Here is a 72,089-nt window from a genome sequence, read left to right as displayed (position 1 = left end):
CACGAAGGACCAGGAGAGCTGCGTCCGCTGTGAAATTACCGTAATTACCCTAATAGTGCGCAGTGAAATAAATCTCTGTGAGACTGCAAACGCTGAAGATGCACTTTTATAAGGCTGATACCTAGTGTTAAAGCAATGATTGTTACATTATTACAGTCTTACAGTCATTCTTAGAGTCTGAGATGCCTTCTGGAGAACTTTCATCAAGGTCTTCTATGCAATAATATTGTTGTTTTTCTATTCCAAAAATTGATGGTTAAGCAGAGTAATACACACTGTAGTATTTTACTATATGTTGCTAATATTTGGAAGTAACTGAGGATAATAAGGTAATTAAGGTTACCACTACTACAAATGGTGTCACTTGCTTAATTCAAATATGCCTTCAATTAATATGCATTTAACTCAAATATGCCTGATTTAGATCTATAGTTCCCCAGGTGGGATGTAAGGGTTTTCAGTAATTAATGTTGATTTGAGCAGTAATTAATTAGTAATTAATGGATAGTTATTATAAAGGAGACATAATTAGTAAGTAGTTCTCTGGGAGATATGTAAGTCTCAGTAATTATTGTGGAGTTATTAGTGAACTACTATAATCATTAGTTCAGTACTATCTACTGAGTAATTATTCAGTACTCCCTGGTAGTTAATAGAAAATATTTAGGTGTTAATGCAGCACTATTAATTAGTTACTGCTTAGTTACTGCTTAGTTACCTATTAACTATGGAACAGTATTATAAAGTGTTACCGGTAACGATAGGCTAACCACTTCAACAGTGATGATATGTTTCTGATAGCTGGTTAAAAATACACGTCTCTGAATCAGCACACAGTTTAATCCCACTCCCAGCAAACATGCCCACACTGGGCCAATGAGGGCCCAATGTGGGCCAACACATCGGCCCCGTATGGGCAGCCCACATCGGGCCATTGGGGATTTGCACATCGGTGCGGTATCGGCCCCACGCCATCGGCCCCATATGGGCAGCCCACATCGGGCCATTGGGGACTTGCACGTTGGTGCGGTATCGGCCCCACGCCATCGGCCCCATATGGGCAGCCCACATCGGGCCATTGGGGATTTGCACATCGGTGCGGTATCGGCCCCACGCCATCGGCCCCATATGGGCAGCCCAAATCGGACCATTGGGGATTTGCACGTCGGTGCAGTATCGCCCCCATATGGGCAGCCCACTTAGGGCCAACGGAGATTTGCTCATCGGGACGGCACCAGCACCATGGCGTCGGCCCATTTCAGGCAGCCCACATTGGGCCAATGGAGATTTGCTCACCAGTATAGCGTCGGCCCCACGGCGTGGGCCCTTTTCAGGCAGCCCACATTTGGCCAGCGAAGATTTACTCCTCTATACAAAATCAACACCAAAGCATTGGCCCATTGGGCCAACAGAGATTTGCAGAGCTCTAACACACACACACACACACACACACACTGACTCATGCCCTCAGTGGAAAACCAATTGTGGCCCCAAATTTTTAGAACTGTGCAATATTGAACAGAGAACACTTTTCAAGGAAGAAAATTTAAAGCTGTGCTATTGGCACTTTGACATTTTTTGCAACTGGCTGTAAAACAATTAAATAAATAACACAATTTAAAGTGTATAGTAAATTAATTAATTTATTACAAAGTATCATGTATGAAATATAAACAACACACAACATTATTTAAGTAAATTACTTAATAATAAATCCCAAATTTATATTTTAGCATGTAGATAAACATGTACTGCATAAATATCTCCATTTGCAAAAACAGTATTTATAATAAACAGTATGATATAAATATCAAACATAATACAAAATAACAAAGAATTATACAACTTAAATTAATATATATATATATATATATATATATATATATATATATATATATATATAAACATCAATAAAAACAGCAAATCATATTCTTGAATAAATACTTAAATGCACTAGACTGATGTAGTAGATGAATAATAAACTGATACTATTATTGCTACTGGAACAAAGCCTCTGGGGTGGGTTTCCCGAAAACAGTCAACCTTAGCCAATAACAAATGACGTGAGTAAAGAACGAGCCAGTTCTGCGAGTGTTTCCCAAAGAGCTTCGCAACGTGAAAATTAACAAAGGAGGTTAAAGAACATCTTTGTTGACTCCTCCCCCGAAACAGCGCGCTCAATCGATCCACAAATATCGATTATTATGCAGTATTTATTCAGTATTACACCATAAAAATGTAAAAAAAGTGTTGTAATCATCAATATTATACATATTTTGAAATTTAAATTACAAAAGGATGTACTTTGGCATTAATAAAATACTCCTAAAGATACATATGACTAAATAAATAAGTCATATGTTTATATATAAATGTTTAATAAAAATTAAACTTTTTTTACTTTTTAAAACTATTATTGTTAATATATATATATTATATTAATAGATATTGTACTAATATTATTAATAGTAATATTGATAATATTAATTTATTATTATTATAATTATTAATAATATAAAAATAATATAATAATACATATACGTATGTTCCGGTGTGTGTGTGTATATATATATATATATATATATATATATATATATATATACACACACACACACACACACACACACACACACACACACACACACTCTGTAAAGCTCCAGCTCATCCTAAATCACCATCTCAGTTGGGTTTAGGTCAGGGGATTGTAAAGGCCATGCACCTTTTTGTTAACTTTTGTTAATTCCATATGCGTCAATTAATTATTTTCATAGTTTTAATATTAATCGACAATGTAAAAAAAAAAAAAACATTAAATGAGACGTGTCAACTGACTGGTATTTATATATTTGCGAGCTGACACACCCCAGAGTTTGCCCAGATGAACGGCCACAATGTTGGTTAGAAGCATCTAAATAAAGAATAATATTAAATATTACCTGCACATTCACCGATACCCTTTACAATACGTGTAGGTGTGATTAAAGACACCGCAGGCGTCCCCTGCACCGGACCTACAGTACCAGGGATTTTCCAAATAGCATGGAAATATATTGTATTGTGCTGTAATTCCCGGGCTGGTGGGAAGTGTATATAAGTGTGTATTCCACAGTAACAGCCTGATTACAGAATCCACGGACTTGGTGACTTTGCAGCTTTGCTTAGACCGTGAGCATCATCTACAGGAATCTGGATTTTAATAATTTATGGGTTTGATTGGTCAATTCCAGTATGCCCAGTCAGACTACAAGCCACAGACAAAGTTGGCATTATAATATAATATAATATAATATAATATAATATAATATAATATAACTCATTCACTCACTGGCTGGAGTCTATACCAGCCGGGATCGGGCTGAAGGCAGAATACACCCTGGACAGGCCGCCAATCCATCGCAGGGCAGACAGACACACAGACACATCCACTCACACCTAAGGGGCAATTTTTATCCGACATCCAATTAGCTTTGGACTGTGGGAGGAAACCGGAGCACCCGCAGACACGTCAAATAATATAATATAATATAATATAATATAATATAATATAATATAATATAATATTAATTATTATAATAATTTTATATATATATATATATATATATATATATATATATATATATATATATATATATATATATATATATAATTTGTTATAATTAATAGTAACAAAATATAATTGCTTCAACAAGGGAAATTATAATTTTTCTCCCTCAAAATTGGCGGTCCCTGGTGTTTAAGGTGCTGAACTGCAAGTAGAGATCCCTTAAAGAAGCTCTTAAGAATAACGACTGGGTGAGGGCACTCGTTAATCTGCGAGCGAGTTTACGTAGTACTTTAGTTACGCACGGGTTTGGGAAACACTCTTTAATTAACGATCAATCTTAAGTACGAGTTAACAAAGTTCTTAGCGTTACAAAGCTTTCAGGAAACCCACCCCTGATCTCTATTATTAATTTTATTCCTCTTGCTTGTAGACTTGGAACCAAAATGTCATCCCAATCAAACCAGTAAAAAAAAATTCTAATTGAATATAACATTAGTTTTTGCATTAAGTTTTTTATCTCACAGCAATAATAATGAAGGAGAAAATAGACACATGTATTTTACATAAATAGAACAGATATAGTTAATCATAATATCAAAAATGAATATTGTTTATGCATTAATATAGCATAGATCATAAATTAACTATTTTTTTTGAAGAGACTGCATGAGACGATGCTTCCGTCCACCTGAACGGTCCCGTGCATTCCAAAGCCAAACCTTTGCAACCTGCTCGATCTCTGCATCCTTTGGTGGTGGCATGATTGATCTTCTCACGGCCTCTTAAAATGATAATATAGAGATATGAGAATGCAGTCAGGTAAATACTACATCTGTTAGTGTCTTTTCATGTACAATGCTTAATTTTAGAGAAATTTGCAGACTGTATTTGATTACAGTGATTCTTATATAGTGATAGTTATTTGAGTTTGAATTTCTTCAGGCTATTCATGGTGAAACATAAATAGCCTTTACAGTCACTGTGTGTGACTGGTAGTTACATTCTATAAACATGTGAGGTGGCCGATATCAGGATATCAGGTTCACAAAAATACCAAAACTTTTTAAAATGATATCTTTCCCTTAGCTTAACTGGCTATCTTTCCCTTAGCTTAGCTGGATATCTTTCCCTTAGCTTAACTGGCTATATTTCCGTTAGCTTAGCTGGATATCTTTCCCTTAGCTTAACTGGCTATATTTTCGTTAGCTTAGCTGGCTAGCTTTCCGTTAGCTTAACTGGCTATCTTTCCCTTAGCTTAACTGGCTATCTTTCCCTTAGCTTAACTGGCTATCTTTCCCTTAGCTTAAGTGGATATCTTTCCATTTTCCATTTCCCTTAATATTTCCCTTAGCAAGCCATTGTTCCCTTAGCTGGTTATTGTTGACATACTTGGATATAAAGTTAACTTACTTAACAGCAGTCTTTCTCCAAGAGCCGAGATAAGCTGCCAACTTGGGAGCCCCTTGTGTTATTTAAATGTGAGGTAAATTCTCATTCTAACTTAGCACAATGCTAACTTTTTTTAGCACAATGCTAACTTCGACATAGCTACCCTTATAATGCTACAATAACCTGAGAGTGGTAACTGCATTAGCACCACATTAGCATACATTAGCAAAAAATAGAAAAGCGGATAGTAGAACAGAAATTATAACTTACCTTTTAGTCACTTTGACAGACCAAAGTCACTCACTGACTTTGCCTTTAAGCTTGATCGTTGCTCTGTGGTAAAGGCACGTGCAGGGAGGGGGGAGGGGGAGGGGGGTGGATTCGTCGGTCACATGATCCACATTGACATGCCCTCACTGCCCTGTCGCCCACACGAATACACACAAATTAAATATCACATGCAAAAATAAAAAAATATGTAACTTTTATAACCTTGCTTGCTGGCTTACACAAAGTGTATAGTCAAGCACAAATACATTTATAATTTAATATTTTTATTTATTTATTATCAGCACTACCAATAATAAAGGTGAGATTATGAATCAGCACCATGGAGCAAATTCGTAGCTATCCAAAATATTAAATAAAAATATTTTTATAAATAAAAATGTATAGCTATACAGTATATGTCTTGACAAATATGAGATGTTACTGGGTGTGTGTGTGTGTGTGTGTTTTATGTGCATCAGAGTTTATCAATGATATTGCAGGTGTTTCAAATTTTTGCTCCATGTGCACCCTTTTGACTTTGAGCACCTGCCCCTCCAAAGGTCTCTGCACAACTCTGCTGTGGTACCTTGATTTTTCTCCACTTTTGGTTTAGAAAATATTTCAGAGCTGATGCTACATTTCACACAGTGTTGCTCCTATCCACTAAGCTAGCTAATCTACCTAGCTCTCACAGACAAAAACAATAAAAAATATTCAGATACGCTTCATATGAACTTGTTATGACACAAACTTTCAGATTGTAAAATATTGAATGGTAAATTTGGGCTGACCCAGAGTAACCTAGCATAGGATTTGTGTGGGCATGCTCACATATGTGTGCGTGCTGCCCACATATAACCCACAATGCCTACAGTGTGTAAATGGTGCAGGCTGAATTTGGGCTGACCCACAGTGTCCCTGCATGACATTTGTGTGCACATGCCAAAGTGCAGGTTGCAGACATATAACCCATACCGGCCCTTCAGGGTATGAAATGGTGCAGGCTGAATTTGGGCTGACCACACTGGCTCTGCATGGGAATTGTATGGGCATGCTAAACTGTGCTTTGCCCACATATATCCTACACTGGCCCTTCAGGATGTAAAATGGTGCAGGCTGAATTTGGGCTGACCCACACTGGCTCTGCATGGGATTTGTGTAGGCATGCTAAAGTGTTTTGCCCACATATATCCTACACTGGCCCTTCAGGGTGTGAAATGGTGCAGTGCACTGGCTCTGCATGGGATTTGTGTGGGCATGCCAGAGTGCGGGTTGCCCACATTTAACCCACACTGGCCCTTCAGGGTGTGAAATAGTGCATGCTGAATTTGGGCTGACCCACACTGGCTCTGCATGGGATTTGTGTAGGCATGCTAAAGTGCAGGTTGCCCACATATATCCCACACTGGCCCTTCAGGGTGTAAAATGGTGCAGGCTGAATTTGGGCTGACCCACACTGGCTCTGCATGGGATTTGTGTAGGCATGCTAAAGTGCAGGTTGCCCACATATATCCCACACTGGCCCTTCAGGGTGTAAAATGGTGCAGGCTGAATTTGGGCTGACCCACACTGGCTCTGCATGGGATTTGTGTGGGCATGCCAGAGTGCGGGTTGCCCACATATAACCCACACTGGCCCTTCAGGGTGTGAAATGGTGCAGGCTGAATTTGGGCTGACCCACACTGGCTCTGCATGGGATTTGTGTGGGCATGCCAGAGTGCGGGTTGCCCACATTTAACCCACACTGGCCCTTCAGGGTGTGAAATAGTGCATGCTGAATTTGGGCTGACCCACACTGGCTCTGCATGGGATTTGTGTAGGCATGCTAAAGTGCAGGTTGCCCACATATATCCCACACTGGCCCTTCAGGGTGTAAAATGGTGCAGGCTGAATTTGGGCTGACCCACACTGGCTCTGCATGGGATTTGTGTGGGCATGCCAGAGTGCGGGTTGCCCACATATAACCCACACTGGCCCTTCAGGGTGTGAAATGGTGCAGGCTGAATGTGGGCTGACCCACAGTGGGCCTGCCTGGGATTTGTGTGGGCATGCCAGAGTGCGGGTTGCCCACATATAACCCACACTGGCCCTTCAGGGTGTGAAATAGTGCAGGCTGAATTTGGGCTGACCCACACTGGCTCTGCATGGGATTTGTGTGGGCATGCCAGAGTGCGGGTTGCCCACATATAACCCACACTGGCCCTTCAGGGTGTGAAATGGTGCAGGCTGAATTTGGGCTGACCCACACTGGCTCTGCATGGGATTTGTGTGGGCATGCCAGAGTGCGGGTTGCCCACATATAACCCACACTGGCCCTTCAGGGTGTGAAATGGTGCAGGCTGAATGTGGGCTGACCCACAGTGGGCCTGCCTGGGATTTGTGTGGGCATGCCAGAGTGCGGGTTGCCCACATATAACCCACACTGGCCCTTCAGGGTGTGAAATGGTGCAGGCTGAATGTGGGCTGACCCACAGTGGGCCTGCCTGGGATTTGTGTGGGCGCATCAAAGTGTTGGCTGTCCAAATAATTCCCACACTGGGCCTACAGGGGCATTAATGCACTGGACCAGTTCAGGCTAGCCCACAGCGGCCTTTTATAGGATTTGAGTGGGCCAGCCAATGAACAGGCTGCCCACAGAAAACCCATGTTGGGCCTGTTTGGAATTTTAATGGGCTAGCCCCTGCCCACAGTGCCCACACTTAGCCCACGAAGGGCCGATGTGTAGCTTTTTGCTGGGCTGTGATTAATAAACTGCAGCTGTGTTAGTGTGTAAGCTTATCTTTGGAATTAGCTAGATTGGGAGTCAGGGTTAAAGGAAAAAAATAAAATATATATGTAATGTTTCCCTGTACCTGATCAGCTAATCACTTTAATTTTCAAACTGTTTATTCATTTAGGATTACAGGACTTACTGTGAGCTATAATGAACGAAAATTGATTTAACTAACTAGTTATCTAGAAGCTGGATGTAGATGATCGCCAGAATTTCGTACAGTACTTTAAGTTGGTAGTTTAAAGCAGTTACTTAACCCCGATCACTGCCCTAAACTAGTGTTTTCCACCTGATCAGCTAATAAACAGTCATTTACTGAGTTTACCTGTTAAAATCCTTTAGCCCCCTATGGAGCCTAAATTAATCATGTATATCCACCAGAGGAAGCTCTAGAATATGCAGAACAGTGTTAATATGCAGTAGAATATATAAGAACTGGGTTGAGAAACACTGCTGTAACGTGACTTCTGTTCATTTGTATTTCACAGTAAGACCACATATCCTGACGTTTATAAAAGTCTCTATGAAACGTAAAGTTACATTCTTTTACATAAAAGGACACCATCTTAAGAAGAGCTCTCAGTAGAACAAAATAAAAGTGCAGGAGAAAATGTAAATATACAACAGAATTGACATGCCAATACATAATAATAATAATAATAATAATAATAATAATACTAATAATAACAATAATAATAATCTGTTATATTATTTTAAATATTAGGTGATAACTGAAAATTGTTGTCATATGTACATAATTCATACATTGCTTGCATAATTTTTCTAACAACAGTAGCTGTAATGTGGAGTAACATGTTTAGGTTGTAAAGTCACCTTATAATAATAATTTACTTTTAATTAAAAGTAATTTCCACAAATGTTGTTCTAGGAAACTATTGGGTGGGCTTGGGTTCATATTGGCAAATGTGTCCCCCCCAATATCAAGCCCGCTCCTACGCCCTTGGTTGAATAATTGATTCAGTACCTAGGATCGTTTCTGAGCTTGTCTGAGGGAAGAGAAAAACGTTTTTCTGAGCTGTGTGTCGATTGTGTAATTCCAAAATACTCATATAGTGAGGAACAGCAGCAGGAGCTTTTCAGATTAACTGCTGTTCTCATTTTTCTACCGGCAGGACAGAGCGTTTGACTCCACAGAGCGGAGCTACCAGTACTCCAGTATGTTAGCTTGTTATGCTAACTGGCTAGCATTAGCTAGCAAGCTGTATCTGCTTCCTTGGTGGTGCTCTTCTTCACAGCGTATGGCGTTATGTAAAAAATGCATTCCTGTTTTAATTTCCCCTCCAGTATACCGGATCTAACTTGTTTCTAATTCGTTTGACAAGCTAAAAGATTTGTACAATATTTTGAGATTAGGATGACTAAATTAGCCTTTATGCTAGTTTGTTTATATAGAGATTTATGGAGGTAGCTACATAATTTTACTACGTTTTTAAATATTACAAAAAATATAAGCGAAACATTAATGAAGACGAATAATGCAAGAATAAAACATGGAAAATAAACTAAAATTTATTAGAAACTAAAATTCTGCAAATGTATAAATAAATAAAACTTCATATTCATCTCTTGATGCTAAATGCTGACTGTACAACTGGATAGCTCCAGCCAGTTCCATGTTTATTGAACAAAGAACACTCTTTATTGTGGAAAAGTGGGAAAAAAAAGGGAGGAAAAAATCTATATAAATGGAATACATGGACATGACAGATTTTATATTACAATTTCAACAAACTAACCAATAAAATTAAAATATTTTCTGTGTTTTTAAACAAAATGACTGTTGTTTTGCTGATATGTCACTGTCAAATACAGTTTAGAACATTTTCTGGCAGTGTGGTCACTAGAAAAAGCATGGCTGCAGCCCTGACCTGACCCAATAAAGAATGTGTGGAACATTTTAAAAATAAAAATGTGATAACGATGACCCTGTACTGTTGTATACCTTATGATAAATTTGCAGAACAAATGGGAAAAAAGCACTTAAATCACATCATGAATTTGGTATATTCTGTGCCAACATGTTTTTAAGTGTCTTGGGAAGAAATAGCAACTTTTTACAAACCTTTTTTTGGAATGTGTTGCAGGTCTGAAATACAGAAATATAAAATAGCTTGTGTTTATAGTGTCTGCAATAAAAACTTCTATGTAAGTATATGTAAGAAATACTTTCAAAAAATTAAATAGTCTATTCTCTACCCTCCTAACTTTTTCTGATTTGGGGGTTTACAAACACATAAATAAAAATTCTGTTTTAACTATGTTCATAAAAATAATAAAGCTATGAATTTGGTTAGACTTCTGAATTAAAAGATCTCAACACCCTCGAGACCAGGGTTCTTTAATCCGGGTCCTGAAGCCCCTGTCCTGCGAAGTTATGAGGCTTGTTCGACTTAACCCGGCGCTGCGCAGTCCGATCGCCGCCTGGCTCGGTATGGTGCATGCTGGTTAGTTTTTTTGTCCGACTTGCGTCTGCGCCTTCATCACGTGACGATAGGCTTGTTCGAGATGTATGGAACGCCAAAAGGCCCAAAAAACGCCTGGACCAGACGCCTTTTATCGAAAAGAACGGCGTAAAATACGCCATTCTGTGTGGGTTTTACGCCGTAATATACGCCGTATGATTTCAAGACGCCGTAATATACGCCGTATGATTTCACGACGCCGTTAAAAACGCCGCTAAAAGCACTGAAGACGCCGTTTCCCACGGCGTTTTTCGACCCTTTTGGCCGCCGTACAGAGCGCCGTCTCAGTGCAATGAGACGGCGTAAAAAGCGGCGTTTTAGTAGGCTTGTTCGAGATGCGGCTGCGCCTCACCTTGCTGGTCAGCGAGAGCAGCCGCGTGCAGGTGGGCGGGGAGGAGGAGCGGAGAAGTCAGGTCGGACAGTCTCCACCTGCAGCCCACGTGAACAACACAGGATCTCGCGATGAATGCGCTGTTTGTTTACTTCTGGTGTGAATAAAATCGCAAAAGTGAAACAGAGATAACATGAGTGTTATTAAATTGAGATAAAAACTTGTTATAAATATTCACAAAACATACTGTCATGTTACAGATGTATTGTGTAGTACTAAATTAATAATGGGATTAAATTTTTATTTGCAGACCAGCTTTTCTGTCCTTTGTTCTTGGAAATAAATACATCATGCTCATTTACACAGCTTTAATTGTTTAGCGCATTTCACAACACAAAAACAATAGAAGAAAAGAAAAGTAGATCTCAGTATAATAGTTATGTAGGTTTAAAGTTAATTAATAAGAGCAGTTCAGGGCGCTTTATAAAACAGTAAAAATGATAGCAGTTGATCTTTATTATGATATAAAATGCAGATTATGAACAAATAAATATTTTTGAATACTGCATGAAAATGAACTGTCTTGCTACTAGATATGACAGTGTAAATACTGTGTTTTTTAAGGGGTTTTAGAGGAGATATATATTTTAAAATAAAAAGATTCACACGTGATAGGTGTCGGTGGATCTTCTAACCAATGGGGATTAAGCTCTGTCGTCATCAGGGCGGCTCTAGGCTCCCGCAGTTGGTGGGAAGCAACTGCAGCGCCTGGGTCAGACGGCTGCAGGCAGATTTCACTCGCGGGACTATAACGCCGGAAGTCATCGTCACGTGATGAAGGCGCAGACGCAAGTCGGACAAAAAAACTAACCAGCATGCACCATACCGAGCATATATTATAATTATACAGTATAATTATAATATATTATATATATATTATATTATATAAAATTATATATTATAATTATATATTATTATTATTATTATTATTATTATTATTATTATAAGATGTAAATTATTCTTAATTTACTATGAATATTATTGTTTTGTTGTTGTTTAAGCATAATATTATTAATATTAGTTTTTATGCTTCAGCAGATCCGGTAATTTTTCTATTTCCATAAGGAAACAAGTAATGTCATTTACAGACATAGACTTACAAGTTACATATTTATTATATTTATATTTATTATTATATTATATTTACTTCAGTCGCTTAGAAACCTTCATTAAATTATTAATCTGGCTCTTTACTTTGGAAAATCTATTTAATATCCAAACTCATTGGCAAGCCCCACGCACATTATGAGTGTCAACTTATCTCATCATATTCTATTATTATGTAACATCAATTAGCTGATACACATACGGGCAGTACAATACACAGTATTTATTATAAACACACAAACTGACCAACAGCACCACAGCTAGCCTAACTCACTCCAGTCTAAATGCTGGACAGCCTGGATCATTAGCTTACTAGATTAAAAAAGTGCTGTTTAATTTTGCGTGCGTATATGCATTTTTCTTGACGCGGCTCCGAGACAAAGTGGATCAGATCTTTCGCGCTGCGTGGGGAGATTGATTTTGTTACTAAAATTCTTTAATTGTAGTATACTTTAAGATTTGAATATTTTTAATATATTAGAGCGACACTTCTGTAAAAACAATTAAAACATCCCTAAAAAGGGGCTATAGCGACGTTCCTGTGTATAGACACCTATTCACGGTTTGCGGATGTCTTATCAAGTCTTGTCATTTATTTGCCCTAAAAAATGCCTTTAAATCTTACTGTAAATCCTTTGAATTTAACATTGTTGTGTACTTTTTGCAATTTTCATATTTTCATAATTTTGTCTCTGGTGGTCTTAAAAATCATTTATTTGCACAAACAGGGGCAAATCAGCCTGGCATTGATTATATATATATATATATATATATATATATATATATATATATATATATATATATATATATATATATATATATATATATTTATATTTATATTCTTATTAATTCTATTTTCTTACTCAATGTTGTCAGTCCCTTTTAAATTGTAAATGCTCGGCTACACTGGAAATGATGTACTCCCGAGAGGAAAAAAAGGTTTATTGATTGAATGATTGAACGAGTGTTCTTCGTGGAGTATAAATTTAGCCGTCATCCTTCTCTCTACCAACACCGTGTCCTTGAATATTCAGCTGTCGGGGTGTTTTTTTTAAAAGTGTTTTTTGGTTTATCACTGTATATCTTATAAACATTTACGTTTCCTTACATTTTATGATTACTACCACTCCTGTTATTTAGATCCTTCAAATAATATAAATACTGATACAGTACCTGGCCAAATATTTAAGAGCTAATAAACCAAGAAACTCTTATAATATAGCAGAATGACCCTATTCGCTATCATTTACCAAACGTAGCCTAAAAAGAAACACACTATTAATTAATAAAATTCATGCACAAGGGGCGTCCCTACTACTATTAATTTTATTTAAAATACATTGAACAGCATAAATATTAGACTAATAAAAGGCATGAGCATCAGCGGGAATGTCTGAAGAAGGTATATTGTAAATTTGTATTTAAAAACTGAAGAGCTCTGGTTCAGGAGCTCGGATCTGCAGTGAATTGCTTTAGACTGAGTCTCTCTGTAAGAGCATTGGCTGAACAGAGTTTAAATGTATTGGCTTTCAAAACTGGAAGGTGGAGCTCATTATCTTATTATTAAAAGCCGCTTTTTACGCCGCTTATTACGGCGTCAAGAGAGACACTAAAACGCCGCTTTTTACGCCGTCTCATTGCACTGAGACGGCGCTCTGTACGGCGGCCAAAAGGGTCGAAAAACGCTGTGGGAAACGGCGTCTTCTGTGCTTTTAGCGGCGTTTTTAACGCCGTCGTGAAATCATACTGCGTATATTACGGCGTCTTGAAATCATACGGCGTATATTACGGCGTAAAACCCACACAGAACGCCGTATTTTACGCCGTTCTTTTCGATAAAAGGCGTCTGGTCCAGGCGTTTTTTGGGCCTTTAGGCGTTCCATAGTGCAGCGCCGGGTTAAGTTGTACAAGCCTATTGTGTACTTCCGCCCACACTGTCGCAAACAGCTCGTATTTTAAGGATTTTAAGTTTTACAGAGCTGTGCAGAGTACATTTTCGTTAAATTCAGCATTCACGCCATCCTCCAACGAAGGAATGGGCAAGGAAAGTGTGTGTGTGTGTGTGTGTGTGTGTGTGTGTGCGCGTGTGTGTGTGTGTGTGTGTGTGTGTGTGTGTGTGTGTGTGTGTGTGTGTTGAGAGAGATATGGGTTCGCTCTCATGCTTTTTCTGAGAGTAAAATAAACTGATATTTTGATGAATGTGTTGTACCTGTTATTTATAATAATTTGCTGTGTATTTTAAGAATAAAAAGATTTTTTAAATGTGAAGTAATTTACAGACTTGGTATATGTAACACAAAATAAATAAAAACACAGCAGGCTCACACATTTTAACAGATTATTTTCGAATTTTAATTATTTTAAACACCTATCTGTCTATCTAGAATTCAGAAAACGGAAGTTAAGCTTGATCAGCGATCTCACAGCGCCGACAACTGTTGACAGCCGTGGCTGCCCGATCTGCGCCCCCTGCTCAGTGTGCAGTGCGCATGCGTGCGCATGCGCGGCACAAATCGGGCAGGGGGTACAGATCGGGGAGTGACAGGCTGCAGGCAGATTTCACTCGCGGGACTATAACGCCGGAAGTCATCGTCACGTGATGAAGGCGCAGACGCAAGTCGGACAAAAAAACTAACCAGCATGCACCATACCGAGCCAGGCGGCGATCGGACTGCGCAGCGCCGGGTTAAGTCGAACAAGCCTTATGGCTTTCCTCTCTCCCAACACACCTGACTCATCTAATCAGCTCATTAACAAGCCTCATCTGAGTTGCAGTGGGTTAGAGATTCAGCAGGAAGTCCTTCCTTACTGAATGTTCACTAACTACCATTACTCACCAGCAGAGGGAGACACTGTACTGACAAAAACACTATACTCAGATTCAGTCACAATCTTTAAAGTTTAAAGTGTAGTGTATAGTACAGCACACATACATTGTCTCAGTCTCACAAAAAAAAACCTTTATATCTCCATAATGCAAACCCTACAGGAGAATTGTTTTAGACAAGTTTTTTGTTTGATTTTTGTGACCTAAACAAAAACATACTATACAGCTCTGGAAAGAAATAGAGAGAGCTCTTAAAAATGATTAGTTTCTTTGATTTTACTAAATCAAAAACCTCTGGAATATAATCAAGAGGAAGATGGATCATCACAAGCCATCAAACCAAGCTAAACTGCTTGAATTGTTGCACCAGGAGTGGCATAAAGCAGTGTGTAAGACTGGTGGAGGAGAACATGCCAAGATGCATGAAAACTGCAATTAAAACCAGGGTTATTCCACTAAATACTGATTTCTGAACTTTATGACTATAAAATAGGGACAGAAGCTCATGCATTGTTCCTTATCAAGGAAAAAACTTTTAATTATGCATTTGATTAAGTAACTGTTTCTGCTGTTCTGCAAGGAAGACATTCGGCTAGATTCTGGAGGAACACTGCTCAGGAGTGAGGATTTGATTTCATTTGGCGACAAGAACATTAGTGAGATCAGGAGATAGTTACCAACCCACTTATCATCTTTTCCACCTCTCAAAACACACAGACACACACACACACAAACTCAAATTTTAGTGTTCACCAATTGTCAATTTGTTAAAGATCTGCACTACTTCACAAAGTGCTGTGGACAGAAATGCAGTGGGAATGCCGCGCTCACGCACACAATGTAAACTCAGCTAGGCCTGTGTCTCAAAAAGTGCCCAAACACAACAGAATACATATTTACACACAACATATCATTTACCTTTCACATTTATCTGTGCATTGTCTATGCACAGGGCATTTATATCCCCCATACCGCTGTTTTATTCATTTTAAGGTGATAGAGGCCATGGCAAAAACAAGCACTGACTAATTATTCATTTAAAAAAAATAATCGGCAGATTAGTCGACTACCAAGATAATCATTAGTCTCATCCCTATTGACAACAGTGTTCGTGAGGTCAGGATGTTAGATAATCACCACCCTGCTTGTGTGTGAGGTTACACTTTCTCTAAAAAGCTGAGAGGAGTGAGTTTCAGGGTCAGGCTGCATGTTGGATGTCCCTCATCAGGTCTGACCTACACATCAATAATGGAGGTTCATCATTACCCTGCATTAGGTTTTTTTTTTCATACTCTCTATAGACATACATAGTAATGATCCATACAGAGTCATGAATCATATAAATGATATTAGTTCTGTGTTGATCTGAAATGTGTGAGGGTTCAGGTTTGACTGTAAGATGCTGCAGAAAAACAGCCGTACTACATAATTCACAATCAGAGGCTAGAGTTACTCACTGCATTATTCAGACTAAGAGGAGCTGTTTCCTTTCCTTATAGCAACAGAGTTAACAAACCACTACGTCTGAACCAAATCCTTCACAGAATGATTCGTGTTCAAGCAAAACCATCAAAATTTACAAGAGGATTGTGGATAATTGGCAAGCAAATATACAAAATCATACAAGCAGACGATTTACGCTATCAACTGAATTAAAACAATATTATGCAATAATTGGCAGAACAGAAGGGCTTAAAGGACAACACCGGTGTAAAGTTGATTTTGGTGTAGTAAAACATTCTACAGATTACTAACCTTTGTTGAATAGCCCACCTCCATTCTCCTGCAGATTTCCAAATCCAAAACCTGCTTTAAAATGTATGATATGGGGCATATTTTTCCCCTGCAGATAAATTGCTTTTTTACACCGTTATTCAGGCTCAAATTAGCTCCACACCTCATTTATGGAATTCGGAGAGCCCTGACATTTAAAACAAGGCATTAAAAACTTCAGAAGTGCACAAGAAGCTTATAAAAAACACTATTTACAACCCGTAGCTTAGTCTAATTTCCGGGTGCCACCATCTTTACTTTTACCTTAAGGAGGTAATATTGGAGAACAGAGGTGTGCTATTCAACAAAGGTTAGTACTCTTTATCATGTTTTACTGAACCCAAAGTCAATTTTACCCCGGACTTCTCCTTTAATGCCACCACATTTCTGGTAAATCTGGAAGATACAGAGCAGTCACTATAAGTGATTGACAATCTGGTATCATTACTCTACTACCTCAATCTGTGAGAGGAGTGTTAGTGAGGTCAGGATATTTTAGGATAATTACCATCATAAAAGAAGAAATCATAACTCAAGATGCTGCTTTTTGTCTCTGTGGAGATGACCAATGAATCCGTGTATGGGCAGTGCCAGGATAATTGTTTCATTGTCATGCCTCACAAGTCCAAAAGTCCTGTGGACATGGTGTGGTGTGCAATTGTGTACAAGCCCACATCACATTGGGTTTTCATTACAGACACTTACCTTTTGTATATACACACTTCAGTACACTATTCCAACAGGACCATGCTTGTCCACACACTGCTGGCTTCTCAAAAGCTTGCCTCAAAGACACTGTTTTACACCTGGTGCTGAAACTGCGCTGGTTTAACCCACACTCAGCTCTACCTGCTCTACCAATTTCCAGTCACAGGACTACACTACCCAGAAGTCACCACACAGTGACTCTCATGATCATGTGACTCCTGCAGGAAGTAATTCGCCTGAGTACTAGCACCTGGGGAGCCAGGTGTAAAAGACTGCTTTGAACTCAGTTAAGAGTTACAGTTAAGAGCATTGTTTCAGTTCATTCAGCATTTCCTGTGTACTGAACTCCCATTGGCATTTTCTCCCATTGGCTCCTGTTCACCGGTATTGACCCTGCTTGTTCCAACTTCTCTCAGTATGACAGTATTTTTACATCTGTGCTTGTCTGAGTTCTGCCCAGTTATGATATGATACCAGTCGCATCGCCAAATCTAACCTTGATTAAAAATGTGTGAGATTCTGTTGATCTTATTGGCAAAATTATTATTGCAATGAGTTGCATGGGACGGATTAGTGCAGGACTCCATTAGGAACCTCTACAACTCCACATCAAAAAAGGTGACCAAGAGATTTCAATTCAATCCAATTTCAAAGTCAAAAGTCAAAGTCAAAGTGGTTTTTATTGTCATTTCAGCTATATACAGAGTACACAGTGAAACGAAACAACGTTCCTCCAAGGACCATGGTGCACATAAACACAGTGTAGACAGAACAATAGTGCAACAGTACAAAAGTGCAGACAGACAATACAACACAATACAGACAAAGAATAATAAATAACAAGACAGTGTGCAAATTTTGCAGTGTGCAAAAAAGACCAGGTGAGGTAGTAATTACTCTATTACACAGTGTGCAATAGAGTCCAGTGAGGTAGTAGGGTTTTTAGTGCTTTCCATTTTCTGGGGTAAGTGGGGTAAGAGTGTGTGTGCATGTACAGAAAAACCATTAGTTCAGTCTCTGCAGTTAAGGAGTCTGATGGCTTGGGGGTAGAAGCTGTTGCAGAATCTGGTCGTGCTGGACCGGATGCTGCGGTACCTTCTTCCCGAAGGCAGGAGGGAGAATAGTTTGTGTGAGGGATGAGTGGGGTCATTCACAATACTGGTTGCTTTGCGGATGCTGCGGGTGGTGTAAATGTCTGTGATGGAGGGGAGAGAGACGCCGATGATCCTCTCGGCTGTCCTCACAATACGCTGGAGGGTCTTGCGGTCAGAGACGGTGCAGGTCCCAAACCAGGCAGTGATGCAGCTGCTCAAGATGCTCTCAATGGTCCCTCTATAGAAGAGTGTGAGGATGGGTGGAGGGAGACGGGCCTTTCTCAGCTTCCGGAGGAAGTAGAGACGCTGCTGGGCTTTCTTGGCTGTAGAGCTGGTGTTCAGGGTCCAGGTGAGGTTATCTGCTAAGTGGACACCAAGGAACTTGGTGCTCTTAACAATCTCCACAGAGGACCCGTCGATGTTGAGTGGAGAGTGGGTGTGTTGTGCTCTCCTGAAGTCAATAAATTTTATTTATTTATAAAGCGATTTTTACAACAAATGTTGTCACAAAGCATCTTTACAGATAAATGGGTCCAAGCCTTTTATAAGTGGGCACCGCAGTCATGCCAACACTGGCAAGGAAAAACTCCCTCATACTAAGAGGAAGAAACCTTAGGAAGAACCAAGACTCAGTCAGAGGAACCCATCCCCCTCTGGTAGACCTGCACAGTACAAACAAATAACAGAACAAAAGCAACAGTACAGAGAGAAAATGTGGAGCTATATCTAATGCAAAAACAGGATCTGTGTTTATGAGTGTGAATAGGTGATAGGTACATAATGAAATACATAGAGATTTGAATACTTATTGTTCCTGGTAACGTTTTATCTTCCTTTTAAATAGCATTTCAATCTGGGTGCTATTTTTTATTTTATTAACACCTTAAAATGGAAAGTATCCAGCTGTTAGTTAGGCTGTTAGTGTCTATCCAGCACTGTTTAATTGTATTTAGCACTGGTTCAAACCTCCCCCACCCCCTCTTAAACAAATTCTCAGGCTGCCCTGGTAACAACTCAGCTAGTCTGCAGCGGAAATTTCCATTTACTTTTCCATCAGCACTTAACTAAGAGTGTTAATATGGTGCCTCCTCTTGGGGTGTTATTTCAGTAACCAGACAGACTGTCTCAGAAAAAGATCCTGACTGGATATAAACTACCAAAACCAAAACACTGATCAAAAGTTTACATACAAGCATCCTACTGTTGAGTTAAAATGGTATAAATTGCAGACAAACCGCATACATAAATTCACAGACATATTTAGGCCTTTTCTAAGGGCCTAGGAAAGCCATGGAGGTTATACAAATACTGATACAAATACATTGTGTATTCATTATGTTGTGTTATAACCATTTTTTGCTTGTTTTGTTTAATAAGAGTTATAATCAGAATACTGTGCCAAATTTATAAGACTTCAGACTACACAGAAAGTATATTTTCCAGCTTTATCACTTTTATATTCACTTTTATTTTCTGTCATTGACATTGCAAGCTGCACGACAGGGTGGACAATTTTAACAAAAAATTGCATTTAAAATAGAACATGGTTGAATTGTTCATGGGATCCTATTCTGTTTCAGAAATACACATTTTACCCCAATTTAGTTTGAATTAAATTGTGTAACTTAACTAAATTATGGCACAGGTTTTTATTTATTTTTGGTAGGAAACTAAAAAAAACAACACTGCTTAGCATCATTCTCAACAGAAGCGTTTTAGCTGCTGTCAGGTCTTTTGTCTGTCTGCTTCTCATGTCTGTGTTATTCTCAGGTCTGTGTTTCATTCCCAGTGTTTTTCCACTCACCTGTGTTCATTTGTAGCTCCGCCCCTTCGTCCCAGGTGTTTCCTGTTTCCTGTGTGTGTGCACCTCTATTTAAGGTCCATGTTCCATTTCCCCGGTGTCGATCCTTGTACGTTTATCGTCTGTCAGTGCTCCATGGTTTCCCCAGTTTCCTCAGTCCTGTTTTCAGTAAATCCATGTGTATTTTGTATTTGTTTTCGTTAATAAATCCCTTTTTGTTTGCATTTGCGTCCGCCTCCGCGTCCTCCCTGCACCCGCACCTGACAGCTGCATAATGTTGCCCCGAGTTTACAAATAAATAAATACTGTTTTATTAAGTAAACAAAACATGTGATGTTTTGAGGCATTTTGTGACCAAAAAAGAACACTACAAAAATTAAAGGGAGGGTGTAATAATCAAAAAATGGTTTGTTTTCTGAGGGCAAACGTTATTTGTTTGTTTTTTTTTTGTTTGTTTTTTTGTTTTAGTTTTTAAAGCCTGTAAAGTCCATATGTCTCAAAATAGGTCAATTCTATCCTAAGTAGTGGCTGACAAGTGAAGCAGTAGAGTGTTTATAAACAGATAAAGATGTTTTATTATGTATGTGCCATTAACAAAATATTGTTTTTCCCAAAATAAAGAATATTTTAAGTGAAATTGTGATATTGTTATTGAAGCAGAAATAAAACAGAAGAACATGAAGGTTGTTAAATCATTAAATCATCTTTAAAACTCTAAGAAAACATATATATTGAAAAAAATGTGTAATTGAAATTGCATTTTTATTTAACATGCGGCCCTTAGACATATCACCCCATCAACACCACCACAAAAATTATTGAATGTAAAAGTTAATATTCCTGTATATGTGTAATAATGTATTCATTCAGAGTAAACTTTGAAAATGTATTGTTACACACTGTTTGTATGAAATTTAAAAGTTCTCTGTACAGTTAACTGGTCGATCGTCTCATTTCCCAGGCTTCACCTCCATCCAGTAAACTGACGAGTCCTGAAAGGCATAAATTATGCAGATTTAATGAGGCCTACTCAGCTGTCCTCTCCGGTGGCGCACGGCCAAGAAATGAGACGTATTTGTTTGCTGTTTATTGTTTATGTGTGTGTTTGTGTCCATAGAAAGAAACTGTCACCCATAATGCACGTCTCTTTGCACCTGCTCACCAGAATGTGTATGGAGGCAGGAGACACCTGTCACTGTTGACCTTTGACCTCCAGCTGGAACCCTGGGGTCAGTTTTAGAGAGACACGGGGAAAGGTGCAATTGAGTCATGTGTGTGTGTGTGTGTGCGTGTGTGTGTGTGTGATAGGGGAGAGGATAATGCACACTCATAATAAAAGATACAGACCGGTAAATGTGCTGATGCCGTTAGTATGTATTTACTTTCATAAACAGCTGACACATTAAGTTTTATAGTGTTTAGAAACAATTATATGCTACATGCTTTGTTACTGTGCACAGTATTATTTATTATTTTGCACATTTATCATTCTTCTTATTGATAAAGCTCTAAGTATTTTTAATTATTGATGAGGAAAAAACAAAAGGCATGTAAACTATACACTCACCACATGCTGCTGCGTAGAATTCTGTATTCGTAATTAATTCATAAGAAAACAGTAATGATAAGGATGATGATGATGATGATGATGATGATGATGACGATGACGATGATGAAGATGATCAAGTACTGATGAACCATATAGTAATGATTATGAGGTTAAAAATGTTTTGATGTGATAATGATGATATTAATACAGATGCTTTTGATGATGATGGTGATGATAATGAGTGTGATGATGAAGGGTATGATTATAGTGATGGTAATGAAAAAGAAATGATGGTGAGGTTGGGAATAGTGATGAAAGGGTGATGAAGAAAATCAAAACTATAATGATGAAAGAGACCATGATGGTGGTGATGATAATGAGGGTATGCATTATTACAAAGGTGATGATATAAGTTGATATAAAAGTATTGATTGAAGGTGATAATAAGCACATGGTGATGATTATGATGATGGTGATGATGATGATGATGATGATGAGGATGGTAATAATGGCAGTACTAAAGATTGTGATAATGGTGGTGGTCAGAATAATAGAAATTGATGATGATGATGACGGTGATGATGTTGATAGGAATGATAACGATAATGATGCCCTGATTATGGCAATGATGATGATGATGATGATGATAAATTGATCAAAATAATGATGACGGTGATGATAGCGATGATGATATGATGATAATGATAATAGTGATGATGAGGATGATGATGATTATGAAGATGAAGATAATGATGATCCAGCTGCTGGTGGGCGTAATGTCTTTTATTGAATCTCAGGTTGTTCCTGATTGAAGGGTTGATTATCTCAGCCGACCTCTGACCTTCCCTCCCCTTCCGTCTCTTTAGCAGTCCTCGTCTGGTTAACACACACACACACACACACATACACTAACACTTTCTATCCTTCCCCCACTCATTCTCCTCCACCCTCTTTCTCTCTTTCTGTCTCCCATCCTTACATGCAGGCGGCTGTAAAATGGTAATTTTCCTCTCTGACCAAACTGCTCCAGCATGACCAGCTCTAATCATCACTGACCCCCAGCCCCAGAGAGAGAGAGAGAGAGAGAGAGAGAGAGAGTGAGGGGAAGAAAGAGAGAGAAAGAGGAAGCTTGATTGGCAGGTTTGACACGATCACTTCACAAATGCCTCCTTATATATATGTGAACACACACTCATACCAATGTCCTTATAGGCAGGTCAGTTCACTCTGTGGCCTTCTTTACAACATGACCAGGCATTTATTTATTTATTTATTTATTTATTTAATATTACTGTCATGCCAGACCAGCCTTCCTCTAATTTGAATGAGGTAGACCAAAATACTGGAAACCAAATGTCAGATTACCATTTCAGAAACATATTTTAAATCACTGATAAAATCGAATAAAACCATCATGATAAGATCATAGCATTTAGCTCAATAACCCTCAAAAAACACATTTTTTGCCTTGGTATGGCTACTGTGCCTGCGCACATCTCCACGAGCGAGGGGGGCATCGCCACTAGCATGCTGACCCTCCTCCACTGATTGGCTCTTTTTGTTAAAGGGTGAGACTTAATAACACATATACACAGGTAATGTCATAATTTACAAAAAAGAAAAACAAAAAAAATCTATGAATTTTTTTTTTGTGTGTTAGGGACAGCATTTTATTTTCGTGAAGTTTGGGAGGGAGGCCAATAATAATTGTGTAATGGGTGCTTTATTTTTTATGTTTTATATTTCTTGATCATAAAAAATCATAACCCACCAATGACAAATAAAAGGGCAGACAGCGGACACAAAACACCACTAGTCAAAAACGGCGAGAGGTAGAGTGAGTGTCTCAGTCCTTGGTAGACGGACACTAAAGCATTTTAGATTAAATTGTGTTATAAATATGTCTACATTAAGGATTCCAAATTAACTGTATGCATTCCTTATCCTCTAAGGCTTCTATTATGGAAATATACCTTTTTTGTGTGACATTGACAATACAGAAGGTTCATATACATTTGGACAATGAATGTTAGTCATTTTGTCTTTTGTAAGCCACGCCAGTGGATTTAAAATGAAGCAATAAAGAATTCAAATGTAAATGTTTAGCTTTAATTCAAGGGGTGGGTTAGAAAACAATAAAATTAAATACATTATGAAAGTACAAACATTAGAAAGAAATCCAATAGACAAATAATATATTTCATCAGACATCTTAGATAAACCCTAACATGGCTGCTGTCTCTCTGTGTAGTTGCACTGGTGTGTGTATGTGAGTAGAATTGCATATACAAGCTGTATCTGTGTGTGTACTTAATCTGTGTATGTACTTAAGCGTGTGCGTGTGTGTGAGTGTGTGAGAGAGAGAGTCTGGTGTATATCCCAGTGTGTGTTACTGCTTGCTAAGAGGGAGGCCTTCTCACAGCTGAGCTAAATATAGAAATGATAAAAGAGGGTTACACACTGCACTAATATTACAGCTAGTTTGAGGGTGTGCGCATGTGTGTCTGTATGTGCGTGTGTGTTTGAAGGTTAAACTGAGCAAAAACAGATACATGTATTTTATCCACTGTATGCATATATTTAATATATTTTTAAGATGACACAAATGTTACCAGGAACAATAAATGGCAGTTGGTCATCTTCAGTGACGAATCCTGCTTTTGTCTTAGAGGAGACGACCAATGAAAGGAGTACCCGCTGTCAGCACAAATATCAATTATTTGTTGTCATGTGTCCCACATCTAGAAGACCTGGTATTATGGGGCGGGGTTCAGTTTTGACAACCCAACTAGTGGTTCAAACTTTTCTGAACGTACACTGAACTGTGCGCGTTTCCAACAAGACAATGCTGGTGCACAAACTGCTGCAGTCTCATTAGCTTTCCTTGAAGACACAAATGCTTTGCCTTGAACAGCTGAACGCCAGACCTAGCCCTAATTGAAAATGTGTGGAATGCTATCGGACGTGCTGTCAACACTTAATTTCTACTGTAAAATCAGCAGGAACTCTGCATTAATGCTCAAGCTGCACAGGTTAAGAAGATATAGGACAATCACTGGACACGATTAAGAACCTCTACAGTTAATTTTTATCTTCCTTCCGAACAGCATTGCAATCCAACACTTTGGACACATGCGTTATTCACATATTTCTTTAAGATGTATACTTAGGTCTATATTTATATCTAAATATATATTACGTAAACTGTTTGTGTGCATGTGTGCGTGTACTCATCCTGATCCTGAGGTGTCACATTCAGTTTGTCCAAGAAGCCAGGGGCAGCTGGGACACTGTAAATGACATAGACCACCATCCAACTCCCCCACCCCATTCACACGCACACAGACGTCCTGTCCTCTGTTTAAGAAGTGTATACATTGGGTGGGGTGGAGGGGAGGGGGGGGGGTGCACCAGCTGGCAGCCTGCCCCATTATAGCAACCCCCGCAAACACCCGCACGCACACACACAACCCCACCCAGATCCTACGCAGACTAATCACAGCCAATGATTGCTCAGCACTGTTCTGTCCTGCCACACCTGCCCAGTGACGGGTGGGATTGTTCCATCTGGGAGGAAAGTGTGTGTGTGTTTAAGGGTCTAACAGCTGAAGTGATAGATGTAAAGAGGGGATGAAGAGATGTAGAAGAAGCCTCAGGGGGAGATCTAGGGGTGTAGCGGATGTGTGTGTGTGTGTGTGTGTGTGAATGGGAAATGCAGACATATGTCATCACACATTGCACCATTTGGTATCAATATGACAATGTTAATACACATACTGCCACATATTGTCCACACACACACATACACACACATTAGCATTAATCCCCATTAGATCATTTTAAATATGCCTTAATTTAAAGGAGAATTCCACTGTTGTTCACATTTCTATAAAGAGGTGCCATATGCCATCACTGATCCTACCACCACCGTATGTCTTCTGTTTTTTTCTAATGTTTTTAACATGTATTGTAAATCAATCCTTCCTTTATTTTCAACTCTTATTTTCACTCATAGGCACATTATGGGTGACGCTTTAATGTAACCAAGCGTTTCCAATGGCCAGGGATTTGAATGGAAATAAACATAAAAACATTAAAAAGTTCCATTGACACAAATAAAGCAAGATAAAAACATTAAAGTGAGAAAAAAATTATCTAATAACAAACCTAAAACAATCGAATTAAGATTTAATTAATAAGAGAGAGAAAAAAAAAAAGATCTAGGGAAGAAAAAAGTTGAATTGAGTTGAAAAAGTGAATTGAGGTTCAAAAGTGAAGGTGGACGTTCTTCAATATTTGTTAAAGATTTACCCTTTATTCAGGGTAAATCTTGCATACTGTAAAAAATTATAGTCGCACAGTGATTGTATAAAAAATAAAAAGTATGATGCGGACACAAACGTTATTTTAATATTTAGAGAACTATAAACATGCGTATGTTGAGACAATGAACATTTACCTGTGAGAAATGAGTGTACAGTAAATCTAAATGGGGCCCAGTAAAGTGAATTTTTTAAAGGGACTGGTCATGACCCTCAACTGCTATCCCAGTATAGTTAGCACACACTAGCTTATCTAGCTCATATCATTATAATAGCACTGTACACCTTTGACCCCTTCAGGTTCCCAGGCCAGTTTAGCTAGCTATTAGCCTACGCAGCATAGCTATTAGCATCTGAATCTGCACACACAAGCCAGAACATGCTGTACTCGGTTTGCGATTGCATAAATCTTGCCCCTCTGCATCCATCTGTATCCCAGTCAGGCTTCTCCCTCTTCAGGCTGCACCTTTTCTCTCCGGCGAGCCGCTAGGCCGAGTGCGCAGCTGCAGCGTCACTCTCACTGCAGTGACGCCCGCTGCTAAAAATAGATTCAACTGCAGCTGGGTGTGGAGGAGGTGGTGGTGAATGTGTATGCATGCTAAAACAGCAGCCTTGCACTCCACATTAACACACACACACACCCCTTTCCGTCCTCTACATCCATTACTGGTTCAAAAAGAGCTGACCTTGCGTGACAACCTGGCTTGTTCAACCCTCCCAGGTCTCTCTGGCTTTTGTTTTAGCCCCAGTGGCTCGGTCACAATGGCTGTGATGACTGTGATGGCTGTGATGGCTGGTCCCAGTCAGAGCTGGGGAAGCTTCTCAAGCTTTACAGGCCTAAAATAATGAGATTTGGTGCTGATTTGCTGTGAATTTGACCCTTTTCAGCAGTAATGTATATAGGTTAGAACTATATTGGTAATACGATACGCACTGGTGGACTCAAAGGGGGTGGCAGGGGGGGCAGCTCCTCTGCCCTAGTGCCTCCATGCCCTAAAGTGGCCTCTATAATGGCATAAGAGAGTAGAGACATGGTGCCCTGTTGACTACCATCCTTGTGGGAAAATTTTTGATTGAATTTAAGATGTGCTGTCTAGATCAGGAATAAATTAGATAGTGTGTCCAAATAAACACCCAACTATGGGCGCACATCTGCTCTTCAAACTAAAAAAGTGCCATAATGAAGTGCCTTCCATGCCACCCCTACATTGACCCAATTCCGTTTCTCTACACTTTACTATGTCCTACACTTTGTTTTTGAGTGTAACCCTTTTCTTTTGGAATGAAGTTACAAGGAAAAGGGTTAAATCTTCCCCCGAAGAACAGGGACAACCCTGAACAACCCCTAAAATTAGCTTTTTATTAGCTTTTGATTTTAGTTAATATTTCCGTTCCACCTTAAATGCTGCAGATTCTGTCGTCTGTTGCACTATTTAAGATGGAATGGGAAAGTTAGTAGCATGGCAACTGCGATTAACAGGCAGTGATTTCTTATGCTGTATATAAAGAAAATGACCATAAAACATTGCAACTACACATTAAACTATGGAAATATATGGCTTATAAGTAATTTTGAAAAAGTTAGTACTTTTATTTATGGGTTTCTTTGGTCGCTTGTGTTGCCATCTTGCCATTGATTCTCAAAACCCTCAGTTTGGAGTGTGCCTCTGAAAAATGTCCATTTGAAGGAACATATACCCCTAATACTCCACCCTCCAACCAAACAAGAATCTGGACACTCTACCACTAGGCTTGAACATGCAAAACAGAAGGGTAGGGCTAAATTGTAGGGAGAATGGCTAAAATGAGATTGGGCAGTGTCTCAAAAGGTACTGTTTCCATTAGAGAAAATGCAGAAGGATGCAGTGCTGAATAGGCTTTTCCTGCATGTGAGAAAACATGACGAAACACCCTGTTAGGTGCCCCTATAATGGAGAAATGCGCCACCGATGGATTAAACATGATGCATTGCTGTAAATGGTGTAATCACATGTGTCAGAACGAGTGGAAGTTCCCTTTGAAAACCCTGTGAGTGTATTAAATGTGATGTGGTGCCCTACAGGTGCATTCTTAACAAGATAAGCTATATTTGGTGAGAGAAAAGGAAGTTTATTTGAGTGATTATGTAAAAAAGGGGAGTTGGTAAACATGTATCTATGCCATGTGTGCCAAGTTTTACCCACACACCCTCAATAGTGTTCAGATGGTGAAAAGGCTTAATGCAGTCTGAGCTGTAACCCTGGCACCCTACTGCAGTGTTTGAGGAGGTAAACAGCAAGCATTCTTTGTTTATGTAAAGAATACGTTTAGCCTAGTAATATACATAACATTATAAGTGATCTTAATTAAGGACAAAGCCTGTTTTATCATATGTTATACGGCTCATAGCTTTGCATGCTGGCTGGGTTCCATGTTGTGCACTATAGGGGCCTTTTTCCTTTCTAATTTCTTTGCCCCCTCAAACTGCTAGTCTGCTAGTGACAATGTGTATCAAGACACAGTGCTTATGATATAATACATAGCTATATATTTTGATATGGTACTGCAAGCATAACAATATATGGTGATTGTTTGATTTAAATATTTTTTTAATTAATCACGTCACCAAGTTTAGCCACAATGTTTTATGTTTTATTTAACAACGTAAAAACAGCACTGAAATCAGAAGGTAGATTACTTTTTATTTCTACTGATATATGGGATCTCTTTCTCTCTCCCTTTCATGCTTGGGCGAGTGCACACACTTGGACACTCATACACACACCTAGACACACAGCTGCTGCCATTGTTCATTTTAAAATACAAGGAAATTAAAACATTTTTATCATGATTTCATTACTGATTAATCACAGAAAATTGTTTGATTAATACAATTATATTTTAAGTGATTGACAACTATTGACAGCCAATATAAATATAATTTAATTTTCTAAGCTTACAATTCTTTTATTTACATTTAAATACCCACTATTAAAAATATTTAATATTAAGAAGAAGAAAGGCGCAATTATTCATGATTAATTACAAAAATCTGTTGTTGATTAATCTAATTATTTTTCAGACACAACACAAAATGAACCACTCTGCCAACATCGCTATTACTCAGTTGAATTCCATTAAGAGGAGCCTTGTTGGCGAGTGAAGGATGCGAATCTGAGTGCTGTTTCCTTATCAAAATGCGCCAATGCCCTTTGTGTTACTGATCAAATTACACAGCAATAAGCACCTTGCCTGGTCACACTGATTGTGCAATCATTCATCTGAGCCCAGCACTGATAGAGTGCACCCCCCTCTCATACACACACACACACACACACACAACCAATTCAGTGATGGGATGAGTCTAGGCAAAACCCATCAGAATTTGCAAGTCAAAAGGCCGTCAGCAGTTTTTCAGTTCTCTCTCGATGAGAGGTGGGGGTGTTTGTGGGGTAAAGGGTGAGGGGGGGTTAACATGATACTCCTGGTTGATATTATTTTGCCCCCACCCTCTATACCACCAGTGCATGGTCATGTAGTGTAATAAAACATCAAGAGGAAGACGTTAATTTAAATGTCATTCATTTGATGTACAGAAAAATAATGTGCTTTTTTGTCTTTAAATAATACATTTAAATGAACTATGGCTAATATTGACAGAAATATTAAATAACATGTCAAAACAAAGGTCAACTCTGATTTTGAGTTCCGTTAAACAAATGGCTCATTACCAAAATCAAATTTACACAAAGTCCTTCCCCCAAATGAGGTCAGTCAGCCGAGGCTACATTTGGTTTCCACCCAGATTTCCTCTTAACCCAAGCAAAGTGTACTCAATCAGCAAAGCAAAGGCATGTTTCATGTCGGCTGCTTAGTTCAGCATCAAAGCTACAAAACGAATGTTATTAATAATTAATGGACCAATAATTCTGATAGTTGTACACTATTTTAGCAGTTAGCTAAAGACATAGCTAGTGTTTATCACTAGTTTAACAGTTTAACAATCATTTCCTAGTGTTTTTTTTAGGGTGAATTCCACCAAAATATGTCCCTCTTTTGTGTTCTAGGCTGTCATTGTTAGCACTGTTCAATGTTAGCAATGGAGTTAACAAAGCATTTTGCAGTGTATTTTTTATTTTGTGCTTCCAAACATCATGAAAACATGCCCACAGGTAACAATTGGGCAGTATTAAGAGTACGACTGATTTAATGAGACACACAAATATATAGAAGTGATAATAAACCGTATAACACTACTGTTTTACTACTGTTGATGTGCAGTGCAGCAAATTTTACAATCTGAACTTTGATTGGCGAGACTCATCCATGACTTAAAATAGGAAATAAATAGGTAATTTGACGTGTGGGGGCATTCCAGCTGAGATTTCTACTTGTAACTTGGAAATTCCAACATACACGTTAAAAAGGAACACTAATCCAGTATCTAAAAGCGCTTTCAGTGTTAGCAAGTGTTACCTAAGAGCATACTAACTAAATATTAATTGGAGAACTGCAAGTTATTTTGCTTATTCTTTTTTTGTATGAAAAGCAGCACAGCATACACTCTGCAAATGCTACACGAAGGCAGCAAAAAGAGCTAGCATGTCCTCCACATGCCAAGACACAGACAACACCATTTTCTGTACTGTAAATATTAAGATTCTGGGGCTCTTGTGGCACCAAAATGAAGCAAATGTGGAGCCAGTCAGCGAACCTTACATCTCTAGGCCCGCCCACCGAATGGTTTTATGGCCTAAAATACAGTTATCTGTTTCAAACCATTCAGTCATACAGTGAATAACAACAACGACAATAATAATACTAATAGTAATATATTAGTACTGTAGTATATATGGTCCTGTATTAAAGATGGCTGACACAGTATGAAAGCTGAACACAGATTTCATAGAAACCTAATGAACACATGAAGAACACCACAAATGGCATTATTATTATTCAATTATTAATTCTAATGCAAAAACAAGAAGCTATCAATTTAAATTATGCCAGTAATCATGTAAGTCAGCTAAAGTGTGGTTTAAAGGGTTATTTAATAATACACCACATAATTAGTCTGCAGATTTTGTAAATGTGTTTACTCAAATACATAAAGCTGATGATATATGATCATTAAAATTAAGAATAAAGCAACAGAGCTCAGATCTAGCAAATCAAACGTATCAGTCATCTGGACATTTCAGACATATTGAAAACTGGGTGATCAAACTGGCCATTTTGGATGCATACGGGAAGCGACTGTAACATGATGACGAGGAGAGTGGAAAATCATGTGCGCGCACACACACACACACATACACAGACATAACCAGATACACAAAATCTAATTTAAGCATTGTCATCCTATAGAGATGAGGTAGCTCAGTTTTTACCTACAATTAAAGACCAGCTGGCCCACTCATTGTGTGTGTGTGTGTGTGTGTGTGTGTGTGTGTGTGTGTGTGTGTGTATAGTGGGGGTGGAGAGAGAGAGATGCAGACAAGCAGAGAGAAAGAAGGAGAGTATTGAATGATCCTGTTAGCGAGCAGAAGTGTGCTGTAATATAACTAAACGACCATCTGCCCGCTGCAAAATCTCTCTCCTCTCAGTAATTATTGATCATTGTTTTGTTTGTTATTTACACTCATGGACACAAATAATGTTAATTTATGACACTAATAAAGTAACATGTACACCAGTTGTATTAGAGAGAGTAATATATCTGCACTAGTATCTATTAAGGGCTCAGAATATATCTCTTTTCATCAGTTTATGGGGTTTTATAATGAACCGTTCTCTCCGAGATACTGATAAGTAGGCAGAAAAGAAATGGTCAGTATAAATGTGTACAGATGTGCACACAAGAAAGCATAGCTTGCCCCGGGCTTGTAATGAAAGGGTGCTGCCAGGAAGTAAAAAAGTAAAAAAAGAAAAAAAAATCTAGAAAGATATGATTCCTTTGTCTTATAAATATAATAGTCAAAAGAATAATATTTTAAACAAAATGATACAAAGGTGTCCGATCTTATAAAATGCTTAATTGCCATCAGTTAAAAGGACCAACATGCACAGTATTCTGATAATGGCCCAGCTACATCTAAGACTGTGCTGCAGCTGTAATATAAAAACATCTTTAACTTTGTCTAGATAATTTATATGAGCCTAAAATATACCATCCACATAAAATAAGACTCTGATTTATTGTGCTACTGCGTAGGTTCTAGTTTTTGATCAATTGCATCTTGTTAGTATAAAATATTTTTGGGTGATACTCACCTGCCAAAGTTGAACTATTAAAATTAGTATATAATATATATACCTCATAGCATTAGTTTGTATTATGCAACTGGGATGCAGCCTTTTTTTTTTAATTTCTAGGATGCTGCTGTGGACTAAAGGTTAGAGAATTGGCCTTGGGACCAAGGTTACTGGCTTGATCTCCTGGCCCTGCGGGAAGTGGGGTTGGGGGTCTAAGGGAACACAGCCTAGTGTGCAAGCATGTGTGGGACAATAATGTCCATTAAAACCATACTCAAAACTCAAAAATTACATCAGGATATACATTTTTTTAGAATTCTCAACTTGGACACTTTTCACTATATTACACATGTACTACATGACAGCATTAGTTAGTTAGCATTACTTTTTGGTTTTAATATGCAGTTCTGCATCCTAAATGGCGCCCTATTCATGTTTTTAGGGCAATATTAATTACATAAATCATGCCTAATTGTGTCTGAATTGTAAAGTGGAAGTTAAGCAAAGTTAAGGATGGCATATATTTATCAAACATCTTAGAGTAAGAATGCTGATACAGGATCAGTTAAGGTTTACTGAATTCTATTAGCTGATGAGAGGTGACCCGTGATTTAGCAAAAAGCAGCAACCAACACAGCGTCAAATAGGGTTGAGACTGAGACTTTCTTACTTTATGCAGGTGAATTATAATGCAATGAAGCCATATTCTAAACTGATGGGACAATAAAATTATTTAGAATGATTGCAGACATGGGAGCCTGAGGTTGCTGCGAGATTTTGTTCCTACCAACAATTTAATTTGTATTCTTTATAGTGTGGATCTGTGGTTGTGATATATTTCTGCATTTATACTGAACAATTTCTAAAAGAAAATAAGTGCTGAAGAAAACAGAATACATTTGGTGTCTCTTGCAGGTTGGTTGCTCAATAGATAGCTTTCAAGATTAGTCAGCATGCTAACTGGCCACGGCAACAGACTCACAAACGACAATGCTCACGGCCTCGAACACACCCACAAGATACGCACTTGGGGTGACATGAGTGATTTGTTTACCTGCTAGTGTGAATGCAGGGTATTTTGGCTTTTGATAAGGCTGTCCTAGTCAGTTTACAAATGATCACATGTCCATGCTTTCAAACATACTGTATTTGAATGGGTTGCTGTGGTATTGAAGTTGGCATTATTAACATTAACACATTTACTCTCTTCTTGGACCCCTGCTCCTCAGTCACTCTGGATTTGATGAGGTTGTTGCGTTTTGAGTGATGCTAAAGACATGGTGAAATTTGTGATTTGAATGACCAGAGTGCCCAGACGCAGCTGTACAAATTCGATTGTAATAGCATTCTGGCTGTTCAGAATGTCAAAAATCCATGGTAAAAATCAGATTTGGGATGACAGTCTGAACATAGCTTTAATGTAACATATGCTGGCATATCAACACTTTATCCTGTTAGCGTAAAACAAACTAGCATGTTAATATTTTGGGTACTAACTTGCCAAACCAGTATATCTAGGCTAATGTTTGCTGTTTAGCTGTATTAGTGCTGTACACCTACATAATTGTAGTGACACACCCTGACTGTGGACATACTTGCAAATCTCTCTTGCACATGCTAGCCTGTTCATATTGTGATGTATAAACGTAGCACTAGAGACACATACTTGATTTAAAAAGTGCAATTGCTCTTTAAAAAGTGACGAGTAGAAGTTGAAGTGTTCTTTAAGAACCACACTTGAGATGGAAGTACTAAAGTATTCAACACATTATGTACTTAAGTATTGCAAGTATTATAATCTAAAATGATATGTATTGTGTTATTACAGTAGTTATTACAGAAAGCAGTGGAAAGTTTGCAGAGTGAAAGGCAGAACAGGAGAAGCGTGGTCTTCTTATAAGCTCAGCTTGATTGCTTTTTCCACTCAGTGATGAGGAGCTTCATCTATGGGCTGACTCTTTGTGTTGTATGTTGAGGTATCCGCTATCGAGGCTAGTATGCTTGTGAGGCTGATGTTGGACCGTGTTGCAGGCTGAACACCTGTTTGCTTTTGCTTCGAGCCACTCATTACAGTCAAGGAGGTTCACTAACTGATTGAGAATACATTACAGTTCGAACCGAAAGTCGTTGAGGAGCTTCATCAAACCTGATTACAGTGCAGCGCATCCATCGCTCTGGATTTAGTGATAATGTTTTTTTTTTTGTAATGATTTGTAACATTTATATAATTATAACGAGTAACGATGCAGCGCATAAAAAATGTAATAAAGTGGAAGTAGGAACAAAAATAATACTCTAGTAGATACAGATACAGCATTAAGACTTAAGTACAGTAGTGAAGTAGTTCTACTTCAAGTTACATCTCTGACTTATATACACATTATACTCGCAGGTGAGTATAATGTAGAGTCATGTATTGAATGCAGCGGGCCTGTTTGTCTGTTTGGTGCATTTTTTTTGAGTTGCTATCAGGAACACAGCAAGGCCTGCTGCCCAACACAGTACAACTCAGCTCTGTGTCCTCACACACACACACACACACAGGCAGGCGCACGCGCGCACACATACTGCGGCACGGGGTGCAATGGGGGAGGACAGACCTGGGGTAAAAGAGCGATGACGTGCTGGTGACGTGTATCAGGGAGGTTTAATCCACTGTGTGTGTGTGTGAGAGTGTGTGTGTGTGTGTGTGAGTGTGTGTGTGAGAGTGTCTGCACTGCTGCTGCCGCTGCAGCAGATCGAGCCGGTAAGGCGAGGAGGGGCTGGCGGCTAAAAACAGCAGCAGCAGCGACGACCCTCCGATCAGCCGCGCGGAGAGACGATCAGAGACACACGGCCTCCGCCGCAGATAACGAAAATAAAGGCGAGCTGGAGCTCTTCCTCTGCGGAGCGCGTGAAGTGGAGGAAGTTAGTGAGGTTAGCTGGCTAAAGAGGCGATGCTATAGCTAGAGGTCACTGTGCGCTTTTTATCCCCTTCATTCAGAGAGAAGACTCGCCGCCTCGCGCTTTTCTTTATCGCATCCGGACGCAAATAAATGGGTGATTACGGCTTCGGTTTGCTGCACACGGCGAGTATCAGCAGCAGCAGCAGCAGCACCAGCGCCGCGCTCCTGTTCGGCGGAGCCGCCTTTCGCTCGCTGTCCGGCTCCTCCTCCTGCCCGCTGGCCCCGGCCCCCTGCCCTCCTCTCTTCGCCGATGATCCCGCGGGGCTGAGCGGCCCGCAGCAGCTCACCGACGGCGGCGTCGGTGACAGGGAAGACGCCGGCGACGCCACAACCGCAGCACTAGCGTTAGACTTCAAAGCGCAGGCCCCGTTTTGCCCCGCGCGTGACCTTCAGGACCCAAAACCACCCCCACCTTCCTCAACCTCCTCCTCATCTTCATCCTCCTCATCATCCTCCTCCTCCCCTTCATCATCCTCCTCATCCTCCTCCTCCACCGTGAGCGCAGAGCTCCGGCAGCAGCTCGCCTACAAACAGCAGCAGCAGCCGTACGAGGCGGACGCTCCGCCGGCTGACCTCTCCGCCGGTTCTCCCCCCCTCCACAGGCACCTCCAGATGGACTCCGCCGCCGCACACCTGCTCAGCAACGGCGCCGGGGTCCTCTCCCTGGGAGCGGCCTTCTCCAGCAGCCTCCCCCTCCAAGACATGGCCAACCCCGGCGGTGTGAGCGGCCCGGCCTCGCCTCCTCTCCCCGGCTTCGCCGCTCCGTGGTCGGTGCACACCAGCTCCCCTCCCCCAGGCCCCCAGCCGCAGCCCCCGCAGCCTCAGCCGCCACCTCCTGGCTCCAACCCGAGCAACAGCGAGCCCGACAGCAGCTTCTACCCGGCCCTGCCCTCCTCCATGAGCCCCGGCTTCTTCCAGAGCTTCTCCCCGGTGCCGGCGAGCCCGTGCGCCGCTGTCAGTGTGCAGGGCTTCGGCGGGCCCTTCTCCCCGCAGCAGCCGCAGCCGCCGCCTCCCCCGCCGCAGAGCCGCCGCTCCCCGGGCAGCCCTCACATGGCCTCGCAGCAGCACGGAGCCTTCCTGCAGCAAAGGAACAACTACAACCATCATCAGGTGCGTGACAAGAACAAAAATACAAAAGAGGTAGTTAGAGACCTAGTTACCTCTAGCTAGCCATTTAAAGACCGGGTGTCGTTATCTTTTAAAGGGACGGAGGTAACAGTAACTAATAGTAATAATAATATATTCTTATTTTTTTATCATATTCCTGTTTTAATTTAAACAAAACAAAAACAGTTATCCAAATTCTTATTTATTATTTTAATTGCTTGATAACCATTTTTGTGTAGTTGTAGTTTTAAGCAGAAACAATTCAACGCAGTTAGCAGGCCCGACAAACAACTACAATTCCCATGATGCACCGAGCGTCATGCACTCTGACAGACAAGGACGAGATAGCTAGTGAGATAATGGAGTGAAATAAAAGTAGCTAGCTATGTTATGGGTGTCAGTAGAGGTTATTAGTCCAGGTTCAGAAATTAAATAAAAGTTCATCCCATGGTTTTGTTCTAACTGCCTAGATGGTTTTGCTGCTGGAACAAAACCGAGGGTTGGAATTTTATATTCTGGACCTGGATCAGCTAGAATGATTAGGCTCGTTATAATTCTTCTATAGACTGTGCTACGATGTAATAATAATAGTAAAAGAAGGATAACACACGGTAGTTCTGGTGATTAATGCAGCCCAACACTGTGGGATCTGTATGAGGTGAATGTTAATGTGGTCAGTCATGCAGACTGAAGTTGTTATAATTATTTAATGTGGTGTGCTGGTGTGTACTGCTTAGTAGTCCAAAAGACACAACACAGTGGAACAATTCACGTGACATTCCATTGACCTTAAGGTCGTGCGCGTGAGTGGTGTATGTGTGTGTGTGTGTGTGTGTGTGTGTGTGTGTGTTGCTTAAGCCCATTATGTGAAAGTAGTCAACGATGTTTAGCCATTTCCACTTGTTTACCAGTGGCATTATTCTCTGACAGCCACTGTTTGGTCATTTGGGTTGTAGTGAAATATTCACTGTGTAAATGGGACACCAGCCTAAATTACCCCCTCCCTTTAAAACCTCAGAACTAGTCATAGAACAGACTTTAGATATTAGATAGAACATGCATAGCAACAGTGAAGGACATAAATAGGGATGTTAGAGAACAAATTATATAACTGTTTTAGAAATATCAATTGTAGCGTAAAGTACTGTAGGTCTGTCATGGTGGTTAGCTAGCATGGTGGTTAGCTTTGGCCTAGTATGTTTGGTATAATAGCTTAGGACAGATTGGGATATTCACTTTAGTTTCAGCTGAACATTTAAACATGAATATGTATATATTTACATAAAAGAAAGTACATCATCGGCCATGTTTTATTTGTCAAGCGTTGAAGAATTGTTTCAATGTAAAACGTTACCATGTATTGAATCAAGCTGTAGTTTTTGTAATTTGCTACACCCATAGCTGTGAACAACTTGTACTGTTACAATCTGTTTTACCCTCTAGGGGATATGCTAAAGTACATTGGGTTACGGATTGAGATGAGCCGACCCAGGCCACAGCCTGTGTGTGTGCTCTTGTGGGAGTGGGGGAGGGTAAGAGGAACTCACATGATTTTACCAGTGGTTCTTTCACATGCAGTGACAGGTATAGGCCACAAATGTTTTCTACATTTTGAGACTAACATTTAGAGATACACACACACATATATATTTATACATAGATACTTACATATGCTATACATATGGGGCATAATAATATGGATAATATGAGTACTGCATATAAATAATTCATATGGGGCATTGCATTACATATGGGTAAGGCATATGGGGTGTAAAGTTACATATATACACAGATTATTACATTTGAGTAATACATACAAGTATTTGTATGGGGCAATTTATTACACTTCCATAATACATACAGGCCATTTTATTGTACCAGTGTATAGATATGGGCAATAGGTTATACATATGGAGGATTACACATATGGTAAAAATTGTTATAAATAGATACTTATGTAGTTTATACATAAAATGATTTTAATATATAGCTCTGGAAAAAAATAAGAGACTACTTCAGATACTGAATCAGTTTATCTGATTTTGCTATTTCTAGGTTTATTTTTGAGTCAAATGAACATTGTTTTTTTTCTATAAAGTACTTATAGCATTTCTCCCAAATTCCAAATAAACATATAGTAATTTAGAGCATTTATTCAAAAAACAATATTTGGTTAAATAACCCTGGTTTTTAAACACAGTTTTCATGTATCTTGGCATGTTCTCCTCCACCAGTCTTACACAATGCTTTTGGATAACTTGGATAACCACTCCTTGGACACTTTTTCCAGAGCTGTATACATTAGTACTATACATAGGACATATTCGATATAGATACATAGGTTATATGTATTTTATGACATATAGATTATACATATGAGTCCTGTGACTTTTACATTTAGGTAATATATAGAGCACATTATCACACATAGATTTTAAAATAGCTTATAGAAATGGGACATTATTACATATAGGTTACATATAGAATTTGTTGACTGTATATTGCCCTATAAATGATTGCGCTAAAATACAATATTGCCGTTTTAAGGCCAATAAATGCTACTGACATAATGGTAATATAATAGCATAAAAAGCAAATATATCATTTCACAGACAACAAAAATGTGTAATATTTTATAAATTTGGGATATACATACTTTTTTCTTCACCTACTGCAGTGCACAGTGTGTGTGTGGAGACACGGTTATTGAAATATTGGTCATTTCATGACTGGCTAAAATACTGTTTGCTGTTATATAGGGGTGTGCCATATCATATGTGATAATATCGCCAACATTTTTGAATATCGTGAACGATATTATACCCTTAAATATCGTGTCATTTTATTTCTAGATATAGACACTAAACATAGAGAATATTATTACATAAAGATAACTAATGTATATACATACTTGACCAACCTAACATTCTATAAAAATATGTGTGTGTGTGTGTGTGAGAGAGAGAGAAATGTGTAATTATACACAATTCTGCATGCTCTAATTGTTACTGTGCTACGAATCTGTTTGTGTGTGTGTGTGTGTGTGTGAATGCATGCGTTGTGGGTTCACTGCTGCATTTCAGAAAACAGCTCACGCTTTCTTTTCTTTCCCAACGTCTAGACAACATTATTATCACTCATTCCCATGAAAACACTCATTTTGTCCTCACACACGCTCAGCACACACTCACACACCCATATACCAATGTCTAATTATATACCCGGCCCCTGTAGGTTGTGCAGATGGGTGAGGCATATGCAAAGTGGAGAGGAAACACACACACACACTTACAATGTAAACTGCATACATACAAACACACACTTAGCTATGTTAAGGGTTAATGATGAAGTGTATATCTTCTGGAGTAAGTAAGTGGTGTGTGAGAGTGTGTGTGTGTGTTGCTGGAGGCTGTGAGCATGGGGCAGTTAGATTTAGATGTAAAGCTCTAAAGCTTCTTACTGCCTCTCTACTAGCCTACCCAGGGTTACACACACACACACACACACACTAATGATTAAGGTGAAGAACACTCACTTATGTTTACATGTGCACTCACTGGATGCAGATTCATTTTAGTTCAAAATTTTCACCTCAGTATCTCTCTCTCACTTTCTTCTGCCTTTTACATTGTCTTTCGTCTTGTACTCTTATACTTTCTATTTCTCTCTTTTTACTCTCTTTACAATCTGTCTCTTTCTCTCTCTGCCTTGTATTGAACTCTTCCTCTCTTCTCCTCTCTGCTTCACTCTCTCATATATTTACTCTCTCTTTCTCTCTCTTTTTCTCTGTAGCCCCTGATGAAGCAGTCTCTGTGGGGTGGTCATCAGGGCAGTGGTTGGAGCTCTGGTGGGATGTCCTGGGGCAGAGACCACCGCCGTGGAGGGGGTATGGGCGTGCCCGGTTCCCTTAGCCAGATCTCCCCCATGAAGAAGCCGTTCTCCAGCAGTGTCATTGCCCCACCGAAGTTCCCCCGTTCCACTGCCTCGCTGGGACCCAAGACCTGGGTGGAGGAGAATGTATTCCGCACCGACAACAACAGCAACACTCTGCTGCCTCTGCAGGTACGACCAGTGTGTGTGAGATGTGTCAGTGAGGAAGGGGGGTTGAAGTGTATTGGAAAGTGGTGTTTTCTTGATTGATGGCGGTCCATTGATGGCGGTCCAGAGGAGGTAGAGTGGCAGAACTGATCTTCTGACATCAATACCTGACCAGAATATTGCTTTCATGGCTGAATGCAGTCAAATCCTTAAAGCAATGTGTGAATGTTTTTCTCAGAAGAGTAAACACATTTGCTAAAAGGGCTGTGAATTGGCAAGAATGCTATGAATCAGGATACAGCGGAAAATCGGAATAAAATAAAATAAATGGTTACTTTTTGACCTAATGTCTCTGTCTGACACCAATCTTTACATGTAAATCAATAAAACATGTACATTACATTACACTTAATTATAAAAATCAATACTGTGTTTTTAACTCTATACATTATTGCAAAACAGCAACCAAAATATGCCAATATATCAATATTTTCTTACACCCCAGTTGCTAATAGCCTTTAAAATGAACTTAAAACTTGCCTAATGCTTATAACTTTAGATGGACTAAACTGTTGTCCACAAACCTTTGGAAACATCTTGCTGAGAGACAGAGAAAGAAAGAGAGAGGGACTGTGGGAGAGAGATATAAACTGTGGGAGAGAGATATGGTGTGCATGTAAGAGGATCTTTCAGAGCCTGACCATTGTGTCTGCTGAGAGAAAAGACACCTCATTTGCATCTCAACCACACATGAGCACCTGTATTCACTCGTGCGTATTCATTCACTTGTCTGTGTACACGTCGCGTCTCTTCAGCTGGAAGAACTGGACATCACCTGGGGCCGTTGGACGTCAGGTGGTGCTGGCTGCAACAAAGGCTGGCCTTTAAAACGGTTGCATTGTTGTACAACTCAAATTTAATTACATTTACATTTGTGGGTTTGGTTTCTTTTTTTTTTTATCCAGTGCGACGTATATTTGAATCATGGTACACTGGCAGGAGAATATAGTGTTAGGCATCTTATACACTTTAAGTGGTGTAACTTAAAGTGCTTGCCTTTACAATAGAGGAACGTCCCACCTTGTATGTCAATTAGAATGGCATCAATCAGTTTTACTGTATCTGACGCTAACTCATATTTATAGAGTGTGTAAAAACTAACATATCTCATGTCTCATATCTCATATCTCACAAGTACATCCCTCAGCCCAGTACAGTGAGTATCAGAACACAGCAGAGCTAGTATACACTGAGCTATACAGTGCAGTTCTGCATGAAGGTTAATGGACTTTTTCAGCTCATGCTGAAAAATGTGATTAATACTAAAGTCAAAATAAATGTTATGTTGATAGCCAGTGAACAGAACATTACAAAAGTCCTTCCAGGTACTAAACCCATAATAAATCATCTATGCCATGATTAACTCATTCATGCAGTACTTGTACTTGTCCTATAATCCTATCGTACTGCAGAATGTCTGTGAGTGCCTTGTAATTTGAAACATTAGCTTGGCAACCAGTTTCAGTTTACAGGTCTCTCTCTTGTCAGGTAGATAGGGGCCTGGAATTACAGTGGACATACTCATTCTTTGTTTCTTTCTGAATCATTGTGACCATGATGTTGGATGGTCACAGTCATTTACCATGCTTTTGCCCAGTGCTGTGGGGACTTAATACCCCTTGTTAATTTGCTTTATAGTGTCCTATTGGCAATACTTCTTTTCTGAGACTGGACAAGATCTGTATACATTTGCACATCTATAAATGGGTTAGCAGTGGGTGTAATATAAAGTAGATGAATGCACTCATTATAAAGGGTTTCTATAAAACATTTGAACAAATAGTGTACAGGGGGTGAGCAATTATCTTCAGACATTTGGTCACAAAGTGTGCTCCGGATATGAACTCCAGAATTAGTATGCAGTGTAATAATGCATTAAACCTGGCTAGATACTTGTTTCCATTGTGGACAGCTAACATGGCAACATGGCTAATTTGCTGCCTGAGGCGACAAAGCCTAGCATTAACAACAACAGAGGGCGTGACCTTTCGTTTAGGAGGTTGAACATACTGTAAGAAGATCAGACCTTAAAGGGAATTAAAATACTTTTTTGTGAGCCTCTCAGATTTTAAATTACTCATTGGCATGTTGTTGTTTAGGTATCATTTTACAGATGTCGAACCAACTAAGTGTAGGATGGGTGTTATTTCAGGGCGTCCAATATTTCTTATGCTCTTCTAGGTCTGTCTTATATCTTGATCTAGCTGTATAAAGAGTGTCACACTGTGTCTCAGTGGGATCCCAATGCTGTATTCTCTATACCACAGGGTCACATGTGTACTGGGAATAGGGCATAGAAGGCATTACCTCTCCCAGTGGACAGTGCGGTGGGTGTTAATGACTGTGACCAGCTGTGTCTATGTGAACAGACAAATGACTCCAGCATCCATAATCAATGCAGGATGCCACACATGCATAAATATTTCAGATACGTCTATTGCTTCCATATACATGGCAAAAGACACAGTACACAGTATTTGTTCTTGTCCCATGGCATTTGAAATGTCAGTGTATAAGGCCTGCTGACTACCTCTAAAAAACTTCTTGACATCAGCATCAGGTTTCACATCAGATAATCAGTGTCCACTCCACATTGTAGAAAACAGAGTTGTAATTATGCATTTTTAACAAATACTTAATCCACCCTGACTGCACTGGGAGACCTCTGGAGGATTAAAGATATGACTCCACACACTACATAAATAGTGTGGGAAGATCACTGTTTTAGATTACCCAGAAATCAAGAGATTTTTTGGAATTAGCTGACACAACAGGACTTGCAGTAAGTCTTCTCCTGCAAGCATATTGAGTTGTTTGTTCAAAGATGTTGGGTGAGCTGCTGTTTGAAAAGAAGTGGATTGCTATCTTCCTGTAACTTGGAGGAAGTACATGCTAGCCTTTACCATCCCAGCACCGGTGGCGTTGCGTAATGAAGGAATCCTTGCTAGTGGGTAAAAACGAAAAATTACTACATCTTAGTTATTACTAAGTGTTAATGCCAGTATAAATTATCTTTAGCCGTGGTCTTAAGCCTTGTGCCTACAACTGTAGTACACTATTACTCATGTCCCTTTGTAGCAATAAGGAACCCAAACTCCACAGTTCTTTATATTTGCCACATCAACAGTACAGTCCTAGTTATTAGATGATTTTTTTATATATTGGTTTGAGGGTTTGTCATATTCTTGTATTCATATTAGTTATATATTATTATTATTCACTCCTGAAGGCTTAAGCTACCTCCCGGCCGCTGCGCTCCCGGCCTCGCTTTGCCAAACAAACACTCACACAAAGCAATCCAGACTGTTCTCATACAAAGTTCCCCAATGGTGGAACAAACTACCTTCTACTACCAGATCAGGAGAATCTCTCACTATCTTTAATAAACTCCTGAAGACTGAGCTCTTCAAAGAGCTCTTACTCTCCTAACACCTCTAACAAACTACCTTCTACTACCAGATCAGGAGAATCTCTCACTATCTTTAATAAACTCCTGAAGACTGAGCTCTTCAAAGAGCTCTTACTCTCCTAACACCTCTAAACACACTAACTACTTCTAACCTCATTTCCTTCTTCCCCTCCTCACTTCCCTATCTTTTTATTTCCCTTCGACCTCCTTTAAACCCTATCTAAAAATGTTTTACCTTTAACTTCTATTACTTTTGTACTTGAATATTGTAAGTCGCTTTGGACAAAAGTGTCTGCCAAATATAATGTAATGTAATGTAATGTATTAAATAATTATTATTATAAATATTTGAACAATTAGTGTACATGGGGGGTGCAACTGTCCACAGATCTTTGGTCACATAGTGTGCTCCAGATACAAACTCCAGAATTAGAATGCGATGTAATGTAATAATGCATTAACATGGCTAGATGCTTGTTTCCACTGTGGATTAACAACAATAGAGGGTGTAATCTTTTATTTGGGACATGCTGTGATGAGGGTTTACATGTTGAATAATGGAAACTACTACAACTTTATTACTATTATTATTTTTCACACTATAAGGCTCACAATAAATCTTGAATATTTTCCAAAAATCAACCGTGCACCTTATAATCTGGTGCGCCTTATGTATGATTTTTACCAGTCAAGTTGTAAGGAGTAGTAAAACAGCATTATACAGGAGTTTCAGTGAAGTTTTTGCAGCACCAAGGCTGGAGCAGTATTAGCATTAGCTGCTAACCGAGCTAAGCGCTAGGTCTTTTGCTGTTCAGAGTTGCGTGTATCGGACTGTAAAATGCGTGTTTACCGTGTTAAACCAATCAACGTGGGCCAAACTGCTAGTTTATAGCACCCTGGCTTAGTGGAACACTCAGGGGTTCCCGGTCTAGTGCTGTCAGCCGGCATTTACTAGTGCTGAGTGCTACCTTATTCGGCTAGCGCAGCAGCTAACTGTTTTCTACACAGAAATGTGTAGATAAATGTAGATTTACTCTCAGTGCTAGATTGACTTTGAAAGAAAATGTTTGTTCTTTTTAAGAATAACAGTTTTGTTTACTTAGGCGCTTCCTCAGCAGCGAGACCTGCTAAATTAGAAGGGAAGCATAGCAACCCCCTGTTCCTTACTATTAATGAAAATGCACCTTCTTTTTGAATGTCAATCCCAGCAAAAATATCCTGCTGTCATGGCATTTAGCCTTGTGCTGTAATATTTAATTGAAATTGGCCCGAGGGTTTGTCTTTTTTTGTATCCATAGTAATAGTTCCTGTCATTATAAAACAAAATTTTGAATGATATATTGTCCCAGAAATTATTGCAATAGTTTATCATTATTGAAGTGTCATAAAATGGTCTTAAAATGACAGTAATATAGTGTAACAGCATAGTAATCCATTGCAAATTGCAGTGTGAAAAAAAATTACAAACATCAATAAATCATTAATTAAATGAGAGTAGGGCTCATTTATGTTGTTAAGTTCATATATTATACAATAAATTATATATAATGTAATTTTTGTGACAGGTCTGCTGGTAACTGTAGCATATGCCATGTTCTCATTATGATGTTATGTCATAAGCCTAGCTAGAACAACATTTCTCCACCATGGCAGAGTCCTTTAAAGGATCTCTGTAGCACTCCGTCCGCCACCGGGCCGCAGGCCGGCTTGTTTTTCCATTCAGTCGACTGCGCTTTGTCACTTTCTCCTGTTCCTCATTCCTGCACCTTTCCCGAAGTTTAAAATTCCTCACATTCCTGCGCTCTGCTCTCCTTCCTTCCCAGGGTTCCGTTTGCCTCGTTCTCCAGAACCTTAGAACGTGATGTGAGTCATTCTCAGTCTGAGAGAGAAGAGAGAGAACAGCTGTGTGAGGGTGAATGAGAAAGAGCAGGAGGTTGATGTTGAGGTTATAGGTGTCAAAATACACTTATCTGAAAGCAAATCAGCTGCACTTTGTAAAGTTATCAACTATAATTAATTCAATAAATTAAGGTTTTGTACTTTGACTTAAATAGAACTATTAGTCATTTTTACAGACATATGTAAAAATAAAATCAACTTTAAAAAAGGTAAATGAGATTTCCTAAAGGACTAAATAATTTCCTAAATTTAATTGAATCACCAACAATTTCATTAAGCACTGAATATTTTAATAAAGAATCAAATTTGGATCAAATCAGTTTGATGTCAAATATTTGGATGCAAGTCTTCATGAAGCATTAAATCATAAATCACTAGAGTCACAATACCGCTCAGCATTTGAGGTCAGATTTCAAGCTTGATGTGAGATTTCATGAAGCAATAAATTATTTCATAAATAATAATGATCAAATTGAATCATTGTGAGGTACGAAAGTTTCAAGTGAGAGCGTATAAAGTGCTGAATCCTAATCAAAATGAATAATTCTGAAATAATTCTGAATGAGTTTTATTCTGAAACACTTTTCATAATTCATAATTAAATAGGATCATTGTGAGATCAAGGATTTAGATGTGATAATTCAAGATTCACAGAGCACAAAATTGATTTCCTAATCATTTTCTAGTTGAACTGATTCATTCTAAGGTCAGAGATTTGGTGGGATTGGTGGATAAGATCTTTTTTGCCATCAGCTTTTCACAATAAATAATTCAGTGTTTTGTCAAAACTTTTCAAAGCTTCAGCTTCAAATCCTAGTAATAGCAGAGTGAGCTCAGACTGTGTGTGCGAGTCTCACCTGGTTCTCAGCTGCTTCTCACCTCTTTATTTTTGGCAACAACACTAATGCTAATACTATTTTTAGCTTCACCAGCACCTTTCTTGCAGCGTTGAGCTCAGAGCACATGGGGGTCTTGCTGGAAAAGGCCGGGGGGAGGGGAGACAGTCTGGGCAAAAATCTTATTTACACAAACGTCCCCTTATATTCAGTGAAGTTCATCAGACAAGAACTGATTTAGATTTGCATTAAAGCTACAAGGTGCTAATGTTGCTAAAAGGCAATAGAAGCTAATATGTTTTAGCTATTGCTAAGAAAGTAAAGACTACTTCTTACTGATTTGACTTCAAATCTGCAACACAATACTAGTGCCAGGACAGTTTTTTATATTTTATAAATGTTTATGCATTGCCGTTGGCAGATATTTACAAATGGATATTAACATTGGCACAGAATTCCCATATTATATATCTTTATCCTAAATGTCTCTTATTGCCTAGCTACATATATACTCAACTATACCCAAATATACTCAAATCATTTGGAAAAAGCTTTTTTTTTCTTTAGTGTACTTATTTTCCATTCCTACCCAATAGTTTGGAATCCTTCACCACCTTCCCAGTACCACCAGTACCACCAATCTGCTTCATAGCATCCAAAGTACTTAAACAGCACTGCATTCTTTTGAACTTTTGCTAATGCAATGTTTTACAAAGCTCAACATGCTTGGAGGAGAACACTTACTACCAGTTCTGTTCAATCAGCTTATAGATGCTAACATTGTCTAGCACAGCATGCATGAGTGTAGCATCACCAGGCACTAGCTTAGTGATTACCTCAACAAGAGCGTGTTCAATGTGATGCTTTGCCTACACCACTATTTCTAAAGTATTTTATGTGATATGTTGTAATCTCTTTTAACTTTAGTTATTAATGGTTTCTGTTCATTGGGAGCATTAATAGCATGGAATTTTCCCCCGGTAGTCTGACTGTTTATTATACCTTCCCAGTGGTGGATGTTCTGCACAGTAAACCCTCCTGCGTCCTTCTGTATCTTGCTTTATTTCCACCACTGATGCCAAGACCCATGATATCAGCCTCTGTCTGTGCTGCAGTGAGAGCAGCTGGACGTTCCTCAGTGAAAGATTAAAAGCGGAATAGGACTGGTGCGCTTGCCTGAGCTTAAGGGCGTTCGTTCAGTGCGTGCATTCTTTTTTCCCACGGATCTGAGCTAAAGCCGAGCTCTAAGCGGCCGATGGCGTCGGGGAGGGAGCGAGAGCAGGGCTACTGTAATCTGTTATTATCCACCACAGGCCTGCTGCTCCTGAAAGCAATGCCAGAGACCGGTGTGTTGAAATGCATGGTTATCCAAACTTGTCTTGTTATTTGTTTTGTTAAATGTGCTAAAGAATGCATTTATTGAGTATTTTGGCTTTGGCTTTAGTTGGGGTGACAGTTTTTCAAAAGTTGTTTAACAAGCCAATTTACCACCCTGTTATTTTACTTCAGAGTGAAAAAACACAGCCATTACTGACCTGTTTACATATGCAATTTATGGAACCCATAGCATTACAGGAAACTGTAGCATTATAAAGACATTGTAATTATTAGTGAAATATGATTTGACTATATATCGTTTGTATCGTTTATCCCACAAATCACAATTGCGATCTCAGATTCTGATCCTGAGAGCTGGTCAGATTTATTGGATCTGTTTTTTCTGAGTTGCCGTAGCTCTCACAATTCCAAAAAGTAAAGTACATTTTTATGTTTAGAGACAATGCACAGAATATTACAGAATCCCTACATGAGGATGCATGACCAAGTTTACCTGCCCCCGCCCTTGATTGGTTATTGAGATGGGCCGATCATGCTGAGAGATGATTGGTGATCACGCCAACTCTAGTAATTAGTCTCTATTGTTGTGTCTTCCAAGCTTGATGTGTTGTTTGCTTGTTGAAAGATTATAACCTGTTAGATTTTAGCCCTGCCCCAATTTGTTTCTCCTGGTTTGGCTATTTCAAATCTTACCAGTAAATAGATAAGTATTTTTTTACTTTGTGATGAGTGTTTAACTCCAGTTTGTTGCAGAGGTTGTCCAATACAGAGCAGACAATAAAGATAAGACACGTTTCACCACTGTGAACACTGACACAGGAAAAGTTTCAGTTTTTAGTCCTTGGTGTAACATGTTTTCCCATGACTAGCAAAGTCTGGAGGTGATGTGCTTTTCTCCAGTATCAACAACACTACGTTATTCTGAATTTTCTGTTGAAAAAGGAACAACAGTGTTTGTGCTTTTTATTTGTCTTTTTCATGTACAGAACTCTCAGAACATTATTTTGACCATGTCAAGATAAGTACAGTTAGAAATTCTGGATTTCTGTAAGTGGCTATTTAAATAAACTGCTGCAGGATGGAGAGCTTTTAGCTAGCGCTTGGTAACTGAGTCCAGAGGTCATGGACTTTAGGGCTGTTATTCTGAACCTCTATATAATATAGCACTAGTACTGTACTCTCAGTGGAGCTGCCATTAGCACAGTCATTTAGCTTCAGCCTATGTCTGGAAAACACGCCTACAGAGTCTCAGGCCAGTTTTCCAGTTCTATCATTAACCTGGAATTGAACCGAATATAAACTGACCTTCTTTTAACCTTAGCAGGTTCATGTTGTTGGTCATTCAGCACATTTAGGTGACCGTGGACTGAAAAGCGTCCAAGAACGTTTTGTCCCTGACGTGGATTTCAAAGCAGTTGTTCACACATACTGTATGTAGTGTGTTTCTAAATACAGCACATAAGCACACTACAGTGTATGTGTGTATATATATATATATATATATACTGTTTGTGTATATATAATGCTTGTGTGTGTGTATGTTTGTGTGCGTGTGAGAGACCTACCCATGTCTCTGTTTCTGAAGGGGTAATGGAGGGGCTGAGGGGAGTAAACATTCCCCTTGCGTCCTCCCACACATCTGTGGACTTGTTTTCATCAGAGTGGCAGGGGATGCCCTTCTGACATTTATAGCAAAGTAGAAAGAGATGTTATCAGGCCTACACACACACACGCACACACATACAGTATACACACACACACAGGCACATACAGGCATGCCATCTGCAGGGTGTCCAAAAGGCCAACATTTTCACCTCTGCTGTTATTCCAGGGATAGAGGGGGATCCATTGCAGCACTGCTGCTTTATAAACACACAGTGCTCACGTGAACCAGTGCAGAAGGAATGTCCCAGCATGCTCCTGGCCACATTAATACACTCTCTGTAATCCTATAATGCTCAGGCGACAGGTCACTATGGTGTGTCTCTATGGTGAGGGTATTGTGCTAGGTCCCAAATTACAGCCGCTTCACTATGTAGTGCACTATACCGAACATGGATTATGTTGTTGTAGTATGTGGGCTAAGTGGTTCATTTAGTAAATAATCTCTTTTAATAGGACCTATAAATTATAATTTAAATGGTCTAACTAAATTTACATACTATTATATTGTCATTATATCAGGAAAAAAGGCCCCTAAATATTGTTTATCAAAATTATTTTTGGGGCAGTATATCAACCAAACAAGAACATGCACTATCAATAAACATCTTTTTTCTAATCTATTTTCATATATAAAGCACACCGGACTACAGGGCACATTATGGGACACTATTAAGAAACAGAGGTGTCACCATGTTTTCCTTCTAATTCAGCAGGTCTCGCCTCTATGGGGTAGGTGGGGTAGTTAAATAAAGCTAAGCTAAGTAAACAAAACTGTAATTCTTTCTTTCAAAGTCAAACAAGCACTGAATCTTAATCTACCCAGATTTCTATCCTGTTTATTTGGGTGAGTAAAGTGGTTCCGTTTATTTACAGTAAGCTTAGATTCTCAAGCTGCATTAGCGTGCTTAGCGGGTAATGCTAATGATGCTCCAGCAGTGCTAGCCGGGGTTAGCAGCAGGCTACAGACTGATAATACTCACCTCTAAACGGCAAAAGAGCTAGTAATTAGCGTGGTTAGCAGCTAATACTGCTCCAGGCACGGTGCTGGAGAGCTAAACTGAAACTCCTGTATAATGCTGCACTTCAGCAGAGTGGCTTTATTGCTCCTTACAACCTGACTGGTAAAATTCATACATTAGATGCACTGCCATTTTTTGGGGGAAAAATGTGCCAATTTTAAAGTATGACTTAAAATAATAGACATCTATTTAACATTATATTAATGTTTTGACACATAACCATGGTAGAACCCATTTTGCTGCTATATAAAACAATGTTTTAGAACATCCTCCACAGAACTGTCTACAAAAAACTGTCTCTCAGTGCGAACAACCATTTAAACAGGCAGAGAACCATCTAAGAATTAGAGTGAGACCTAATAAAAAAAATGCAGAATTCAGAATAACCCCCTCTCTCCTTTAAAGGTGGGTTTATAAAACAAAAAAATAGGATCTCTGCTAGGAGTACAAGGGGTGCGCAATCATATCGCTATAATAGTTTTTATATAGAAATCTCAAAAATGCACTGAAATATCCTGATATTATTTACAGTGCATTACAGCAGTACACAGAAAATTTGCACTGTTCGCATTTACCAATAAATATATCTACGGGAGACATATTATATTGGATATATGGAGTGATTATTGGTATCATGTTGGATAATTGCCTTATATTAAAATCTAATGAAAATCTCAATGAGGGGTGGGCCATATATCAGTGCAGTGACTTTTATTAAATATATTAAATATATTGTCATTCATTTATTTTAACCGGACTAATCAAACTCTTTGTCACAAAACATGCATTTGGGGTTGTGTTCTTTAAAAATCATTTGTCATACTTGATATAATTTTTAATAAATGATATTGTAGATACCATAAGAAGATGGATCACAATATAAAACCTACAGTCATATTGCTCACCTCTAACGTGTGGCATAAGAAGAGGATAAGGCTAAGTAAATTACTACATGCTGTGACTAATATATTACGTCTCTCTCTTTCTCAGGACCGGAGCAGAATGTACGACAGTCTTAACATGCACTCACTGGAGAGCTCTCTGATTGACATCATCCGGGCAGAGCAGGACCCTCTCAAGGGTAAGATCCACATCCTGCTTCCTGTGGAGCTTGTGGTTACTAATAAGCAGTTTTTCTATTTAGATTTAAAACCAGGGAAACTATTTAGCTTTCAACATACAAAACTCTCCAACCAAGATGAACAGGATTTTTTGAGTTATTAGAATGCCTTGGAGAAATTAAACTAAATGTAGTCAATCTGACAAAACAAGTTTGGTGTCTTAAGGTCTGTTTTTAGTTTTGCACTGAAGCTATGTAACTATTGTTGCTAACAAACACTTAAATTCTCATCTTGGTTAGCTTCCCTTTTTGTTGTAAATTTGTGTTTAATATAAGACAACAATAATGTCCTCTTGGTGTAAAGTGTGGTTAACTGTAGCTGAAAAAAATTGTAGCCAGTAGGCTAGCTTTGGTAAGGTACCGGTTGTCATGTAGAAACCCACAGCTGTATTTTCTTGTTGGCCTCACTTTAAAATCCTGTAAAACCCTTTAATGTATCTAACAAACAAGCAAACAGTAGATTATTATGATGATTGCATTTACAGTAATGTGAACTAGGTGCCTAATTCGGAGGTTTAGGAATCTCTAATATATGTATGTAGCTGCTTATCTTTAAAAAAAATAGTGTTGTCATCGTTGGGTCTTATTTTTTTCCTCTCAGGATAGGGTACGTTTAGCTTTAGCTATAGCTAAAGAGGTGCAGTGGGCTAGGTTTTAGCTTCTAGCATAGCACCACTAGCTTCACTTGCTTCACAGTTATAATGTAGGCACTCACAGCTGCAGTTTCTTGTCAGCCTCAGGTAAAAACTCTGTAGCTGATCTTCCAAGATATGCTTGGTGTTGGATGTTTGCTCTTTTAGCTTCACACTAAAGCTACAAGGCTAATTAAGCTAATAAACAAACAGTAGAATATTTGTTTAGGAATCTTAAATAGACTCTTGTAGCTGAGCATAGTTAGCATAGTGGCTGCTAGCTTCACCCAGTTTGTGGTCATCATGTAGACCCTCAAAGCTGCATTTTCTTTTGTTGACCTCACTAGAATCCCCTACAGTTGATTTTACAAGATATGTTTATTGTGGAGATGCAAGGCTAATGTAGCTAATAAACAAACAGTATAATCTTATACCCCAGCAATTGTATTTAAAACATAAATAAAACATGGTGCCTAAGTCACCACATACTAATCCTCTAACCAAACTGTGTTGTTTAAGAATCTCAAATAGACTTGTTTAGCTGGTTTCTGAGACAGAAGGACACAGTGTTATCTATAAACAATAGTGCTGTTGTTCTTGTTCCCCTTGAAGCAGTACGTGGTTAGCTAGCTGAAAAGATTGTAGCCAGTAGGTCAGGGTTTAGCTCTAGGGTTGTAACTCTTAGCATAGCACCCGCCTAGCACCTGCTAGCTTCATTCACTGCCCTGACTGTTGCAGGGAGACCCACAACTGCATTTTCTCCAGTTGGACCGTCTCTGATTGGTCCTTCAACTGTTTGCCTGGCATTAGCTTTTAGCCATTTACCCCTGCTAATAACGCTGCAAATAATGGGTAGTATAAAAAATAAAAGATCCTGCTTTTGCTGGAGTAACTGTCTCGGCTGTCCAGGGGTTTTATGTCAGAAATGGGGGCAAACTGAAAGTAGCTTAAAGCATTCAATAGGGTGTGCAAAAACAATTAAACCTATAGTGTATCTCTTACAATGGTGGTTCTTTGTGAAACCAAAAGGGTTCCTTCTATGGATTTTTTTATTTTTATTTTTATTTTTTATTATATTTTTACTTTTATTTTTAAGACTGTAATCAGCTCATGAGTGATTTGATTTACAGTATTTATGATTGGTTTGTCTGGGTTTGTGTTCCTGATTTACGTTAACATCTTCACAATATAACTTTAGACCCATATAGCATTAAAAAAATCAGCCCAAGCTCTGCTGATGTATGGTAGAATCTGCTAAGGTTTGGTATCGGTCATGCAGAATTGGACAAATTCACAAATGTTGTTTATACTCGGCAACTGGACAACTGAAATATGTGGCTCATATTATATTCGGCACAAATATCAACTTATAACTTAATACTTATGTGTTGACATCGACACATAAGTATAATCATTTAGGAAAGCTTTGAAGGTTGTAAAAATCCTGTCCATTACTGTGGACCTCTGAGAGTAAATCTGTGAAACAGGGTCTTCCACAAAGCTCAGACGTCTTTCAAAACCACTTCCTCTGGAATCCCAGAGAGACCTCATCTATTGTCCCCAGATCTGAAGCTGAGTGTTGGCCTGTAATATGGGAGTGGCAGAGTGCTGCAGTGCTGCTCTCTCTCTCTCTCTCTCTCTCTCTCTCTCTCTCTCTCGCCCCCTCTCTATCTGTTTTCTCACCCAGTCTGCATGAGCAGATGGAGCGGACATACGGGGCAGCGCTCACTGCAGAGACGCAAGAGGAATAACTGATTCTAAATCTAAATCTGTCCTACGAGTTATTTTCCACCAGTGTGTGAAATAAAGAGTTGATTATAATCAGGACGTGCAGGGGAGCGGAGCATCAAGAGAGGATGGGAAAAATGAAACAGTGACTGAAAAACTGATTCTCTGGAAGAGGATTTGTATCTGCTTGTACAGTGCTACACTCGTGATAATAAAAGTGCTACAAAGGATTCTTTGATGAGCTAGAATCAACCAAAGAACTCTTTGTAGCGCCTTTTTGATTGTACTGTAGCATTTTGGCAGATGATCAGTGCAACAAAACAATCTAGAAATTCCAATCATTTGTTGGAACATTAACATTTAAACACATTTTTTCACCCCTACCCAAAGGTTGTCAGTCAGCCAAGATATATATATATATATATATACACAACACTGTCACGCTAAAGGTCATAGAATAGCATTATGCAAGTTTTTAATACATCAGGGGATGGCTTGGGAACACCTAAGTAATACAGTCCTTCCTACACTGGTAATAGTAATAGGCATAACCATCCACCGAGGACATGATCAGAGGCATCAGAGTAGAGTTTTAGAATAAGTGGATGCCCTTACTCCTCCCTCTCTCCCTCTCTCCGACCTGAGTGTCGAACAACCTCACACCCACCTCCTCTCCATCTTCCTCCTTCTTTCTTTCGAAGCTGCCCCGAACTCCTGCCCAATCATCTGGGTTCGCCCCCCCCGCCCACCCCTCTTTCCTTCTCTTTTAGTCAAATACTAGCAAATTGATAGTTTAAGACCAGTGTGTGATGACTTATATATGTTACTTTGCATGATGCTAATTCTGAAATTGTCTGAAGGTGCTGGTGCCATTCAGAAGAGGTTTGGAAGGCTTAGGACTTGTGGTGGAAATTACATTAGATCTTGAGAAAAAGAAGTTTAATTGTGGTTGATGTTACATGGCACAGTGGTTTGTGTGATGCTTCTAGAAGCTTCAGTGAATAAACACACAACAAATGGACTAAATGTACTGTTTCATTTATTTAGCAGGTTTTTGATTGAGAAAATCATGCTTCAAAATGTTCAAATCCTAATATATAAGACCCTGTTTACACCTGGTCACTTAATGTGTTTTAAGTAACAGGATTAAATTTGGATAAAGGTCAAGGTACATTAAAATGAAACTGTAAACATACCCAGAGTCTGAAAGGGAAAACATATTTAATTACTTCTTTTTCTTTAGTCTGAATATTTCATGTTCCTATATCAATGTTCATCAAAAAGAATTTACCAAAAATGAGTTAATATTAACACTTCCTTAATGGTCATGTTAGGTTAGGATGAAAAGACTCTCCCAATATGTCATCAGATTATATGTGGTTTGATCTCTTACATCACACTCTTACATTGCATCAGACAAATTCAGAAATTCAGCGAGGAGGCTGGTTTAATCTGCAGTAGTGTGTTGTGTAGTCATGGCTGTGCAGCGAGAGGTTCAGCATTATCCCACTCTAAAATCTGATTTGAGAAGTCAGGGTGTCCTGACTGAGATGCATCTGTTCAAATCTGTTAGCATGTTATATCCAATGTACAGAAATATGATTTACTGTGTTATTCTGTTCAGACTGTCAAAACTCAATTTGGATACAATCAGATTTTTGGCATATCAAGTTATATGTTTTTTGGTCCAGGTTATCAGAACTCAACCTAAATACAATCAGAGTATACTAAGAATCAGAACTGCTACAGGAGTTTGAACATGCTTTCTCATCTGCCTTGTTTGTTCTGGATTTTCTGACTTTTCAATTTGGTCTGACCCAACTTAGCAGGTATGAAACGGGCTGCGAACTAAAGTCTGGACCAAAGGCACATGCATACATGGCCAAAAAAGATCCGATTTGGGCCTGTTTATTAGCATTGTTAGACTGCCATCTTCTATTAAACTACTACCAAACATGTCTGGAAAGTCTGAGTATGTCTGAAATAGGATTGATTACTTGCATATGTTCAGTCTCTGTTAATGCGTTAAAAATACCTCAGCTACCACTTCTGGACAATGGAGTATATTTGTATGACTGGCAACCTCACAGCAAGTGTGGTAGTAAAGTGTCTAGGTGTTGTATAGTTAAATAACACCATTTTATAGTTTGTCTGTTTTGTTCATTGTGTTGCATAAACTCTGGTTTTCATAGAAAGCACCCATATCTTCCATTTGTCCCTGTGTCTCATGTAGCTTTCTTGTATCTGCTCTCTTGTCACATTCAGGCCGCATGGGATGTCCACATCCTGGGGGCGATGGTCTGCTCATGCTCAATGGTAATTATATCTCCCAGTTTCATCTCTCTCTGCTCCTGTCTTATCAACGCTGTCATCCTGAACACAATAGCAATACACTAAACACACAATCTGTCTCTATAAGAGCAGCAGCTTTCAGTGGAAGTGTGCTGTAGTGTGATAAGACCATATGTGAGGCCTTCAGGTCAGTCAAATACTAAACAAATGTGGTGTGACTGAGTGACTGGTCTAGGATGTGTGTGGGTTTAGGTTGGTGAGTACAGGTGTTTGGGTGGGTCTAGGTGTGTGTGTGTGTGTGTTTGTATGCCAGAGGTTCTGTATGGGTGGATCTTACTAGGTGAATGGGAGGATCTAGCCATGTGGATGGGGTCTTGATGGATTCATCAGTTACTGGATTAGCTGGGTGGGTGGATCTAGATAGGTAGATGGATCTAGTTTGTTGGATGGCTCCAGGTGGGTGTGCAGGTCTAGTTTGATGGACGTGTCCAGCTGGGTGAATGTTTGTAGCTAGTTAGGTGGGTGGGCAGGTCTAAAATTATGGGTCAGTTGATGGTTCTTGCTAGCTTGGTGGATGTGTCTAGGTAGCTGGTTTGGGTCTAGGTGGGTGGGTGGATATGGCTTTAGCTAGGTCGGTGGGTCTTGTCAGATATAAGTGGGTCTATCTAGCATTGGTTCATGGGTTAGCTAGGTGGGTGGGAAGCCTTTCCTAGGTGATGGGTGGGTCTAGCTAGGTGGATGGTTCTAGGTGGATGTGTGGGTCTTGCTAGGTAGCTGAGTTGGGTCTTGTTGGGTTCTACCAAGGGTGGGTCTGGAAGGTAGCCAGGTGCTATTTGGATATGTGAGTTTTGCTAAGTGGCTGTGTCTATCATGGTTTATAACTATTTGAGTAGGTGGGCAGGTCTTGATGAGGGTGAATCTAGATTTAGAGGGTGGGTGTTTTAGCTAGGGTACTTCTAGGTAAATGGGTTGCGTCTACAGTAGGTAGGTTCTAGGAAGGGGACTTTATTATTGACATATTTCAGCAACACGAAATAATATATAAATAAGAAAAAGAAACAAACCATCTAGAGTGGACCATTAAATAGCAGGGACACTACCCCAAGATCCTTACTTTGACTCTAGACCACATATATGTACAACACTTTAGGTATTGCACTCTGTTGGCTAGTGCCTTGATCTGCAATAGCAGGTGACCATTCTACACTGTTAATATCGAAAAGAATAACAGACCCTCTAGAGTTCCAGAATTCTCGATACGGAATGGGCATGTTTGAGATGATAGAGCAGATATGCATTTACTTGTGACTCGTGGCTGGTTAAGGAAAGTGCAGATGGAGTTCTTGGCAGTGGCGTTCGCGTGCTCAGACAATCCTTGTCCATTTATAGCAGCGCTAAGAACGCAGACCAAAACATCTGCTCTCCGTGCACGATCAGGCCCGGATTGACTGCGCTCACTTCGGTCCTCATAATCCCACACTAAGTGGTGCAGATTCGGTATTTTTAGTGTTGCAACACTGGTAGCATTTGTGTGTCAATGCCATGGAGGCAGCTGCTCATGTTCTTGCATACTTCAAGAGCACTGTATATGTGGACAGTGTTGTATTTTTTCATTAGATCCCAGTGTAATGACTAGTGTTCATTACAGGGCAAATTACTAGCAAATAGTAATATATAATATTCAAGTTGTGAGGTGTTTTCTTGTGAGTGAGATTGACTACTGGCCAGCGTGCTCATGGCAGGGTAACGTAGATTATCAAAGTTTAAGCAAGACTTGTGTCATATGTCATTGTAAGCATTGCCATAGACTGTGGACATCCCAGTCAGTGATAATTATCATGACATGGTAGCATCTGGCTAGAACTGTCCATGTGAACAGACATCTTACAGTTCAGTGCCATGTTCTTTAGTTTCCATGGGACATGACAAAAGTTATGAGATACCATTTTGGCATGGAAATGAGGTTGAAAGCTGGTCCTGATGCTAACTGATGACATCAGTCCAAAATTGAAGAAGCAAAACTTACATTCTTGGCTATTTTCTAAATTTAAAACTATTCCTTTAAGTAAAAGGAATAAAATAGTCCAATAAAGGGCACGAAACTAAGCATGCACAGTTGTTTCACCCCCAAGTGCTCCAACCAATTCATGCTAGCCGAGCTGTTTTGCTTGGGTAGTCACATGACAGAGAAGAGCTATACTATGTCTAATGGTCCGGGTCACACGAATCAGCAGTGTTCAGTGTGTGTGTGTTTGTGTGTGTGTGTATCATGTGATTGGCTGGAGTCCTTTTATGGGTCACATGATAGGCTGGAGGGTTCTGGGGGAGGATGAACAAGAGAGGGAGATAGAAAGAGACAAAGAGAGAGAGAGAGAGAGAGAGAGAGAGAGAGAGAGAGAAGACCAGTGGAATGAAGCATGTAATTCCTAATAAATTGACTCATATCAAACACTCATAAAGCTGTCTCATAAGCTATTAATCTCTAAGTCTGTAAATGTTTCCCAGTGCTGGGTTATGCTAACAAGGCCAGGCATGCCATTCAGTTTATTATAATACTGTATTGTATAAAATGTTGTGAACACAAATTGCTTACAAGTTAAAAAGAAGGCTTAAAATGGTCAAACAGGATTTGGCAGGATCTTAACGGTTCACATGAGCTGTATCTGTGTGTAATGTAAACAAATCTGTCCCTGAAATTTCTCAAAATGCCAACATTGATACGTGTATAAACGTCGCCTTCTTCACCAACAACAAATAACTCATATTTGAGAGATGACTCGTAGCTTTATAAAGGGAAATGGATGCGTTAGCAGCTCATATGTGGAGCATCTCTTTATGGAGTGGAGAGAAAACAGCTGGTCTGAAGTACACGCTCAGGTCGAGGAGGTGAAAAAAGGTCAGGCTGCTTTCTTTGCTTTTAGCACTAAACTGTGTTCATCTGCAGAATGCCTTCATATTTACAGGTTTCTACAAATTGTTGAACACATTTTTGAAGTAAAATAGTTTTGATATTGTAAAAAAAATAGCAATTCCAAACAATTAAAACTACTAACAGTTCTAACATGATATAGGACTAGCAATGATAACTAGTTTTCGCAATGTTTTACTAAAATATGAGGTTAAAATCAGATGTAACATCATTCCCAGCTCTGACATCTCACTTCCGAGGTGAAATGAAACACATCTTTAGTCCAGCGCTGTCCAAAACTAACATCTGTTAGCTGTTGTAACAGAAAAAGCATTTAGCGTGTCCTCCGAGTGTGTTCAAATTAGAAGCAGTTTGAAAAGGTTTGTGGGTGCTTCACAGGATTTAATAAAAGCCCATCCTTGCCTTTGCCCTAGCTAAAATCAGCAGTGCGATGTGATGAGAAAGCCTAGCTAGATTACAACTAAACTAGTCAACTGACAGAGTCATTTTGCCTCAGTTTACATCATATTATTCTGTACATTCACATTCAATTACAGTTGTGAATAGAGGTACGCAAGAAAAAGACATTCAGTACCTCAAGCTCAGCTTTTTTTTTTTGTTCGCTTGTATGAATGAACAACAACTGAGAAATACAGAATATAAATTTTCGCTGTTTTGTGTGTTTTTGTGCAGTTGTGTGTAAAACTTTAAGCTTTATGATTATGATTAATTCTCCGCCCCAATTACACAAACTTGTTTCTACTGTGTTCTGTTTACATGCAGCAAGGAGCTATGGGAGACGACGAGGTAAAGGCTAATTCCTGTGCCCTGCTGTCTGCGTTAGCATGGCTCAAATATGTGCGCTTGTCTTTGTGTGTGTGCGTATGTGTGTGTGTGTGACACGTGTATACACAGCAGGTCTGAATGAGACTGACATATGACTAAACTGCCCCTCAGCAGATCACATGTGTATTAAAATACCAATGGAGCGTTCTTAAGTCTTATAATGAACAGATTAGCATTAAGGCTAGGTTTAGTAAAACAAATGCCTGCCCTTAAAATTATGGTTAAAATATAATACTAAATACATTTATTCACAAAGTTTTTGCATCACGTTAAATTTAGCAAAGACATATTTGGTGTCTGGAGACTTGTTTGCTAAATGCTACACCCTGGTTAGCATTGTGATTGTGCACTTTCTGTTATCTATTTCTGTGATGAAATCAGTTAGTTGTACATGCAGTACCATCCAACTTTTGTCTTTGGATGCACTGTATAATACTGTGTAATGCATATAACTGATATAGCTAACAATGCTAACCTGGGGCAATGCTTTGACTGGATTCACCATTAAATACTGGTAAATAACTGTCAAACCAGTTGTTGTAAACTCTAAAATCTAGCTGACTGTTTCTTGCAAGTGTTTTGAAATAGTATTTGCGCTTAGCTGAAACGTAGCCAACATAGCCGGGTGTGATTCCCAGTCCTGACATCCCGAGTCCTGAGTTAAATTGAAGACAGAAGATGGTATAGAGTTCTGTAATTGGACTTTGGTACATAAGGTTTTTAGCACTGTGCCACCAAAATTTAGGTTTCAAGATGCTTCATTTTGGCCGTGTTTTTTAGATAACTCCCTGCTAAAAACCCAGCTCAAGACCAGCTTTTGCTGGTGGCTGGTTTGAGCTGCTTTATGCTGGTTTTTGATGGTCAAGTTGGTTGAAAAGCTGGTCATCCATGCAAACTGGGCCATGCAGGTTAATCAGCTTGGTCATGCTGATCAGAAAGTTTAACTAGGCTTGGTTATATTGGTTCTTTCGCTTAGGCAGGTTGATCATGCTTGTAGAGCAGCTAAACCATCAAATTAAACAAAAAGTGCTATGCTAGTTAAGACCTAAGCTTGTTAACAAGCTTAACCAGCTTGACCAGTAATGGAGTGATGCCAGAAGAACCAGTTGTGCCTGCTATAATTTTGTCTTACCATTGTCTGTTGGCGCCACCTCACTTGTCATTCTTGTGTTCTGCAGGTCGCTCCTCCCTGTTTCCCATCGACGATGGTCTTCTTGACGACGGGCACGGCAATCCGGGGGTTCCTGGGGTTCTGGGCTCTCCCAACTACCCTCATCAGAATGGGGAGCGCATTGAGAGGTTTTCTCGTAAAGTGTTTGTGGGGGGTCTGCCCCCAGATATAGATGAAGGTAAGCTGAGATTTTTTCTTATGAAGTTATTTAAGTTTTTTTGTAATGTATTTACTCTGTTCTTACTCTGCCTCTCTCTCTTTCTCTGTCTGGTTACATAGATGAGATCACATCCAGTTTCCGGCGTTTTGGACACCTGGTAGTTGATTGGCCACACAAAGCAGAGAGCAAGTCCTACTTCCCTCCAAAAGGTAATTAAACAATGCCCTCAAAAATGTAACTGTGTTTGGTGCAGAGTTGAAAATCCAGTTCACTATAGAGAGCACTCTTAGGAAACAGAATTCAACATGGTAAGCATGTTGATAAGCAGATTGCCTAACATGAATAATATAAACGACAGGTTTCCTCAGAGAAGCTGTTTACAAACTAATTAACGTAGTGTGTTATGGGTACATAATTTGTTCACTATATATTAAGGTGCAATGTGAGATTGCCTCAATACACGGAAATGTTGGCACTGCATTTTCATACACCACTACAAAATTGTGGAATCCCAAGTTAAAGGCTATATATGGAATGTGGCACAGTTTCAGACACAGTGCTTAATGGTTCTTTGCTCCAAGGCCTCCCCTACAAATCCCAATACAAATCACTCGTTGAAAACCCCCTCATTAACAGCTGTACACAAGCATTTGTTGACAAGCTGAAGAATACACGAAAAAGTGAAAAAAGTAGAGTAATATTACAGGATTGTACTCTACCAAACTCCACCAAAGTTACATAGTGTAGGAGTTATATCAGTGAACCATTAATTAATAAAATATATTTTAAAAAATGCAAACTAGTTTAAATGCATGTCTCCAGTGTGCATTTCTAGTGAAGCATGTCATTTTTATATTGTAACAAATATGTTTTGACTAAAAACCAGCTGATTTGCTGGCATGGGATTAAGAAGTGAAATGTCAAGATTCAGCATGATCTGTGTTCCTCTGTAAAAACAACTGTATTTCATATAATTTCCCTATTTTTCAATGGTAGTTCATTTTTTAAAGATTTGCTGAATCTCTATAATGTTAACTTTACAAAAGGAATAATAAGTCTGCAGTAAAAGAGTATAATTGTTTGAAAATATATATATTTCTTAATTTTATTATGATCTATATGTTAATATAATATTTTTATTTAGAGTCAATTCAGGGCCGGAAGTCAATTCCTATTATCCCCAAGCAAACAACTCTTAAAATGACAGTAACACAGCATTTTACAAACTGCTCTCAACAATTACTTAGTAAAACGGGGGGTGTCAAAAAAAGAAAAAATCTCTAAAATGTGCTAACCCTCAAGGACAAGGGTTTGGAAACACTGCAGTAAGTTGCAATATTATACAATTTGTAAGGATGTTGATTAGTATAGTAAATAATACTGTACTAACATCTCTACATTCATTTCATAATATAAAATAAAGTGCTTCAGGAAATATAAAATCCTTTCAAAGCCCCATGCAGAACACACACCCTATATACTCTTCCAGTCTTATTGTCTCTTCATCAAAGGGAAGGTTGCCCCAGTTTCAGCTCCTCACAGCCTTTTTCTTTCTTCTGTTGTCAAGGTTACGCCTTTCTGCTGTTCCAAGAGGAAAGCTCTGTGCAGGCGCTGATCGAGGCCTGTCTGGAGGAGGATGGAAAGCTCTACCTGTGTGTGTCCAGCCCCACCATCAAAGACAAGCCAGTGAGTCCAACTAACTCAATGCTTAGAAATAAACCAGAATTTGACCAGGTCTGAAATAAAAACTGTCTTTCCAAGAATTATCCATGGAAATGGACTTCAAGTGTCATCTACACATCATACTGTAATACACACGCATAGGTCACGTGTGTCACTCACAAGTTACAGTAGAGGAAATACAGCTAATTTGTAAGAATGTACAGAATATTAGGCAAACTAAATTATTTTGGCTGTAAATGTCAAAAAAAAGTTAAGAATAAGTTAAAAGTTGTTATTAATGATTAAGTACCTAATTTGAGCAGTGCAGTTCTATGTTTGTGAATGGTGGTCCAAAGGAAATAGATGATGCACCATAAGTAGAAAATAAATGTATCAAAACTAAAATATATTTAGGCTATTTAATTTATATAATGATAAAAAAGAAAAAATGGCAAAATCTATATAAACTTGCAAGATGTCAGGAGCTGGAACAGGGAGAGGACGCAGAGTCGGACGCAAGTGCGAGTTACATTTATTAACATACATAAAAGAAAAACAAGAAACAGATCAGAGAAAACACGGGGATCACGAAACCTGACTGACGTCAACAATGCACAATCACGGACGAAGGTAACCAGTAGAGGGGGACTATTTATACCAACGGACACAGACTAGAAACAGGAAACACCTGGGAAGAGAGGGCGGAGCTACAAAACAGGTAGGCCACAGGGGAGGAGACACAGGATAAACACAAGGAGAGTAAATAAACAGACGAAATACATGAAAACGTGACAGAAGCCACTCCTTAATGCGCAGCTCCCGAGGCGCATAAAACCAAACCCCGGGAGCCGGCAGAAGAGAGAGGCCTGAAAAAAAAAACGGACGGGACCGGGGACAGCGCAAGAGACTGGACTAATGACAGGACAAAAGACTTGACAGGAGATTTGACATGGGAACCGGGACCAATACATTAACAGGAATAGATATAAACACGGTGACTGGAATGGGCACAATAACATGACTTGACAGGGGTACAGGAATACTAACAGTAACAGGAACTAACACTGGAATGCACATAGGAACAACAAACAACATGGAGGGAAGGCTAGGACTGGCAAAAGTTTTAGCAGTTTGTAGGGCCATCCTAGGCAATGTCCTGGGTAGTTCAAATGGTCTGTGAAATGGTCCATGAGCACGCGCAGCGCACGCACCCGCCTATGCGGAAAAAACCGAGCCGCCGGATTTCGCCGGGCCGAGAGCCGCTGAGCTGCCGTGATCGGCCGGGGCGAGAGCCGCTGAGCTGCCGGGGCGAGAGCCGCTGAGCCGCCGGGGTCCGCCGGGGCGAGAGCCGCTGAGCTGCCGGGGCGAGAGCCGCTGAGCTGCCGGGGTCCGCCGGGGCGAGAGCCGCTGAGCTGCCGGGGCGAGAGCCGCTGAGCTGCCGGAGTCCGCCGGGGCGAGAGCCGCTGAGCTGCCGGGGTCCGCCGGGGCGAGAGCCGCTGAGCTGCCGGGGTCCGCCGGGGCGAGAGCCGCTGAGCTGCCGGGGTCCGCCGGGGCGAGAGCCGCTGAGCTGCCGTGGTCCGCCGGGGCGAGAACCGCTGAGCTGCCGCCGTCCGCCGGGGTGAGAGCCGCTGGTACAGGGCCGGCGGGTGCAGGTAGAGCCGGAACGTGCGGTCCTCTTCGCCTCCTCCGGCCACGGTTGGTAGAGGCTTCTAAAGAGGTGCACCCCACCTGCAAGCTGGAGGAGAGAGGGATCCGCCGGATCGCTAACCTGGAACCCAGGAAAGAGTTATTCGCTGCATCCATATTTTGGTCCGTGATTCTGTCAGGAGCTGGAACAGGGAGAGGACGCAGAGTCGGACGCAAGTGCGAGTTACATTTATTAACATACATAAAAGAAAAACAAGAAACAGATCAGAGAAAACACGGGGATCACGAAACCTGACTGACGTCAACAATGCACAATCACGGACGAAGGTAACCAGTAGAGGGGGACTATTTATACCAACGGACACAGACTAGAAACAGGAAACACCTGGGAAGAGAGGGCGGAGCTACAAAACAGGTAGGCCACAGGGGAGGAGACACAGGATAAACACAAGGAGAGTAAATAAACAGACGAAATACATGAAAACGTGACACAAGAAACTGCTAGTTTTTTTCCAAAAGGTTTTATTTCAGTGCAGGCGTTTACATTTGAGCAGTGACATACTGCACATTTATCGAAAATAAAATCAATAAACATTTCATGATAAACAGATCAGTACAAAAGCTCCAAAATATTTTTTCAGGTTCAGATCCGCCCGTGGAACTTAAGTGACAGTGACTTTGTGATGGACGGCTCCCAACCTCTCGACCCCCGCAAGACCATCTTTGTGGGTGGAGTGCCACGCCCTCTGAGAGCAGGTAACATCTTTCAGTCATGTCTGACCTTCTAAGGACATATAGAACATGAAGATAAATTGAGGCCTCAAAATAATATATGGCGTCAACTCAGTTTCTCATGGCAACAATGGTCATTCAATTTCTCATGGCCATTATGAGATATTGAGTGGACAGGTCAACAAAAATTATAAAATGGAACTGTGTTTTGTTTCAGTTGAGCTGGCTATGATCATGGACCGTCTGTACGGGGGCGTGTGCTACGCCGGGATCGACACTGATCCCGAGCTGAAGTACCCAAAGGGGGCGGGGCGTGTGGCTTTCTCCAATCAGCAGAGCTACATCGCGGCCATCAGCGCCCGATTTGTCCAGCTGCAGCACGGAGACATTGACAAACGAGTATGAGATTTACTACTATTTTACTACTTTTTACTACTATTTTACTAAAGTTTTACTACTTTCTTTTTTTCTGTGTGTGTGTGTGTGTCCTGTGCTAATACTGGCAAAACCTTATTGGGCTATATTATAAGAAGGCGGGGTTACATTTAGGAATTAAATGATTGACAGGCTTGGCTGGAACAGACTGTTCACGGGACCTGGTAGTATTTGTACTCAGCCTTGGCCAGCACTCTCTGCAAATTTATATCAAAGTCTGGATCCAGTCCAAATACCACCACAACCACTGCAATATGAACACAACAAAGAGGAAACATTTTCGGAAAACAAACTTATGGTGGGAATTTTAAACAGTTTACAGCTGTTTACACTCCTTCCTTTGTTCTTTTTTGTAGTACATTATCATAATTTCTGTCACCCTGTGTGTTCTTTTCAGAAACCTTGGTTTCAAGGGGGCTCCAAATGGTACACACTAAGGCAAAAAAAAGAAACCTATAGCGGTTCTATAAAAGACCATGTTTACAATAGAATAATAAGAGTGTAAAGAACCTCTTAAATTAAGTGATGCTTCTTTACCCATTTAAAGTTTCCTTACTTATAAAAATATTGAAAAACCAAAGCTAATTCTGAGTTTTTTTCTCTCCACAGGTGGAAGTGAAGCCATACGTGCTTGACGATCAGCTGTGTGACGAGTGTCAGGGGGCTCGCTGCGGAGGGAAGTTTGCACCCTTCTTCTGCGCCAACGTCACCTGCCTGCAGTACTACTGCGAGTTCTGCTGGGCCAACATCCACTCACGCGCTGGCCGTGAGTTCCACAAGCCTCTGGTTAAGGAAGGAGCTGACCGTCCCCGCCAGATCCACTTCCGCTGGAACTAGCGGGAGGCTGGAACTAGCAAAAGGCTGGAACACCAGGCGACGTGGTTCGTACAGCAAGAAGAAGAAAAGTGCTTTGAGCCCAAGCTATCAGTATAGAGCACCTAACAGTATACAGTATATAAGAGATCTATTAATATATTTATCTTTATCTTTTGTAGCAGCCAGAAACACTACATGCCTCGGTTTTTGGGTTTTGTTGTTTTGTTGTTTTCACTGACCCCCCACCTCACCTTCTGCTCCTCCTTTCCTCTCCTCTCTCTGACCCCACCCTCCACCACTGCATCTCAGGCTGAGAACGGCATGTTTTTGTGGTACTTGTTGTTTTCTAAAACAGAAAAAGGAGATTAATGAAAGAGATTGATTTTTTTGTAGTTTTTTCAAATTATTTTTATATGTGAGATTTAACGAGTAAAAACAAGTAGATGCGGAATGTTTTTTGCTTGGGGGGGCAGTCAGCTTGTCCGTCTGTCCGTCTGTCTGCTGCTAACCCCCGTGTTGGTGGGCAAAGTGTGCAGTTGCCTCTGTAAAACCCTCGATGACGTAGTAATCTCTGACGCCTGCCCTGGGTCTTCAACCAAAGGTAGTAATAAACGACAGGAGGCATGAAATCAAGGCATTTCTGCCGTAGAAAAACGATATTAATATGTTTCTCCCCTCTCTGTTGTATTTATGTGCTCTTAATATATACGATTTTAGTACGATTCTGAAAAAGAAGATTTAAAATTTCGCTCTCCTGTTTTTTCTGACCTGCAAGACGATTTAATACCTCAGACCTGCGGATCTGGTTTGTTGTTGCTCTACTCAGCAATTTAATCACAAGCTATATGAGACGCTTTGCTGCTATAATTCTGATACAGTTAATAGGTATAATAGTCGTGATATCTAAACGGCATCTTTAACGGAATTGCGTGGGGGAAAAATCAAAAACCGAAATGCAGTGTGAAGAATGGAATGTGAAAAAAAAAAGCATAAGTGCATGTTCGTCGTCTTTGCATCGTTTTGCATGCGGTAGGCCTTAGAGGTTTCCAACACGTATAGGAACGAGAAAACATTAAAAGACACATAAGATTCGTTTTTACAGATAAACGCAACACTATGTAGCATGAGAGACATAAAAAAAAGATAGACTCTCAAGTTTAAGATTATATCAAGAACAGTGAACATTAAGAAGTACTAAGTTGAAAATTCTTACTAACGACCTTTGCATGCATTGATGTGATAATTTGTTTACATACATTGTTCTACAAGTAAACATTAGTTTTTAGGTTAGCAACGCCCTCCCCCACCTTCCCCCCGTCTTTTTCGTATGTATCGGTGGTTAGTGAAGAAGCCGTGTGCTGTCCTGTGCTCGTGTGTCTCGTCTACGTGTTGTGTGACTCTAGTAGTTCCGTGTGGATTCAGGATTTAGTTTAGTTATGACTTGGAGGAAACATCTCAGCATCTTTGCCTTCGCCCCACTTGACCTCACCCACCTACTGACCTACCCCTTGTATGCCATAATGCCCTGTAAGGCTGAAAGGCTCCACTCACATAAACCAAGTTATCCATTACTGTAGGTGTGAGAAAATTCTAGAAGGAAGCTTTTTGTTCTAATGTGGACAGAAGCTGCCATCTCTTAAAGGACTCTGTCTGTCCTTTGCTCTAGGCTGTGCTGTCCTTCAGCTTATCAGCACGTGTGATTGTTTGATAAATGTACAAAAAAAGTAATGAATAATCAGTAGATGTAGATGTACAAATATAGGTGGAGATGGACCTAAAAGCCCTGGAGAGTTATGAAAAATGCAACCCAATCAATATTTTTTTAATGTAATTGTGTTTTTATTGTTTTGTTTTTAGTAGAAGTGAATCATTCATTTTGGTCTGCACAATTCTCGCTGTCCTGTTCCCTCATTGTAATCAAGTGCAAGTCTGTGAGACAGTGTTAGGGACAATCTTTCTGTAAGCAATGGATGCTGTTCTGTTTAGCAGCACTTTGGTACTGTATTCATTCTCGGTTGTCTTTCATTAGCTTATCTAGATTAGCTAGCTGACTTTCTAAATGCTATAATAAACTAGCTAGCTAGCTGGCTAGATAGATAGCTGCTAGCTGTCTCTGTATACTGTCTTTGATTGCTTAGTAGCTAGTTAGCTTATAGCTCTCCGTACTCACTTATGGCTTTATATCTATACATCTAAGCTAGGCAGCTAGCAAACTGTGAGCTAGCTTAGCAAACTTTTTATACTGTTTTTGTTTTGCTTTCTATGTCTGTCAGATTAGCTAACTAGCTAGCTATCTTTCTATCCTTTCTGTTCTGCTCTCTTAATCTATAAGATTAGCGTATACTAACTATTAGCTAGTTAACCTAGCTGTCTTTCTATAGCTCGTTTCTTTTTTGGCTTTTAACTGCAAGCTAGCTACCTTTTTATATGTTCTATTTTCTTTTAAATCTATAACGCTATCTTTCTATACTATCTTTCTTTGGCTTTCTATATTTTTCAAACTAGCTAATCTAACTACCTTTCTAACGCTACACTTTCTTTTTTAAAAATCTCCATGTTCACTCTTTTATGGCTCTCTAGCTATACCTATCAAATAGCTACCTGTACTGTGTCTCTGTACTATCTCTGGCTTTATATATAGCTATATATATATATACATATATCAGTCTAGCTATCTAGCTAACTAACTAGCTAGCCGCTAGCTCTCTTTCTGTACTGTCTATAACTCTGTGTTTGTGGCTTTGGTAATACGTTCAGTGCCCTGGCGTGCTGTCCTGAGTATTTGTGATTTGATTGTTTACGTGTCTACTGTTACCACATTGAGATTTGTGTGTTCTATTTATTAATTTTTTTCTTATTTAACACAAGTATTTATTATATGTGGACGTGTCACCCGTCCCTTAGACCATCAAATTTTTTTATCATGTCATGATACTGATACATGCACTACTACACTATAGCTACATACATCCCTGGCAGACGAATGATAGTACATTGAAATCTGTTCTACTGTATGCTCCAACCCAGCCAGACCCACCATTTAAAAAGTATTTAAAAACGTTTCTGTAGCATTTTTGTCTTTAACTTATAGGGTCGTTTTAATTCTACCTTTAAGGACTATAGCAGATTATTTAATAATCAATTTATTTAACTTATTTGTCGACATTGTGCAAGACTGTGGGCCCAGACTTGATTCTGGCGAGAGTGCTAATCCAGTTCTGTACTCTGAAAGAGTTTTGGTGATTCGTGGACATGAACGAAACCCAAAAGGGTAGACAGACAAACAAATAAATGTAGCATCAGGACTGTAGTGAGCCACGACCCAAAAAAATCCATGAAGGAAAAAGGAAAGCGTTTCCTGAACTGAGCCTGTCCAGAACGGCCGAAGAAAACGGCCGCCTTCCGAGAGCGTTCATAGTGTCACCGTATCCCTTTAACTCTCTACTGTTGATGGAGTTCTCGATCAGTACTGTGTCCTCTTCTCCGTGTGGAGCACTGTTGCTTTGTACACGTGTGTGTGTGTGTGTGTGCGTGTGTGTTTTGTTTTTCTGTGTTTTGTTTTTGTACGAAATCATATTTATTTCACTATTTTTGTAGACGACACTTTGATTTGGATTGTATTTTTCTATTTCACTTAAGAGACACACTTCATTTCCCCGATTATTTATGATTCTGTTCTCAAGCAGGGTTTCTGATGAAAGATATTTAAAAGAACGAGAGACAAGACAGAAAGAAAGCCCAAACGGAAGCTTTCTAGAAACACCCATGCAGTTTATTGTGTATAGTGATATATTAATATATAACGTAGCTGGTTTTTAACATAATTAATATATAAGTTCATCATAGGTTTTAATTTTACAGAAGAAAACATTGAGGGTTTCTTTTTTAATTATTATTATTATTATTATTATTATTATTATTTTCATGGAAAACACTTGAGACTCTCCCCGGTTTGCATCGAGTCCTCACAGGTCTCTCCTCACTGATGCGCAGAAACTTGAATATAACACATTTTGAAAGGCTGACTAACCTCGAATCTGTGTTGTGACGTGCAATACTGTTTCTAATGTTTGTATAAAAAGTGAGAATTACAGTGTATACCTTTTTAAATGCAGATTTATTTTTTTCATTGCATATTTTGCAAATTTCTGATTCACAGTGTCATTTTTTACTGTCAGAAAAGATAAACCCCTTTTTTTCATTGCAACTATTTTTAAATCCAGATATCTTTGTACTGATGTAAATGATTGTAGTTATTTTGGATAGCGTTTTGCTAACAAAAGGAGAAACTTTTTCATGCATATTTCTATTTCAGTTGATTTTGTTTTATTCTTTTTATTTTTATTTTACTTTAATAGTAGCAAAATACTTGGAATAATTTTTCATATATGTCATTAATATTATTTTGTATTTTTATGTGGAAATATATAAATATATAATTTTATGATGCTAATTGCTAAGATATTATTTTAATTTGAATTATTTTTAAAGCTAAAAATCTTTGTAATATTGTTAATGTTAACTAGTTTCTAAATCAGAGTTTGTGTATAGATTCCCCCAAGTGGTATAAGAAGTGTTGGGATTGTAATTATTACTGAATGGATCTTTGATATGCAAAATGAATATCATTGTTGATTTTTATTTTGGTTTGTTTTGTATTTAAATGGGGTGTTGATTACAATCTTATTTCTTTCATTTCCTGAATAAAGACCCGTTCTGTTCGGACACAGCCTGAGTCCCGACTGCCTTTTTTAAAATCTACTTGTTTACATCAGCCAATATTTATATTATTAAAATGACATTTGAAAAACAAATCTTCAAACATCAATATGCAAGATTTCCTAGAATAAAACGTTTGAAAATTTAAATGTGATTTAAGCAATTGAATGTTGATGAAAAACTTTGTTTTGCTGCTTATGTGACTAAAACATCCAACTTTACCTATAGTGTCTATAGTTGGCAAAGGTGTTTAAAACTTTAAGATGAATGAATTTGAGTGAAATTAGAGTTAGATTTAGGTGTTTTGTATCAATAGGACATTAAAAAAAAATGTCAGTTAGGTGTGAGTGGGGCATCCTGTTTTAACAGAGCTCACTAAAATTAGCTTGATCTTGAAAATGTGGGTCATGCAGCAAGACAATGACCCTAAGCACACAAACTGGGAACAGTTAAAAAAGAATAACATTTAAATAAAAGTCGATGTGCAGGACTAATCAACAGTTACCAGAAATGTTAAGATGAAGTTGTTCCTGCATAATCTGATACTAAAAAGCAGATGTTCACAGTTTGTCACTTACAGATACGTACAGTGATGATCATTTTCATGATTTTCCTTTATAAATTATTGGTTGTTTGGATC

General features: G+C 39.3%; 1 protein-coding gene across 3 annotated transcripts; it reads left to right on the top strand.

The window, feature by feature from the left end:
- The first annotated feature begins 34,753 nt into the window (after positions 1 to 34,753).
- Positions 34,754 to 71,459, top strand: cpeb2 (cytoplasmic polyadenylation element binding protein 2). 3 transcript variants are annotated; one of them, XM_007233404.4, is made up of 11 exons: positions 34,755 to 36,320; positions 40,110 to 40,379; positions 51,572 to 51,662; positions 56,327 to 56,377; positions 60,045 to 60,068; positions 61,286 to 61,456; positions 61,558 to 61,647; positions 63,006 to 63,124; positions 65,389 to 65,503; positions 65,697 to 65,878; positions 66,524 to 71,459. In XM_007233404.4, the coding sequence occupies exons 1-11, from the start codon at positions 35,301 to 35,303 to the stop codon at positions 66,749 to 66,751; spliced, it is 2,361 nt and encodes a 786-aa protein (XP_007233466.3). In that variant the 5' UTR covers positions 34,755 to 35,300; the 3' UTR covers positions 66,752 to 71,459. The 3 variants fall into 3 exon arrangements, with proteins under 3 accessions (XP_022542793.2, XP_007233466.3, XP_015456808.3); XM_015601322.3 differs by lacking the exon at positions 60,045 to 60,068 and having other exon boundaries at positions 34,757 to 36,320; XM_022687072.2 differs by lacking the exons at positions 56,327 to 56,377; positions 60,045 to 60,068 and having other exon boundaries at positions 34,754 to 36,320.
- Positions 71,460 to 72,089: the final 630 nt, after the last annotated feature.

The sequence above is a fragment of the Astyanax mexicanus genome, chromosome 13 (assembly GCF_023375975.1).
Source record: "Astyanax mexicanus isolate ESR-SI-001 chromosome 13, AstMex3_surface, whole genome shotgun sequence".
Classification (NCBI taxonomy): domain Eukaryota; kingdom Metazoa; phylum Chordata; class Actinopteri; order Characiformes; family Acestrorhamphidae; genus Astyanax; species Astyanax mexicanus.
Note: the sequence above shows the minus strand (reverse complement) of the source record. Positions and strands in the feature narration are given on the sequence as shown.

Excerpts from the sequence above, each read along its gene's own strand:
- cpeb2 (XM_007233404.4), top strand. The coding sequence starts at position 35,301 with ATGGGTGATTACGGCTTCGGTTTGCTGCACACGGCGAGTATCAGCAGC. Across the intron at positions 51,663-56,326 it reads AGAGCAGGACCCTCTCAAGG|GCCGCATGGGATGTCCACAT; the intron begins GTAAGATCCACA and ends TGTCACATTCAG. Across the intron at positions 61,648-63,005 it reads GTCCTACTTCCCTCCAAAAG|GTTACGCCTTTCTGCTGTTC; the intron begins GTAATTAAACAA and ends TCTGTTGTCAAG.